The sequence below is a fragment of the Oreochromis niloticus genome, linkage group LG13, assembly GCF_001858045.2.
Source record: "Oreochromis niloticus isolate F11D_XX linkage group LG13, O_niloticus_UMD_NMBU, whole genome shotgun sequence".
In the NCBI taxonomy this organism is placed as follows: Eukaryota; Metazoa; Chordata; class Actinopteri; order Cichliformes; family Cichlidae; genus Oreochromis; species Oreochromis niloticus.
In genome coordinates, this window is record NC_031978.2 from 30,405,127 (window position 1) to 30,477,215 (window position 72,089).

At 38.2% G+C, this 72,089-nt stretch overlaps 2 protein-coding genes across 3 annotated transcripts; one reads left to right on the forward strand and one right to left on the reverse strand.

Annotated features, from left to right (window-relative positions):
- Positions 1-13,130: 13,130 nt before the first annotated feature.
- Positions 13,131-49,612, reverse strand: ccdc85a (coiled-coil domain containing 85A). Of its 2 annotated transcripts, none has more exons than XR_001223738.3 (4): positions 48,856-49,612; positions 47,119-48,195; positions 18,017-18,074; positions 13,131-16,459 (listed from the first exon to the last, which is right to left on the reverse strand). XR_001223738.3 is itself a non-coding variant. In XM_003460236.5 (4 exons), the coding sequence occupies exons 1-4, from the start codon at positions 49,078-49,080 to the stop codon at positions 16,444-16,446; spliced, it is 1,365 nt and encodes a 454-aa protein (XP_003460284.2). In that variant the 5' UTR covers positions 49,081-49,609; the 3' UTR covers positions 13,131-16,443. The 2 variants fall into 2 exon arrangements, 1 of the variants encoding a protein (XP_003460284.2); XM_003460236.5 differs by having other exon boundaries at positions 47,130-48,195; positions 48,856-49,609.
- Positions 49,613-61,171: 11,559 nt separating this feature from the next.
- On the forward strand, positions 61,172-63,496 carry LOC106097520 (heme-binding protein 2-like). The gene is made up of 4 exons (XM_013267860.2): positions 61,172-61,347; positions 61,433-61,559; positions 62,468-62,636; positions 62,869-63,496. The coding sequence occupies exons 1-4, from the start codon at positions 61,234-61,236 to the stop codon at positions 63,053-63,055; spliced, it is 597 nt and encodes a 198-aa protein (XP_013123314.1). The 5' UTR covers positions 61,172-61,233; the 3' UTR covers positions 63,056-63,496.
- Positions 63,497-72,089: the final 8,593 nt, after the last annotated feature.

Consider the following 72,089-nt stretch of genomic DNA (forward strand, 5'->3'; position numbering starts at 1 on the left):
TTTTGAACAGTTTAGGGAATCGACCAGGTATCCCTCATGGATTTGGAAAGACAGACAACACAGGATATACCAAAAGAACTTCAGGAACCACTGGTAAGGAAGAGCGTCCATTACAAGTCTGTATTATTGCTCCAACTCATGCAAGAACTTGTCTCTTGAATTCAGTAAGTGCATCTGCTTGGACCAGTTGTACACAACAACTGCTACAAATTCTACCTGACGGTCCATGTTAGGTCTATGAAATTGAGATCAATGTTTCATATCAAGATCACTTTGAATGGAGACACTGATGGTGGTTGAATTCCTAAGTGCACCTACTCAAAGTGACCTTGCCTATGTGTTTACAGCAATTAGACACTTTGAAGGAAACTTTAGATTATACATTTCACTTTAAGAACATCTCCAATAGAGACACCTCAAATGGAAACATTTGTGGTTTTCCTTTTTCTTTACTGCTCCCTTTTGGGCAATTCTTTATTTTGAATAGTTTAGGGAATCATTTATTTATGTGTGAATAAGATGCCTCTGATTGAAACTGCACAAACCTTCAACAACTATTGGAGACAAAAGATGACAACGAAATACAATGGGGAGCTACGACAGGCGTTAGCCAACTATTTGTTTCATGATGTAATCTCGTCGATTTAAATGTGGCTGGGACTACAAGAGGAGTATTGAGTTCATATAAAAAGAGACTCATGACCAGGTATCCCTCATGGATTTGGAAACACAGACAACACAGGATGTACCAATAGAACTTCAAGAACCACTGGTAAGGAAGAGCGTCCATTACAAGTCTGTATTATTGGTCCAACTCATGCAAGAACTTCTCTCTTGAATTCAGTAAGTGGATCTCCTTGGACCAGTTGTACACAACAACTGCTACAAATTCTACCTGACGGTCCATGTTAGGTCCATGAAATTGAGATCAATGTTTCATATCAAGATCACTTTGAATGGAGACACTGATGGTGGTTATATTCCTAGGTGCACCCACTCAAAGTGACCTTGCCTATGAGTTTACAGCAATTAGACACTTTGAAGCAAAGTTTAGATTATACATTTAGTGAAATGTATAATCTAAACTTTGCTTCAAAGTGTCTAATTGCTGTAAACTCTATTGTCTCTATTGGAGATGTTCTTTAAGTGTAAAGAACATCTCCAATAGAAACACCTCAAATGGAAACATTTGTGGTTTTCCTTTCTCTTTACTGCTCCCTTTTGGGCAATTCTTTATTTTGAATAGTTTAGGGAATCGACCAGGTATCCCTCATGGATTTGGAAACACAGACAACACAGGATATACCAAAAGAACTTCAGGAACCACTGGTAAGGAAGAGCGTCCATTACAAGTCTGTATTATTGGTCCAACTCATGCAAGAACTTGTCTCTTGAATTCAGTAAGTGCATCTGCTTGGACCAGTTGTACACAACAACTGCAACAAATTCTACCTGACGGTCCATCTTAGGTCTATGAAATTGAGTTTAATGTTTCATATCAAGATGACTTTGAATGGAGACACTGATGGTGGTTGTATTCCTAAGTGCACCCACTCAAAGTGACCTTGCCTATGAGTTTACAGCAATTAGACACTTTGAAGCAAACTTTACTTTATATATTTCACTTAAATAACATCTAAAATAGAGACACTCAACAAATCCTACAAATTCTACCTGACCCTCCATGTTAGGTCCATCAAAATGAGTTCTATGTTTCATATCAAGATCACTTTGAATGGAGACACTGATGGTGGTTGAATTCCTAAGTGCACCCACTCAAAGTGACCATGACTATGAGTTTACAGCAATTAGACACTTTGAAGCAAACTTTAGATTATACATTTCACTTAAAGAACATCTCCAATAGAGACACCTCAAATGGAAACATTTGTGGTTTTCCTTTTTCTTTACTGCTCCCTTTTGAGCAATTCTTTATTTTGAACAGTTTAGGGAATCGACCAGGTATCCCTCATGGATTTGGAAACACAGACAACACAGGATGTACCAATAGAACTTCAGGAACCACTGGTAAGGAAGAGCGTCCATTACAAGTCTGTATTATTGGTCCAACTCATGCAAGAACTTGTCTCTTGAATTCAGTATGTGCTAACGACTGTCGTTAGCCAACCATTTGTTTCATGATGTAATCTTGTTGATTTAAATATGGGTGGGACTACAAGAGGAGTATTGAGTTCATATAAAAAGAGACTCATGACCAGGTATCCCTCATGGATTTGGAAACACAGACAACACAGGATATACCAAAAGAACTTCAGGAACCACTGGTAAGGAAGAGCGTCCATTACAAGTCTGTATTATTGGTCCAACTCATGCAAGAACTTGTCTCTTGAATTCAGTAAGTGCATCTGCTTGGACCAGTTGTACACAACAACTGCAACAAATTCTACCTGACGGTCCATCTTAGGTCTATGAAATTGAGTTTAATGTTTCATATCAAGATGACTTTGAATGGAGACACTGATGGTGGTTGTATTCCTAAGTGCACCCACTCAAAGTGACCTTGCCTATGAGTTTACAGCAATTAGACACTTTGAAGCAAACTTTACTTTATATATTTCACTTAAATAACATCTAAAATAGAGACACTCAACAAATCCTACAAATTCTACCTGACCCTCCATGTTAGGTCCATCAAAATGAGTTCTATGTTTCATATCAAGATCACTTTGAATGGAGACACTGATGGTGGTTGAATTCCTAAGTGCACCCACTCAAAGTGACCATGACTATGAGTTTACAGCAATTAGACACTTTGAAGCAAACTTTAGATTATACATTTCACTTAAAGAACATCTCCAATAGAGACACCTCAAATGGAAACATTTGTGGTTTTCCTTTTTCTTTACTGCTCCCTTTTGAGCAATTCTTTATTTTGAACAGTTTAGGGAATCGACCAGGTATCCCTCATGGATTTGGAAACACAGAACACACAGGATGTACCAATAGAACTTCAGGAACCACTGGTAAGGAAGAGCGTCCATTAAAAGTCTGTATTATTGGTCCAACTCATGCAAGAACTTGTCTCTTGAATTCAGTAAGTGCTAACGACTGTCGTTAGCCAACCATTTGTTTCATGATGTAATCTTGTTGATTTAAATATGGGTGGGACTACAAGAGGAGTATTGAGTTCATATAAAAAGAGACTCATGACCAGGTATCCCTCATGGATTTGGAAACACAGACAACACAGGATATACCAAAAGAACTTCAGGAACCACTGGTAAGACAGAGCGTCCATTACAAGTCTGTATTCTAGGTCCAACTCATGCAAGAACTTGTCTCTTGAATTCAGTAAGTGCATCTGCTTGGACCAGTTGTACACAACAACTGCTACAAATTCTACCTGACGGTCCATGTTAGGTCTATGAAATTGAGATCAATGTTTCATATCAGGATCACTTTGAATGGAGACACTGATGGTGGTTGTATTCCTAAGTGCACCCACTCAAAGTGACCTTGCCTATGAGTTTACAGCCATTAGACATTTTGAAGCAAACTTTAGATTATACATTTCACTTAAAGAACATCTCCAATAGAGACACCTCAAATGGAAACATTTGTGGTTTTCCTTTTTCTTTACTGCTCCCTTTTGGGCAATTCTTTATTTTGAATAGTTCAGGGAATCTTTTATTTATGTGTTAATAAGATACCTCTGATTGAAACCGCACAAACCTTCAACAACTATTGGAGACAAAAGATGACAACAAAATACAATGGGGTGCTACGACAGTCGTTAGCCAACCATTAGTTTCATGATGTAATCACGTCGATTTAAATGTGGGTGGGACTACAAGAGGAGTATTGAGTTCATATAAAAAGAGACTCATGACCAGGTATCCCTCATGGATTTGCAAACACAGACAACACAGGATATACCAAAAGAACTTCAGGAACCACTGGTAAGTAAGAGCGTCGATTACAAGTCTGTATTATTGCTCCAACTCATGGAAGAACTTGTCACTTGAATTCAGTAAGTGCATCTGCTTGGACCAGTTGTACACAACAACTGCTACAAATTCTACCTGACGGTCCATGTTAGGTCCATCAAACTTAGTTCTATGTTTCATATCAAGATCACTTTGAATGGAGGCACTGATGGTGGTTGTATTCCTAAGTGCACCCACTCAAAGTGACCTTGCCTATGAGTTTACAGCAATTAGACACTTTGAAGCAAACTTTACTTTATACATTTCACTTAAATAACATCTAAAATAGAGACACTAAACAAATCCTACAAATTCTACCTGACCCTCCATGTTAGGTCCATCAAATTGAGTTCTATGTTTCATATCAAGATCACTTTGAATGGAGACACTGATGGTGGTTGAATTCCTAAGTGCACGCACTCAAAGTGACCTTGACTATGAGTTTACAGCAATTAGACACTTTGAAGCAAACTTTAGATTATACATTTCACTTAAAGAACATCTCCAATAGAAACACCTCAAATGGAAACATTTGTGGTTTTCCTTTCTCTTTACTGCTCCCTTTTGGGCAATTCTTTATTTTGAACAGTTTAGGGAATCGACCAGGTATCCCTCATGGATTTGGAAAGACAGACAACACAGGATATACCAAAAGAACTTCAGGAACCACTGGTAAGGAAGAGCGTCCATTACAAGTCTGTATTATTGCTCCAACTCATGCAAGAACTTGTCTCTTGAATTCAGTAAGTGCATCTGCTTGGACCAGTTGTACACAACAACTGCTACAAATTCTTCCTGACGGTCCATGTTAGGTCTATGAAATTGAGATCAATGTTTCATATCAAGATCACTTTGAATGGAGACACTGATGGTGGTTGAATTCCTAAGTGCACCTACTCAAAGTGACCTTGCCTATGTGTTTACAGCAATTAGACACTTTGAAGGAAACTTTAGATTATACATTTCACTTTAAGAACATCTCCAATAGAGACACCTCAAATGGAAACATTTGTGGTTTTCCTTTTTCTTTACTGCTCCCTTTTGGGCAATTCTTTATTTTGAATAGTTTAGGGAATCATTTATTTATGTGTGAATAAGATGCCTCTGATTGAAACTGCACAAACCTTCAACAACTATTGGAGACAAAAGATGACAACGAAATACAATGGGGAGCTACGACAGGCGTTAGCCAACTATTTGTTTCATGATGTAATCTCGTCGATTTAAATGTGGCTGGGACTACAAGAGGAGTATTGAGTTCATATAAAAAGAGACTCATGACCAGGTATCCCTCATGGATTTGGAAACACAGACAACACAGGATGTACCAATAGAACTTCAGGAACCACTGGTAAGGAAGAGCGTCCATTACAAGTCTGTATTATTGGTCCAACTCATGCAAGAACTTCTCTCTTGAATTCAGTAAGTGGATCTCCTTGGACCAGTTGTACACAACAACTGCTACAAATTCTACCTGACGGTCCATGTTAGGTCCATGAAATTGAGATCAATGTTTCATATCAAGATCACTTTGAATGGAGACACTGATGGTGGTTATATTCCTAGGTGCACCCACTCAAAGTGACCTTGCCTATGAGTTTACAGCAATTAGACACTTTGAAGCAAAGTTTAGATTATACATTTAGTGAAATGTATAATCTAAACTTTGCTTCAAAGTGTCTAATTGCTGTAAACTCTATTGTCTCTATTGGAGATGTTCTTTAAGTGTAAAGAACATCTCCAATAGAAACACCTCAAATGGAAACATTTGTGGTTTTCCTTTCTCTTTACTGCTCCCTTTTGGGCAATTCTTTATTTTGAATAGTTTAGGGAATCGACCAGGTATCCCTCATGGATTTGGAAACACAGACAACACAGGATATACCAAAAGAATTTCAGGAACCACTGGTAAGGAAGAGCGTCCATTACAAGTCTGTATTATTGGTCCAACTCATGCAAGAACTTGTCTCTTGAATTCAGTAAGTGCATCTGCTTGGACCAGTTGTACACAACAACTGCAACAAATTCTACCTGACGGTCCATCTTAGGTCTATGAAATTGAGTTTAATGTTTCATATCAAGATGACTTTGAATGGAGACACTGATGGTGGTTGTATTCCTAAGTGCACCCACTCAAAGTGACCTTGCCTATGAGTTTACAGCAATTAGACACTTTGAAGCAAACTTTACTTTATATATTTCACTTAAATAACATCTAAAATAGAGACACTCAACAAATCCTACAAATTCTACCTGACCCTCCATGTTAGGTCCATCAAAATGAGTTCTATGTTTCATATCAAGATCACTTTGAATGGAGACACTGATGGTGGTTGAATTCCTAAGTGCACCCACTCAAAGTGACCATGACTATGAGTTTACAGCAATTAGACACTTTGAAGCAAACTTTAGATTATACATTTCACTTAAAGAACATCTCCAATAGAGACACCTCAAATGGAAACATTTGTGGTTTTCCTTTTTCTTTACTGCTCCCTTTTGAGCAATTCTTTATGTTGAACAGTTTAGGGAATCGACCAGGTATCCCTCATGGATTTGGAAACACAGACAACACAGGATGTACCAATAGAACTTCAGGAACCACTGGTAAGGAAGAGCGTCCATTACAAGTCTGTATTATTGGTCCAACTCATGCAAGAACTTGTCTCTTGAATTCAGTATGTGCTAACGACTGTCGTTAGCCAACCATTTGTTTCATGATGTAATCTTGTTGATTTAAATATGGGTGGGACTACAAGAGGAGTATTGAGTTCATATAAAAAGAGACTCATGACCAGGTATCCCTCATGGATTTGGAAACACAGACAACACAGGATATACCAAAAGAACTTCAGGGACCACTGGTAAGACAGAGCGTCCATTACAAGTCTGTATTATTGGTCCAACTCATGCAAGAACTTGTCTCTTGAATTCAGTAAGTGCATCTGCTTGGATCAGTTGTACACAACAACTCCTAAAAATTCTACCTGACGGTCCATCTTAGGTCCATCAAATTGAGTTTAATGTTTCATATCAAGATCACTTTGAATGGAGACACTGATGGTGGTTGTATTCCTAAGTGCACCCACTCAAAGTGACCTTGCCTATGAGTTTACAGCAATTAGACACTTTGAAGCAAACTTTACTTTATATATTTCACTTAAATAACATCTAAAATAGAGACACTCAACAAATCCTACAAATTCTACCTGACCCTCCATGTTAGGTCCATCAAATTGAGTTCTATGTTTCATATCAAGATCACTTTGAATGGAGACACTGATGGTGGTTGAATTCCTAAGTGCACCCACTCAAAGTGACCTTGACTATGAGTTTACAGCAATTAGACACTTTGAAGCAAACTTTAGATTATACATTTCACTTAAAGAACATCTCCAATAGAGACAACTCAAATGGAAACATTTGTGGTTTTCCTTTTTCCTTAGTGCTCCCTTTTGGGAAATTCTTTATTTTGAATAGTTTAGGGAATCGTTTATTTATGTGTGAATAAGATGCCTCTGATTGAAACTGCACAAACCTTCAACAACTATTGGAGATAAAAGATGACAACAAAATACAATGGGGAGCTACGACAGTCGTTAGCCAACTATACGTTTCATGATGTAATCTCGTCGATTTAAATGTGGGTGGGACTACAAGAGGAGTATTGAGTTCATATAAAAAGAGACCCATGACCAGGTATCTCTCATGGATTTGGAAACACAGACAACACAGGATATACCAAAAGAACTTCAGGAACCACTGGTAAGGAAGAGCGTCCATTACAAGTCTGTATTATTGGTCCAACTCATGCAAGAACTTGTCTCTTGAATTCAGTAAGTGCATCTGCTTGGACCAGTTGTACACAACAACTGCTACAAATTCTACCTGACGGTCCATGTTAGGTCTATGACATTGAGATCGATGTTTCATATCAAGATCACTTTGAATGGAGACACTGATGGTGGTTGTATTCCTAAGTGCACCCACTCAAAGTGACCTTGCCTATGAGTTTACAGCAATTAGACACTTTGAAGCAAACTTTAGTTTATACATTTCACTTAAAGAACATCTACAATAGAGACACCTCAAATGGAAACATTTGTGGTTTTCCTTTTTCTTTACTGCTCCCTTTTGAGCAATTCTTTATTTTGAATAGTTTAGGGAATCGACCAGGTATCCCTCATGGATTTGGAAACACAGACAACACAGGATGTACCAATAGAACTTCAGGAACCACTGGTAAGGAAGAGCGTCCATTACAAGTCTGTATTATTGGTCCAACTCATGCAAGAACTTGTCTCTTGAATTCAGTAAGTGCATCTCCTTGGACCAGTTGTACACAACAACTGCTACAAATTCTACCTGACAGTCCATGTTAGGTCCATCAAACTGAGATCAATGTTTCATATCAAGATCACTTTGAATGGAGACACTGATGGTGGTTGTTTTCCTAAGTGCACCCACTCAAAGTGACCTTGCCTATGAGTTCACAGCAATTAGACACTTTGAAGGAAACTTTAGATTATACATTTCACTTAAAGAACATCTCCAATAGAGACACCTCAAATGGAAACATTTGTGGTTTTCCTTTTTCTTTACTGCTCCCTTTTGGGCAATTCTTTATTTTGAATAGTTTAGGGAATCATTTATTTATGTGTTAATAAGATGCCTCTGATTGAAACTGCACAAACCTTCAACAACTATTGGAGACAAAAGATCACAACAAAATACAATGGGGCGCTACGACAGTCGTTAGCCAACCATTAGTTTCATGATGGAATCTCGTTGGTTTAAATGTGGGTGGGACTGCAAGAGGATTATTGAGTTTATATAAAAAGAGACTCATGACCAGGTATCCCTCAAGGATTTGGAAACACAGAAAATACAGTATATTTTAAAAGAACTTCCAGATTAACTGGTAAGAAAGAGCGTCTGTATTATTGGTCCACCTCATGCAAGAACTTGTCTCTTGAATTCAGTAAGTCCATCTGCTTGGACCAGTTGTACACAACAACTGCTACAAATTCTACCTGACAGTCCATGTTAGGTCCATCAAACTGAGATCAGTGTTTCATATCAAGATCACTTTGAATGGAGACACTGATGGTGGTTGTATTCCTAAGTGCACCCACTCAAAGTGACCTTGGCTACGAGTTTACAGCAATTAGACACTTTGAAGCAAACTTTACTTTACATATTTCACTTAAAGAACATCTAAAATAGAAACACTCAACAAATCCTAAAAGTTCTACCTGACCCTCCATGTTAGGTCCATCAAATTGAGTTCTGTTTCATATTAAGATCACTTTGAATGGAGACACTGATGGTGGTTGTATTCCTAAATGCACCCACTCAAAGTGACCTTGGCTACGAGTTTACAACCATTAGACACTTTGAAGCAAACTTTACTTTACATATTTCACTTAAAGAATAGCTAAAATAGAAACACTCAACAAATCCTAAAAATTCTACCTGACGGTCCATGTTTAGTCCATCAAATTGAGTTCTGTTTCATATAAAGAGCACTTTGAATGGAGACACTGATGGTAGTTGAATTCCTAAGTCCACCTACTCAAAGTGACCTTGCCTATGTGTTTACAGCAATTAGACACTTTGAAGGAAACTTTAGATTATACATTTCACTTTAAGAACATCTCCAATAGAGACACCTCAAATGGAAACATTTGTGGTTTTCCTTTTTCTTTACTGCTCCCTTTTGGGCAAATCTTTATTTTGAATAGTTTAGGGAATCGTTTATTTATGTGTGAATAAGATGCCTCTGATTGAAACTGCACAAACCTTCAACAACTATTGGAGACAAAAGATGACAACAAAATACAATGGGGAGCTACGACAGTCGTTAGCCAACTATTCGTTTCATGATGTAATCTCGTCGATTTAAATGTGGGTGGGACTACAAGAGGAGTATTGAGTTCATATAAAAAGAGACTCATGACCAGGTATCCCTCATGGATTTGGAAACACAGACAACACAGGATATACCAAAAGAACTTCAGGAACCACTGGTAAGGAAGAGCGTCCATTACAACTCTGTATTATTGGTCCAACTCATGCAAGAACTTGTCTCTTGAATTCAGTAAGTGCATCTGCTTGGACCAGTTGTACACAACAACTGCTACAAATTCTACCTGACAGTCCATGTTAGGTCCATCAAACTGAGTTCTATGTTTCATATCAAGATCACTTTGAATGGAGACACTGATGGTGGTTGTATTCCTAAGTGCACCCACTCAAAGTGACCTTGACTATGAGTTTACAGCAATTAGACACTTTGAAGCAAACCTTCCTTTACATATTTCACTTAAAGAACATCTCCAATACAACCACTCAACAAATCCTACAAATTCTACCTGACCCTCCATGTTAGGTCCATCAAATTGAGTTCTGTTTCATATAAAGATCACTTTGAATGGAGACACTGATGGTGGTTGAATTCCTAAGTGCACCTACTCAAAGTGACCTTGCCTATGTGTTTACAGCAATTAGACACTTTGAAGGAAACTTTAGATTATACATTTCACTTAAAGAACATCTCCAATAGAGACACCTCAAATGGAAACATTTGTGGTTTTCCTTTTTCTTTACTGCTCCCTTTTGGGCAATTCTTTATTTTGAATAGTTTAGGGAATCATTTATTTATGTGTTAATGAGATGCCTCTGATTGAAACTGCACAAACCTTCTACAACTATTGGAGACAAAAGATGACAACAAAATACAATGGGGAGCTACGACAGTCGTTAGCCAACCATTAGTTTCATGATGTAATCTCGTCAATTTAAATGTGGGTGGGACTAAAAGAGGAGTATTGATTTCATATAAAAAGAGACTCATGACCAGGTATCCCTCATGGATTTGGAAACACAGACAACACAGGATATACCAAAAGAACTTTACGAACCACTGGTAAGGAAGAGCGTCCATTACAAGTCTGTATTATTGGTCCAACTCATGCAAGAACTTGTCTCTTGAATTCAGTAAGTGCATCTGCTTGGACCAGTTGTACACAACAACTGCTACAAATTCTACCTGACGGTCCATGTTAGGTCTATGAAATTGAGATCAATGTTTCATATCAAGATCACTTTGAATGGAGACACTGATGGTGGTTATATTCCTAGGTGCACCCACTCAAAGTGACCTTGCCTATGAGTTTACAGCAATTAGACACTTTGAAGCAAAGTTTAGATTATACATTTAGTGAAATGTATAATCTAAACTTTGCTTCAAAGTGTCTAATTGCTGTAAACTCTATTGTCTCTATTGGAGATGTTCTTTAAGTGTAAAGAACATCTCCAATAGAAACACCTCAAATGGAAACATTTGTGGTTTTCCTTTCTCTTTACTGCTCCCTTTTGGGCAATTCTTTATTTTGAATAGTTTAGGGAATCGACCAGGTATCCCTCATGGATTTGGAAACACAGACAACACAGGATATACCAAAAGAACTTCAGGAACCACTGGTAAGGAAGAGCGTCCATTACAAGTCTGTATTATTGGTCCAACTCATGCAAGAACTTGTCTCTTGAATTCAGTAAGTGCATCTGCTTGGACCAGTTGTACACAACAACTGCTACAAATTCTACCTGACGGTCCATCTTAGGTCCATCAAATTGAGTTTAATGTTTCATATCAAGATCACTTTGAATGGAGGCCCTGATGGTGGTTGTATTCCTAAGTGCACCCACTCAAAGTGACCTTGCCTATGAGTTTACAGCAATTAGACACTTTGAAGCAAACTTTACTTTATATATTTCACTTAAATAACATCTAAAATAGAGACACTCAACAAATCCTACAAATTCTACCTGACCCTCCATGTTAGGTCCATCAAATTGAGTTCTATGTTTCATATCAAGATCACTTTGAATGGAGACACTGATGGTGGTTGTATTCCTAAGTGCACCCACTCAAAGTGACCTTGACTATGAGTTTACAGCAATTAGACACTTTGAAGCAAACTTTAGATTATACATTTCACTTAAAGAACATCTCCAATAGAGACAACTCAAATGGAAACATTTGTGGTTTTCCTTTTTCCTTAGTGCTCCCTTTTGGGAAATTCTTTATTTTGAATAGTTTAGGGAATCGTTTATTTATGTGTGAATAAGATGCCTCTGATTGAAACCGCACAAACTTTCAACAACTATTGGAGACAAAAGATGACAACAAAATACAATGGGGAGCTACGACAGTCGTTAGCCAACCATTCTTTTCATGTTTCATGTTTTCATGTTACATCTTTTAGTTACATGTGTGTGTGAGAGAATTGGTGGATTCACACACACGCACACACACACAAACTCAACTGAGCCATTTTTTCCATAAAGTCACTTTATTAGCTTGTGCATATGTCTCTGAATAGAATAAGTAGTTTTATAATACCAAGAAGTCAAAAATAATAACCTATATATTTATAAAACTAAGCAGATTTACTACTCTTGACTTTTTAAAAACAAACAAGGTCTTTGATATTATTGTAGTATTTTCTGCCTTGTTTAACATTTCAACAAATCTAAAAAAAAAAACTTGAGACTCAGAGTGAAGAGATTATACAGAATAGATTTTGGATAACTGTATGTGTAGATGTCTGTATGTCGATATTACTGTCATTGGGTATGCACCAAGTAAAATGTTTTCCACACATCTGAGCAGTAACAAGAAAACAGACAGTAAGAAGCAAATAATAGAAAACAAAGGTTCAGTTCTGCCCTAAAGTGAAATCAGAAGCATTTCTGGTACTCTGAAACCTTTGAGTGTGTGCATTTTAGCTACCAATGGGCGAAAGAATGGGTAAAAACTTCAAATAGTTTCAATTTCTTTCTGTTTCATCTTTAGGGTATATAAATAAGGTATCATTGGGGGCAAGAGAGTCTGTACTTAAATCAGTACAGTCTGGAACATATGTGTTAAGTGCTAGGACCTACAAGAAACTACTATGAAATTGCTAAGGGAACAGTAAACAGTTAAGAACAGTAAAGAATGGCTGCATTATTCTAAATTCTATAATCTGTTCTTTAGTGTGTCCTTCTGAGAAAAAAGGACATGTGTAATAAAATGGGGAAAAGGGACAAGGAGCAAGTGACATTGAAACCCCAACAACTTTAAAAAGTGATATAATAAACAAAGCTTGGCTTTTATATTTACCAACCCATAGTTGATCCCTTCACAATCTTGGGGGGGAAACTGATATCAGTATATCCTGTGGTTAGCTGATGTCTGAAAAGTTTAAAATTCTTAAAATGTCTTGAAAGCTAAGGAAATACACTAGTTAAAATTTTAAGTTGCCAAATTTTTCTAATGTTTTAGCTGAATACAGTGTCTGATGGTAATTTTCATGCCTGAGTTTCTTCCCATGCAATGAGAAAACATTGCTCAAGCCTGTTATCCATAAAACCCAGAGGTGTGGAAAATGAAAAGCACACACAGCTACATATATGATTTGATGTTGACACAAGGTTTAAGGTACATGACGTTGTTGGTATATGAACACAACTTGACACAAAGCTGAATAAGGAGCAGAAACTAAACAAGAAAATATTTAAACATATATCCCCTCGATCCCTGACATCCTCCATATTCTCACAGTAACCCTTTTTAATAAATGTCTCATTATTAAGCAAGAACTTCATTTCACAAAAATTCAACAATACTTCCAAATATAGTAAGAGGAATCTGGAATTGATCTTGATTTTTTTTTTTTAACACAAGTATAATTAGTTTCTATTACAAGATGAATTTTAGTTTCAAAGTTTTGACCACTATTTTTGTAACAATTATTGTACTTGTATAACATTTTGCAGAGATATAAATTTGTTTGCACCGGTGAATTCTGGGGACATGTTTCCAGTGAAGGACAAACAGTACATACTAGTGATGTGAGAAAACAAGGGAAAGACAAAATTTAGGTTTAAGTTTGTTGTAGGTCAGGATTAGGCTAGTAGTGGTTATGGTTGAAAGTGACCTATTATGCTCGTCTCCAGCTCCATATTTATTTATTTTTTACTATTTTTTTGACAGTATAAAAGATGGATGTCGGTGCTGGGTCTGAAAGGTGAAGCCAGCATGCAAGTGCCTAAACCTGCATTTCTTTTTAATGTCCACCATAGAGTCAAACCTGTGGTTAAAAAGACTTAGTTTCCTTCGGAAGTCTACAGCCCTTTTCTGCTGTAAAGGCTTTTCCGCTCATTTTGGGTCACACTAAAAATAAATAAAATAAGTAAATTTGGTAAATCTTAGTCATGCTGTGTTTTAGAGAAGAAAATTATTTGGGGTATCCTGAATGATTTGTCCTGTCTTTCTTCTCTCTCCCCAACCAGTCGCAGCAGATGGCCCCGCCCCTCCCTGAGCCTGGTTCTGTCGGAGGTTTCTTCGTGTTCAAAGGGAATTGCCAAACTGCTTGCTCATTGGGGGTCACATGATTGTTGGGTTTTTCTCTGTCTGTATTATTGTAGGGTCTACCTTACAATATAAAGGGCCTTGAGGCAACTGTTGTTGTGATTTGGCGCTGTATAAATAAAATTGAATTGAATTGATATGGGGTTTCAAAATCAGACCTGTCTATCTTTTCAAATGTGGTTTCAGAATACTAAGATGGCAATTGCAAAACTCTTTACCTTGACGCTTCAAGATGGGACTTTAGAAACCAAGAACTACATCCATCTTTTATATTTGAAGGTAAATGGTTTGTGTTTCCACTTTGAGCTGCTTTTTTCACAGTTTCACTACAGATGAACAAGTAGTTGGTGAGTTTTTGCAGACAAGTCAGTAGCTTCCATGAAAACTATGGGTGATGGTTGTCACAAGGTCACTGGCCAGTCTCTAGGGCTAGCAACAGTCAGCAACTTCCACAACCGCTCACCAACTGGTCAGGAAAACACGTCTTTTCATATCGACTGGTGATTGCCAGCAGCTTCCAAACATTCTCTGGGCATGTGTGAATGGGGCCTTAAACCCTTTTAGAGATTGTATTCCTTTAAAGAAATGAGTTTGAATGGCACCTGTGGTGGCCAGGAGTAGAAAAAAAGTGAAAGTGAAAAAGAAAATCAGTCTGAACACTGAGCTTTTGAATTATTTGTTCATTCACTGACCTCATTATCTAAAACTTATATGTATTTAATATATGTGTCCACAATTGTAACAATAACAAAGGAAAGGAACAATAGGTACATTTAAAACAAATTCACAGGAAATTAATGTGACTTACTGCAAGAGTTTGCAAGAGTTTTTACTGCATTATTTTTGTGTGTGTGTGTGTGTGTGTATTTAATACTCATTGTGTGGGGACAAAAGCATGTTTACAATCACATTTTGGGGCCCCTACAGAGACCATATTTTGTCCCCATCACCTGAGTGTTGATGTTATGATGTATTTTTTTTTTACTCTATTTTTGCTTTTATTACTTTTTGTAGTTATATGTATTTTTAGTGTTTTATGTGTATTCTTTATTACATGTGTGTATATAATTATAGGTACATATGTTTTTTCTATATATTTTTTAGTCAGGGCATACACATGGTAGGCTCTAATACTGCACACTGTGGTCGTGCCTCAGTAGATGTATGTAGTAACAACTAACTAACTCAAAAACGAAAGTGGCTTGTCCCATCCTTTGTGACTGCCAATTGTCAAATTAGTTTCCTGTCTTACATTTTGAGAAATTCTGTAGTGAATAGAAATATAATTTCTAACAATTATGGCCAAGACTATCAAAATTATCCACCAGGTGAACGAAATGAGGAAAATGTTATAATTAGGTTTAAGCCACATGCTAAATAAGCATAGTTTCATAAACTAGGAAATATTGCTTTTCAAATCAGTTCTTTTACATGCATTTTGGTCTAACGGTTTTAAGATTTTCAATTTCAAAGAGTAGACATGAACCTAATACTAACCGCAAACTTGTCACTGGTAATCTAACAGATGTTGAGAGGATAAAGTAAACTTTTTGTGCTTCAATTCCAGATCCACAATTACTTTCTAAAAGTAGTTACCATTACCTAAAACTGCGTTTTCACACATTTTAATTTCAAATGCTCACAGGTGTGAAAGTGAAGAGACAGGAATGTATCCTTGACTGTTACCAGGAACAACTACTCTTCATATATAACTTATTTTATCCATAAGGGCTCTGTCTTTCCAAAGAGGTAGGGCTTTATAATTGGCAACCGCAGATTCTCAGTTGTTTTGTTTTCTTCTGTTCCTTTTGGCAATGCAGGGACAAATCTTCGCCCATCTGAACAATGACATTCGTCTTTTCTGGTGGTCCTCAGTAAATGCATAGCAGCATCAGTAGCAGCAACAACAGAAAAGGCAGAGGAAGTATTTATTTGTGTTTGTTGTCGCTGTTCACTGCGAAGTTTTGATTGGCCTGATCATTTATGCGACCGGTTATGTATCGATCCTCTTGTCCCTTCTGCTCTCTCTGGGGTGCGTGTTGTCACAGCAGCATCTCATCAAGAGGCATGTCATGGTCAGGAAGCATCAAAGCTGAAAGACAGGAAAGAAACAAAAAATGTATTGTCATTTGTGTGTGTGTGTGTGTGTGTGTGTGTGTGTGTGTGTGTGTAGCTTCTGAGTTCAGAATGCAGAAATCTGTCAACTCCAGGTAAAGATGAAGGTTGATTTATTCATCCATTAGGAACTTCTTCAACATTAAATATTAACCAAGTCCCATCACTCAGTTGATGCATTAAAGCAGGGGTTACACAAGGGTGACCTCTCTCACACACACAATTTGCCTTTTCCAACACTATCAGTTGCCCAAGATGGCTCCTTATGTAAGCACTTCAGCTACCAATGTTTCCATGTTTTTCCAGATTTTCATAACCTGAAGAGGATTTACATTCTCTGTTCTCTCTGAATTTATCGGGTTTTTACACATTCCTGACTGAATGAATTCAAAGGGGTTGCCAAATTTGATCGTTTCTGGATTCGATTACAATACTGTACTCTTGTAGATAATAATTTACAAATCCAGTATTTCAACTGAACATCAGACTAATTCTGTCTCAATAACAATGCTTTTCTGTCAAATCGTCTTGCTTGTTCTCACTCTTGTTATATTTGGTGTAACACTCACATGTCATTTCACTTAAGTAAAATAATATGTTCTCATCAAATATAAATATTATCCTGGTATGTGTAAGTCATCATTTGTGATGACTAACTTCTACCCTTATTCCAACCCTAGCCTATCAGAATTATATGAGTAGTTTTTGCATTTTTTAAAGAATTATTTATTCAAGCACAATCAAAGGACAAGAAAATGAGCCATACACTCCACCTGAGAGCAGGGAAAGGTGGAGCTAATTTGACTGTAAATGAGAACTGCATCCATCAACTCATAAACTGAGCTAAACTTTTATTTCCTTTAATCATTTGATTTTATCATTTGTTAGTTAATTACTAAACACCTGTTTACCAAATGTATATGTTTGGATATATTTTATGTTACATTTTAAATGACAAAGTAATGATGTTGCCTTACAAATGATCTGATAAATGATTATCAGAAACTGAACACTGGTATTGGCACTGTAGTATTGGCAGATCTGTGTTGATCTGTGTTCCAACACACTGGAACTGGAAAACATCAGATTGGTACAGAGTTACTCACAAACCTGTTCATTAGATATAATGACAGTTAAGATAACTGAAATAAATAAATAAAGATCACAAAACTTTTTCCGCATTAAGGTCACTTATGATAAAGTCTTAACACTCAAAAGTATTTTGCTCACCGGACTTACGTTAAAAACAGCTCCACCACATAGTGATTTAAACATATCTTCTAAATATGACATAATATGAAATAATATAAAAAGTTCAGATATAATATATAAAAGATAAGAATTCCATTTGGACCTGCACGCTAAGAGGTTTAGTAACTCGCGTAGTATTCTTCCAGTTCTCTTGCGTGTTTTCATGAGTACAGTATCACTGCCATCTTTATCAGATGCGTCAGATGTGTGTGTGTATGTCAGAGACTCACCTGTGTCTGTGTGTGTGTGTGTGTGTGTGTGTGTGTGTGTGTGTGAGACTCACCTGTCCCAAAGTTTGACACTCCTACATGAGTTGGTGCAGCAGCCAGCAGATATCAGAGCTGTAAAAAATAAACCAGCAGAAATCATCAGAAACTGGATATTCTTGGTTAAGATTAGTAATTGTTGTACACACATGCACACGCAGTGAAAAAAATGTATCTCCTCACACTGAATCTCCTCAATGATCATATGAGTGTTTTCCCTCATGTCAGTCCTCCTTCATTCTCTTTTAAATTTTGAATACATACAGGTAAGAGTTACGCTATGCTTCCACAGTCAGCAATAAATTACACAGTGATATAATGACTGCAAAAACTGGTTCTTATCCCTGTCTTGAGTTGTGACTAATTGTGTTTCTGTTACTCAAATACGTGCCAGTCAGTCAGGAACAGAGCCAGCCATGCCAAATATTGTCACTGTCTACCAGACACATAATTACACCGAGGAGGAGGGGAAAAAAACTATTAACCAAATCACTCGTGAATCTTATGTTGTAGTCATAGAGGTAATTTGCCCAAGACAAGGTCAGCTCTGTCTGAAGAGATTAAAAGATGACTTCCTAGACCTCAAACACAAACATTGCGCTCATTGATATATAAATGCCAGGGAATTTTCATTTACATTAGTTACTTGTAGCTTTAGTTACATACAAATCATGGACGCTAAATGTAAACTTGTAACATCCACGAAGTCAGCACTAGATAGGTTAGGGTTGTTTTTAGGCACATGCTACACTGATATTTTATCAGAAATGAGAAGATACTGTAGTTCAAATCAAGACTCTCTTAAAGTTTTACCATTAAATGCTTTTTCTGGAACTCCAAACTGTTGTAAATTTGAAAACCCAACAACTGACCCAAACCTTAGCGTGCCTTACTGGCACGCTGTGCCAGTACAAACTGGGTTTTGCTGTAAAAAAAAATATACTGTATTTACAAGGACAGTGCAGTGATAAGACTGCATGTAACAGATTTTTGTGACTGGCCCAGCTTGATATTGAAATGAATCAGCTGCGCCTGTGTTCAGAAAACAGTTTCAACAACTTTCGTAAATCACCCGTAAAACTAACCACACCTGTGAGCTCACTTGAGGTTAATAGTATTCGATGAGGTATGTGGGAGGATGTTCATATATTAAGTGGACTTGGGTTAAACAGCTATTGAACCAAAACCCTTAGCGCTGCTGCACTCATCAAAGCTGGACAGTGCAGGTGGAATATTGACAGAGAAGATGACCAAATGCAGATGTGGTGGTTTGTCCTGTGTAAACAGGAGATTTTGCCCAGACCACAGTGACAGTGAACACATGCTGTGATTATATAACCAGTATTTCCGGCAGTTTACCATGCTTACACTGGAGGCCTGCTGCATGTGCTTCACCACTCCAAGTGAGCATGTGGCACGGCAGCTGTAGGGAGGAAGAAAGGCTGACCGCTGACTGTGGTCATCTATCAACTCTCTAACTAGGGCTGCCACAAACGATTATTTTGATAGTCGACTAGTCACCGATTATTTTTGCGATTAGTCGACTAATCACATCATGCATCCATTGGACGTAAAACGTACAGCTTATTGCACCAGCATGCATCTGCTCTTATATAACTATCATTAGCTTACAGCTTTAAGTGTTTAGGGTATGTGCTAACTAAAAATAAAGACAAGATGATAGTTTCTTAAATTTAATGAGATTTGCAGATTGTTTCGGTGAAGTTTAATAAACTCCTTGCTATCTAAAATATAACGGGACACCGGAGTATATTCTCGAACATCTCACACTTCTGATAATCAGTTGTCTGCTTGACGTTTATTTAGCCGTGTATAAACTATAACTTTAATCTCAGCCAAACCGATTTACTCAGGAACAAATAAAATACTAAAAAAAAGGCCAAACAATAACATTTTTAAGTTATCTAAGTGACTTATATATGTTTAACCTGAGTAGCGAAAGACGGTGGTGGGTTTGAAAACGATTTGCCGGGAGTCCGGTGTTCTCACGGGCTCTAGTGAGCCTTGACCCCGGGTAGCTATCGAGCTAGTGGGTAACAGACGTCTCCGAAAACGTCGGAGCGCTTTTGAAAATATGTGGTGTCTTGATAAACTGAGCAGATATTTGAGGTTTACACAGCTACATTCTTGCCTGAAAATATGTTAAACGTTTATTTTGTGACCCAGAAAAAATAATAAGAGTAATATTAAAACTAACTAGCTGCCGCCATTGTTGAAAACTGAGCAGGGCCGCGCTATGAATTCTGGGACACTGCTTCTTCTTCTTCTTCGGAGTTTAACGGCAGCTGGCATCCTTGTACATGCAGTGCTGCCATCTTCTGTTTCAGTCCGTTATTACACTCTTAAATCCTACTACTTATTCCTGCGTCTTTTGTGATCTTACAAAGCTTCAAACGACGCGTCGACTATTAAATCAGTCGTCGACGATTTTGATAGTCGACGTAATCGTGACTAGTCGACTAATCGTGGCAGCCTTATCTCTAACACAGATTAACCACTCAGTTTGTGTGTACCCATGTGTGTGTGAGGATGATGAATATTCTAATTAAACAGCAAGCACGGACAGTTCTTTGATTCAACGGTGCTACTCTCTGATTGTTTCTCATGCACTGAGAGTGCCCTCATTCCTTTGTTGACCTGCTTACACCTCTGGTTGTGTCCCAGTGGTCCAAGCTGTCAAGACACACACACATGCACTGAAAGGGAGAAAGAAAAAGAGAGAGAGGACAAGCCCCTGGGCTGGTTCACAGCTGTGTGCTTTGCTTCGCTTGAATGCACTTCGCTGCATGCGCCATGAAGAGTGATGGACAAAAAGAGGGATAGTGTGTGTGCACGTGTTTGTGCCACTGTTCAGTATTTTACTCTGTGGTTTATTTTTCAGTTTTTGTTAAGAAGAGATGGAAAAATGAGTTAGAAAAGAACAAGAGCAAAGAGAGAGAAGAAATGAGTGATCAGGGAGAACTGGCCTTTTGTCCACCATCAAAGAGCACAAAAACACACACATCCGATAGGTGCATAGCACGGCAGCGTTTGTAATTTCTGCAATGCGCCCACCCACTCTACCACACACACACACGCACAAACGCACACGCGCACACGCAGGTGGTGACTATGTTGCATTTATTTGAATACATAATAGATAAACCAGCCTTGGAACTAACACCTGGACACTTTTATTTCTCAGATGCTTGTATCTACAAAGGGATGTTAAATGTGTTTGCATAAAAGTGCGTCAAGTAAAAATGATGTGTGCGATGGTCAGTGTACCAGAATACAAAAGAAAGCTCAATTAATATGCCAAATGTGCCTGTTTTGAAATAATAAGAGGAAAAAGCAGGCTTCAAAGCTGACTGGAGATGAATTGCCAGGGAAGCAGCTGTTGGCCTACTTAGCAGGCCTGTCCTTAACACAGGACCTCTGATCTCACACACACACACACACACACACACACACACACACGCACATGCACACAAGTACATTTGCAAACTTTCAATTACACAAGCTACACATATAAATTGAACTTGCACATGCAAAAGCAAGCTCCCAGCTTCTGTTGAACTTTGCCATCACTTTGCTGACTTTGCTTGCCCGTGTGCCTCATCATTGTGTGTCTGTAAAATTACACATTTTTGTGTGAACTCCTGATTTCACAATTGTGCCATCCCATCATCCAACAGACTTTCAGTTCAACCCTTAATGATATTTCCAGCTGTTCCCAGGCCTTTTCACTTTCCTGACACACTTTCTAATAAAAGAGGTCCCCATATTCTGTGTAATATATAGTAAACCTTTACAGGCAAGGTTTTTATGTGAAAATAGAGGAGATCTGTCAGCCTGCGTCATAAAATGCATAAGGGAGATGCTGTAGATGAACAGCTAAATTCATTCCGGTGTCAAGTATGTTTACATCTGGGAAATCAACTCCACCCACGCAAAACAACAAATCAAATTTTACATGCAAATAACAAAAGTAAATAACCCCCATGAGCTAAATCTGGATGGCTGAATCTACATTTGTTATAACTTGAAGGTAATCAAGTGAGCTATTTAGCCTATAGTTCCTTAGCAACTATCAAAGATTTAGCTAATAGTTCAACAGTTCAACATTATTGTGCGATCTACTGTACAATATAAAGCGCCTTGAGGTGACTTCTGTCGTGATTTGGCGCTATATAAATAAAATTGAATTGAATTGAATAGAACAGTTTTAAACTGATGCATCCTCATTTGGTTTCCAAGACTAAGATGAGGAGATTGATACCACTCGTATGTGTCATGAAACGCTGTGTGGCAGGCAGGAGTTGGACCCAAGATGCAGGCATTCAGACTCGAGGGATGAACTCAAAAACTCAGCTTTATTTGCTGACAGAGGAAAAGCATACAAAACTAAACCACACAGGAAAGATATAAACTTACACTTGGAATAGAGGCACACGAGGAAACACACAGCTTGAGGGACGACACGACACCAACTCAGAGAAACACAGGGTTTAAGTACACTGGGAAGTAACGAGGGGAATGAGACACAGAAGGAGAGCACAGCTGGGAGAAATCAGGACTGATGAGACAAGGAAGCAAAGCAGGACACATTCACATAAGACACGGACCTTCAAAGTAAAACAGGAAGTATGACACAGAGACACAAACTTGGCACAGTGGAGACAGCAACTAAGAAACACGGAGACATAAACCATAAGGCAGAGGTCTTATGCCCTATTACACAGAGGGAAATACTAAGCTTGGAACACAAGAAACTAAACTCGAGGGAGTAACAAAAGACCAACTATGAGAACATAATTCACAATACAGAGTGACAGAAAACAAGAAACTCAAACATGCAAAGACACAGACTTACACAGAACCGGGGGGACACAGAAACATGAAGGGCAAGGGATCAAAACTAGAAACCATAGAATAACTCACAAGTACGATAATACAAAAACCATGAAGAACTAAACACGCTGGGTCAGGAGACCCAGGACCCTGACAGTATGTTTGTGTGTTTGAAATATAAGATAAGATAAAGAAATTGCAAAATTGTCCCACATCGGCACTAAGCACAGCTAAACACAACAAAACACAACACAGTAAACTTTAAAGTGGATAAAAGGTGCAAAAAAGGTATGAATAATAAATTAAAGAATGAATGTTTATTCCACATGATTGCCCCCCAAAAGTCCAGGGAGAAGCCAATCAGGTCGGCTGTTATCACTGATTGGGGTTATTGCCCTGTTGTAAAAGCTGTCCTTGAGTCTGTTTGTCTGCAACCTCAGCAACCCGATTCTCCTGCTAGACGGCAGCAGTCGGTGTCCTGGGTGTGTGCAGTAAGATGCTGTGTGCCCACTTGAGACAGCGAGTGCTGTACAGGTCCTTCAGGGAGAGAAGAGGATGTCTGAGGATTTTTTTGCCCATATTAATGACCCTGAAGAAGGAGCATCTTCCCCAGGCTATTCGGGCCCTGAACCAGGTGTAGGACTGAACTCTCCCACACATATCACATCTCCACATGCATTCTGGTTTTTCTTTTTGCACACCCCTTATAATTTATAATTTCTTTTTATTAATCATTTTTTATGTAAACTGTTATTTGCACATTTTTACTGTAAATTTCTAAGTTAAAATTTGTAAATTTTTGTAGTAATCTATAAATCTGTAAATATTACTGTCAATTCTTACTGTCATTTAATGGTCGGGCATTGCACAGCAATAAGCATTTCACCTCATGTCATACTGTGTATGGTTGTGTGTGTGACAAATACAATTTGAATTTAAAGTGCCTGTTTGTGTGCCACGGTGCAGCTGGAGAACCATAGAGAAATGCAGTATGTATCAGTATGGAATATGTGCAAAACGTAAACGCTAAAAGCTACACCTTAGTCAAATATGCACTGTTGAATCTGAACTATGGAGTTCAATTATGGTTACTATGGTTATTCCTCTACTTGATGAAGTTGAAGAGTAACCAACATATTTATCATATTTACCACCCACAGATTTAACTTGGGTCAGCCGATATTTAACAAACTATTTTTTTTCATTCATATAAGAAAAAAACACCTTCATTTACAAATGGACAAATCTCTCACTTTTCTTTTGAAAGTTCAGTTGCTGCTGATGAGTAACTCTGTTTTCCTACCAGTAGGCTGATCAGGTTGCTGTTATGGAAATCCCAAACCATCAACCTTTTTCATTTCAGTTCAATCCAGTTTTATTCAAATAGCAATAATTCACCACAGCATCTGGATTAAGATGCTTTTATTGTAAGGAAAATATCAGTCAGAGAATCCCAGTGATTCAAGTGCTTGTTCATAGTGTTTGCCCTATGAGAACTTGAGAATTGAGAAGAATTCAGTTTTAACAGGAAGCGATAGCCAGCAGCGCCAGGCTAACAACCACTGAGGAGAAAGAGAGAGGAAAAAGCAGAGCACAGGACAAAACACAAACTATGGCATATTGAGATTTGAGAGCAAAGGCAATGAAAAGGGGTGAGCTGATAAAAAATGCTCAGTGCATCATAGAAAGAACCCCAACTGCAACCAAGTCAGAAGAAATAACTGCAACCAAGTCAGAAGAAATACTATCACTAACTGCAGATCAGAGCTGCAGTGAAGCTAAAGCTCTTCCAGTACTAATTCGTATTCTATTGTATTTAAGACTTCAGTGGTGTGCCTCCTGTTGCACACACATTCCTGCTACCACCACAAATACAGCCAAATTCTGGCAAACACAAATATCATTTACAAGAAATGAAATTTGAAATTTGGGCTACTGGATGGATACCAGCTGAGGGAGTTGATGTGATTACCTGACAACATTAGCTTCTTTATTTCATTTTTCCTTTTCTGTCTTTTTTCAAGATGTTTTCAACATCTTTAAAAATGGTTTGTGCCAACAATATGCTAACAAGCCATCTTAATAGTTGAAGTTAGCGAAGATCACCAGGCATGCAGTACGCTAGCTGAAATCCTATCATGCTGCTTGAGTACCTGTACCTTTACTCAATTTGAATTAGGGAAAATTCAAACTGAGATGTGGTGGCATCCCTCAGGTGGTTTTGCATTCAAGCAATTTTTCCCTGCCTTTATTTCTAAATATAGAAAAAAAATAAACAAGAGTGTATAGACTATGCATATTTAATTCTTCAATATATTAATTTTTGATGTGTGTTCAGGCTCAGTGCTAAATTTTAGAGGTGAAATGGACAAATGCATATACAACTAATGATACAAGCGGATATTTAGGATAATTAACTAAAAAGAATAGAAAGCCGATTTTTGCACAAAACAGTAGCAAACAGGGGAAACATAGTAAAGAATTCAAATCTTGCAAAAAACTGTGAGATTTCATTTACATGGAGGTGAACAGGCCTCTTGCAGAGGATAGCTTTAGGTCAAAAGTGTCATACTTGGACAATGTGTATTGTGTTAGGTTATCATAAACTCATATCATAACTCATAAACATTAAATGAACAAAAGTGAATAACAAACCGTCATACTATAACAATATCATTGGTTCCAAAAGGCATTCACACCACAAACACTGTCAAGAGGTCCAGTTAGCAAAGTTGAGGCTCAGCAGACACAAGCTGACCACACTTCCATGTGTCAGGGTATCTGTCAATCAAAGCAGGCCCAATGCCCATCTGCTCCATCTCGTTGCCAATCACAGAAAACAGAAAAGGCATGAAAGGCTGAAAAAACATGTAAGAGTTCAATCTTAAGTAGTCTGCGTGAAAAGTGCTGCTGTAACAAAAGCACATCACTGCTCTATAGATTCTTACAGAAAACTGCTTACATATGCATAATGTGGAAAATGTATCCTAGTGGATACTGGAATCCACACAGGACTGTACACCACTTCCTCTCTCTTTCTTATTACTTTGACTTCATAAGCCTTTCCTGAAAAAATGCTTCCATATCTGTTTCTTTTCATCAGTGGAACATAAACTATGATATAACGCACAGAGACAGCAGAAAATAAGAGTGTCATCACAAGCTCAGCACTGGCTTACTTGCTTTCTCTGCATTGATGCTATAGGCATGCTAGTTGTCCCGAGCTAATGCAGCCTACTAATACAGGCTGGTTGGAAAGTGCGCAATAGGCAGGAAAAAAAACATTCCAACAAAAAACTAGTATTATTATAAATAACAAACGACCCTAAAAATCTGGGGATTTTGCTTGGATAATGTTATTCAATTTAATTATATGTCAGTTTAAGTAGTGATTAAATTCTTTTCTTGCTTTAGACAGAGGTGGGAAGTAACAAAGTACAAATACTTTGTTACATCCTTCAGCTGAATTTTTAGGTTCTTGTACTTTACTTAAACATTTTTTTTTTTTTACTGAAAACAAGCCAAAAACAGTTATACTGAAGTAAAGCTATGTGATGTTGAGGTATGTTAACTCCACAACCTTTCCTGTAACTAAGCAGCCATATGAATGCAGGTTTCACAGCTGACTCTGCAGTTCCCTAGCAACAAAAAAGGACACTTGGGCTCTTTAGGGTTTATCGCTGAGGATTACGTGTTAATTTAACCGAATACTAGTGAAGTTCTTTTTAAGCTCAGCTTGTAGGGTTCACATAAGTGGTTGCACCTGTTTGTGAAAGAAATTACAGTAATGTTTTCAACAAGCTCTATTTTATTTTGAATGCAGCTTATTCATCTACTGAATGATACACAAGAGGAATTGACTGACAGCGAGAATGAGAAGAGAAAAAGGTGCGCTTCCCTCCACACAGCCACTGCTTTGACACTTCAGCCAGGCTCCAGTCCTAGTACTATCCAGACATCATGCACAAAGTCACAACTTTTCTATACATGCAGCATTTATTCAGTGGCTGCCAGTCACAGGTAGATATACTGTGACTATACTGTGACTGGCAGCTATACTTGCATGAATATCTGAGTGGACTCGAGATGACAGCAAATTCTTTACCGCCAAAGTGTGTGGCGGAAAAGATGTTTATATCATGTTCCAGTACATCTATATTAAAAACAATATATGTGTATAATTTGTTCATAACATGGACACAGCCAAAGTCCTTTCTCTAGGTTTGTTAATTTTTAAAAAACAATGAAAATATTGGGAGAGATATTATTAAGACCCACAACTTGAATTAGCTTGATCTTGACTTTTTCCCCTTGATAGTTAAAACATTCAGTTAAGTGCAAAAAAACATTTTTTTCAACAAATACTTTTGTTACTTAGTAATGAGTAAAAGTGAAAAAGCACAGAATTAGCATCATATTCATGAAATGTGCAGACTTCCAATTTATTTCTTAGGACCTTGAATATCTTAGCAAAACCAAATTATTCCAAATCTGTTTCTTAGCTGTTTCTCAAGCTTGAGACTCTGAAGCACTTGTTCTTTTGCTTAGCCGTAAACACAAGCATTGGAGATTTCTTCCAATCTCATTAGTCTGTTTGCACTGTTTTGTTTTGTTTTGGCAGTTTTCCATGTGGAACAGTTTCTGTTTCCAAAAACAGATTATTCTCACAAGTTTCAAATGAAAGTCCTTCATTATTCCAGTTGAGACAGTAATACAGTAGGGTTGTGTCAATAGACAATCCCAGGGATTGATGACGATCACAGCAAGCATATTTTGCCAGTCTAGATAGTTAATATTATTATTAACACTATATCATCACTAACCCCACTGTAGTTTCATGTTAGCATCTCTGCATTTAACATGCTCAGATGTGCATACAGTTCCCTGAACTCGCTCTCTCCACAAAACAGTGCAAACAGTGATTTATCATCTCAAAACCAGAGAGAAAGAAATAAAGGGTGGGTGTTTCTCTGTTAGCCTGGTTTTAAAATTGAATTTAAGTTAACGGTGCATTTTTAGAGATGGTCTGTCCTCTACTAAACTTTTTTTATTCTTTATGGTTGAAAGACTTTGTTGTGCATCAGGAAGGCGAGGACTGGTGGAAGACAGGCTGAAGATAGAATGGGGCGGAACAACCTGGAATTCAGTTAATGAGCAGTCTGATAGTCCGATTAACACATAATACTAAGTGAAATAATTTTTCATGTGCTGCAGCCTGGTATTGCTCCCAGCTGAAAGCATAGAGATACTTGGTCACCAGTAAGAAAGCAATAAAGAATGTCAATAAAGTTGTAGTCAAGGTCATAAATCTACATTTTCTGTATTTACTGGTAAGAAAAAAATATTTAATGAAATCAAATATTTTTGTTTCATAAATAAGTAAACTTTCAAATGTCTCCAAACTTTTGGGTAGCATGTGTGAAACACCTAATGAAAGACTGGTGTAATTTATACAGAGAATGAATAAGAAGTAATTGGAAGAAGGTATAGATGCATGTTTGTTTTACCCAGTTACTCACAGTGATCATGAACAGCACAGTGACCTTCAGCTTGGCACACAGCTCTTATGACACATCACCAAGGTAAATACTCACAGCCTGCGTCAGTCTGTCAGCATGCGTCATGCACTAGTTAGTTGTCAAACAGTTTTTATTCAATAAGACTCAATCCAAACGTCTCACCACGTTTGGATTGATGACAGATGACAGACTCTCGCTCTTACACACACAAACACTAAATTGGGCAGATTGTAGAGGCTTAGCTTGCACTGACTGTCTATTCCAAACTTCCCATCTTCTTCCCCTTCCCCCCAAAGAGGGAATTCAGATTGAGGCAGTGAAATCTCCCTACATTTTGACTTGCTGAATCTTCATCCAGACATACCACTCATTTCCACCCTGTGTGTGTGTTTTCTCTCACTGTGGAGATGACAGAGGATCAGATGTAGGTTTCATCATTGTAGTAACAAATTTTACGTCAAATTATGAAATCAAATGTCTCAGGCTAGATAGAATGGAATATTTACAAAATAATTAAAAGTGCCATTAGCTCTAATATGAAATTAGTGCCATCCAATTCCGCCTTTTCAATGCTCAGATTTCCAACTCTTATAGTTGCCATAAAGCATTGCTTTACTCCTGAAACTACATTGCTGCAAACCAAATACTTATGTTCATAATCCCTAACACAAATAGGATACCTAAGGAAGCAAAGTGAATTTTATTCCTTCATCTCTTTTGCCAAGTTCCCCAAGAGTAATTCTGGAAATAATTCAAGATAATGTCTTTGTTAGGCCATTTCTGCAGAAACAACCAGGCCTTTACATGTAGCAGTTGTACACAGCAGGTTCTATTTTTCCCTGTTTTCCAAGTATTTTCCTCTATGTTTTACTTTTAATCTCTTTTGATGCTGCTATGCTGCTATGTTGATCTTCAGTTCCTTCAGATTGTTCACTCAGTTTCCCTCATATTAACACAACCATTTATTAATTAGGTTCACCTTATTTTCATTAAGCCCTTCTGTAATGTTTCCACAGCATGTCTTTTATCCTGTCTTCCTTCTCTCACCCCAACCGGTCACAGCAGATGGCCCCGCCTCTCCCTAAGCCTTGTTCTGCCGGTTTGTTCCTGTTAAAAGGGAGTTTTTCCTTCCCACTGTCACCAAAGTGCTTGCTCATAGGGGGTCATTTGATTGTTGGGTTTTTCTCTGTATGTGTTATTGTTGGGTCCACCTTACAATATAAAGCACCTTGAAGTGACTGTTGTTGCGATTTCGTGCTGTATAAATAAAATTGAATTGAACTGAATTGTAAGGACTGTGTCCTCTAGGGTCAAATTAAAACAATACTTAATTTGTTTCCCGATCACTAACACAGGCCTCGTCAGATCTTCATGATATATTCCAACTAGATATCAAGATTTCAGAAGAACTAAGCACAGTAATTTCCTTTACATGAAAGCAATCATTGTCTTTCATGTGGAACAATCAGCCTCTTATCTTTAACTGGTTCTTAGTGTTTGTCCCATCGTTTTAGAGAGCCAAAAGTCAATGTCATGCAATGCAACATGATTTAGAGCAATCATTGTTATGATGGCAGAAGGACCTGCTGTCTCAGAGGCACTTAAATTAAATCCCATTGCTGATGGATGGGAATTATTTGATTATTGAGGGATTTAGCATTGTGATCATCTTCTTCAGTGCAGTAAAGCATTATTAATGGGGGCTCATAATGCAGCTAAACCCTGACCCAGAGGCATCACTGGAGAAAAGTCAGCTACAAAATCCTTATATCAATCATAATTTCAGATTATTTATAGCATTCTTTGTTACCAGCGGCAACTACAATATAGAATATACACATCTCTGCTTTCATTATTTCAAGAATCTACCACTCTGGTATAAATAAACTACATGGGATCCTGAAGTTTAGCAGTGAAGATAAACCAGATCAAAGAAAACACAAAAATATAGAGCTGCTGTAGTGTTGCTCAGCAAGAATGGACACTAATGAGGAAAAAAAGATGGAGCCTCTTGTTCCAGATATGTTTTGTGATATTTTCTCAGCTTCACTGAACAAAAAAAAGCATATATATTATCATCACAGTATGCTACAAAAAAATATACAGGCCAGAATTTAAGCATTTAGCTACTATAGCACACCTAAATCCTAAATTCCTGACAGTCAAGTGGCATTGTTAGTAACATAGGTGCCAAATTTATTGGGGTACACAGTTTGCTATTAAAAGCAAACATCTGTAGTGCTCTTTCTTTGCATGAAGTCATACTGCTGCTCACTGATCATCACCTCTCTGCTTAACCTAGCTTTCCCATATCTCAGGGGTCGGCAACCTGCGGCTCCGGAGCCGCATGCGGCTCTTTAGTCTTTATTTGCGGCTCCGGGTGGTTTGGGAAAATAAATTAGAAGTATATAGCTGAAGTGTGTTTTATTTGTGTTTAGTTCTTTTTTAACTTGTAGTTCTAAATTGGAAGATTACTGTGATATTGAAATATAAAAATAAAATTATATTTTATTTATTACATTATTATGTGCAGCGCGGTGGCACGGTGGTTAGCACTGTTGCCGCACAGCAAGAAGGTCCTGAGTTCAATTCCAACATCAGGCCGCGGTCTTTCTGTGTGGAGTTTGCATGTTCTCCCCGTGTTTGCGTGGGTTCTCTCCGGGTACTCCGGCTTCCTCCCACAGTCCAAAGACATGCAACTTGTGGGGATAGGTTAATTGGATAAACCAAATTGCCACTAGGTGTGAATGTGCGAGCGAATGTGAGTGTGAATGGTTGTCTGTCCTTGTGTGTTGGCCCTGCAACAGACTGGCGACCTGTCCAGGGTGTACCCCGCCTCTCGCCCTATGACAGCTGGGATAGGCTCCAGCGCCCCCCGCGACCCTGAAAAGGAGAAGCGGAAGCGAATGGATGGATGGATGGATATTTTATTATTTTTCATCGCTCAAAATAAGCATCACACTCACAGAAGCCGGTATACCCGAAATGCCATGCATTTATCGAGACTTTCAACCCCAGGTAGGCCAATTATGGATCTTCGGATCCACATTATCCACATTATTTTTGTTCAGTGAAGCTGAGAAAATATCACAAAACATATCTGGAACAAGAGTCAGCAGCTTTTCTCCACCGTGAACTATGTTAAAAACAAACACCGCTCACGCCTCACAGATGACAGCTTACAGTCCTGCGTAAAGATGAAAGTGACTTCGTACAGCTCCGATTTGCAGACGCTGTGCGCAGAGGTTCAGGAGCAGAAGTCTCGTTGTAAACATACCACGGCAGACCCGACAATGTTTCCATGAACATGCTTTTCAGCGTCTCTTTATTGACCACTTTTCACACACGGTTGCTGTACGCATACAGCCGGCTGTAGCGTTTCAGCTCACAGCCCGACAACACAACAGCAGAGAGAGCACAGACTTTAAGGCGGCGAGGCGTGATTGCGGGTGCCGCTCAGGTGCGTCCCACTCGCATGCAGCGGCGCTGCAGACCGCGCCCCGCCATACACATTAACCAGGTAAAATACATATTTATGCAGAATTTTGCAAATATCTTTTTTTTTTTTAGCGGCATGGTGCTTTTTTTCCAATTATTTTTTAAAAGTCAGGTCAAGGCTCCAAAAGCCCAAAGGCGATATGAGGGTGGCGGCTGACAACAGTTTTTGTTTGCTACATGGATCATTTTAGTTCAGCTGGGTGTCTTTCCTTTTGTTATATTTCTTTAAGAGTTCAAAATGTGTCGATTACATAAATAAAATATAATTTTCTCTGTAGCACTTCATGGATTTCATAAGCAACACACCTTAGTTGCTCTGTGGATTCTTTTAAAAAGCAGTTAAAAACTTTTCTGTTCAAACAAGCCTTTTTTTGATCTACGTATTGTATATTCTTTACATTATTTACATTTGATCTTTTACATTGTGTTTAATGTCTATTGATTATATTTTTTATTTTAATATTTGTGTACAGCGCTTTGTGACTGCCTGTCTGTGAAAAGCGCTTAATAAATAAACTTTACTTACTTACTTACTTTAGTTGTTCACACGAAGCATAAAGGTAAAAAAACACAGTGTTATCTTCATTTTAGATTTCAAAAAGTATTTGCGGCTCCCAGTGTTTTCTTTTGCGTGGAAACCGGGTCCAAATGGCTCTTTGGGTGTTAAAGGTTGCAGACCCCTGCCATATCTTCATGGTATATATAGCTCTGTACAGCACTGTTGCTGTTGTTACTGTAACTTCTCCATTTCTCTGAAATCCTTCCACTCACCAGAATAGGATTAAACAATCTAATTAAAATGCACACATCTCCATACCTCAGCAGGTATGTAATCTGAACCTACTGCCTTTCCACTATTTACGATCTATATAGGTGCCCCTACGTCCTTCTACCAATCCTTTGCACTTTCTGATTCATTAACTTTCCTCCAGCTGTCTGCCGTTCTCTTTCTCTCTCGCTCTCATTTTCTTCACTCTGACACTCTCAATACACCCGCTACATTTCCATCTCCATCTTTGATCACCCAAACCTGCTGCACATCCATTAACTATTACACATATAAATATTTTATTTTTTTACAGCCATTTAACATCTTTAATAACATCTGATTTGATTTTAAATTACACTGAAATGCACTACATAGAGGATTGAACACAGACAATGTCAGCTTAACTTGTGGGGTCTGCTAACAGTTGGAGGGCTAGCAATAGCAGACCTTTCTTTGTAGATTAATGTGTCTGTGCTGAATGGACTGATTCTTATATAGCGCTTTTCTACTCTCCCAGAGTACTCAAAGCGCTCTATACAACATGCCACATTCACCCAGTCACACTCATTCTCACAAGCACTTTCTCTAAGTGTAGTGCTGTCTTAACTACATTCGCACATTCATACTCTGATGCATCAGAGAGCAACTTGGGGTTAGTATCTTGCCCATGGGATCGAACTACCAACCTTCCAATCAGTAGGTGACCTGCTCTACCTCCTACAGCCAATGTCAGTGCTCACTGCTTTGAGTGGTTATATGTCAGTTTAGCCTATATAAAGGCATTCATTTTCTCCATGAATGATACTCACAAGCCAACAAGCTAGTCTCTAGTACTGGGATGCTACAGGCACCAGTCTATTTAATAGTAGCCATAGTAGGAATTTTTCAATCAACCAAATCATTAAACTTATAGTCCAGTTCCATAGTGCCAAATTTTGTGGCATTATAGGTGTTTAAAAAGTCAGCCCACCCTCCTCGCTTTAATATTACTGACAACTGGTCAACTAAACATTTTTGAATGTAAGACTTATTTAATATGGAAGGTACTTGCAGTCTTCAAATGTCACATGTGGCTTTTTACGTAACAGCGAGATATACTTAAGTAGTTCAGATGGTCAGACCATCTCTGAATGCGTTTATGCCCACATTTGTTTTAGTGACAGCTCAAACGGTGCAGGTATCCACAAGTACATAGCTTGTGTTTATTACTAGCAGCAGCAGTAGGGTAATATATGTGCTCCCTTGACACTAACTAGATGGCGATGTGTTTGTCTGTGCATACACTCTGAGCTTTCCATGAAGATAGGCTATTTTCTGCCTATGCACAGTAATGTGAGCCCAGGTCAGCTGAGCCCAACAAAACTGCTGTGTTTTCACTTGATGAAGCACACATACACACAGACAGAGAGAGAGAGAAAGACAAAGAGAGAGATTAGCAGAACTAGAAAAACTACAGTCCCTGATAAAGAAGTGCAACCTGTGGGAAGTGAATGATAAACAGCCAACTCAAGCTACACCAGGGGAAAATGTCTAAATTTGTAGTGAAACTGATAAATTTATGGAATATCACACTCAATAGTAATGTTAATCAAGATGAGCCATTGTTGGAGATTGAGCCTGTTTAACTCTGGGACCATTAACAGATGAACAATGACAAAAAGAGGCCTTTCTCATTTCCTAAATCGCCTGCTGAACTGTGATACAAAAGCAACAAATCCTTTTGCTGCAATTTCAGCCAGAAGGATGTAATGAAATATCCAGTAGGTGTACATAAATCACAACAGTTAAGTGATCTTACTCTACCTGCTCCTGGGCTAATAGCTTTGCCTATTTACAGGCAACAGAATTCGAAAAAGTGACGGAGGCAGGAAATAAATTACTGTACTACTTTAGAAAACTAGGCTTCCTTGAAAACAACCTTTTGTTTTTTAATTTCTGAACAAATTATGGAAATCTGACAAACCTATATTAATTTCAAGGAGAATGTAATGATGGCGACAAACAGAACAGGGAGAAGTGTCTGGATAAGAAGAAACTGGGAGAAATAAAGTGGTAAGGAGCTATTTTCTCTTTCTTAGTAATATTAAAAAGGAAAATTGAAAGTCTAGTTGAACGCTTTCTTTGGGAAGAATGGTCCAGAGACAGAGGATAATCTGAGTTGTCAAAGTACACGATAAAAAACATTGAAATTCACAAAACTGATTTTTAAAATAATCTGGACCATAGTCAGTAATGTAATACCAGTGGTTTGGGGGTTTGATACCTTTTTGTTGCCACTATTATGAAATTAAATTACTAAATCTGCCAATATAATTTTTGTAAAATGAAATGATGTAACCACACATGTACCGGTTTTACAGCAAAGATTTATGTAAGTATGTCTTAAGTCAGGGCAGTAGTTCATGATGAAAAACTGCCAGTTCCCAAACAGGAGAGGCCTGATTTAGAAATAGAAATGGACAGAAACGGATGGGAGGAGAAAGGATGAGCAGATGTAGGATGGAAAATCAGACTGACGTCAGCAGATTGACGAACACAGAGATGGAGTCCCGGCTCCATCTCTCCCTCCTAGTCAAGATCTCTGAGAGACACAAATTACATTCCAGTTTGACACCAAAACAGGCCAAGTCCACGTTGTGCTCTGATGCCTTGCATCAGACCATAACGTCAGAGCATAAAACACACACACACAGTCACACAAACTGTCTGCAGCACAGTAATTCAATTAGACCAGCACTTGCTAAACAGGCTTATCTGAAGAGTGCAAGCTTGTTACATGACACCCTTAAGCCCCTGTCTCTGTGTGTGTGTGTGTGTGTGTGTGTGTGTGTGTGTGTGTGTGTGTGTACATGTGCGTGTAAGATAGAGACAGAAAAACACAAAAAAGGGCTGAGAAACCACAAAATTTAAACAGATATGAAGTCAAAATCTTCAAAAATTGTATTATTTTAATTATGTAGCAACAGATCACAATCATCTCAAGGTGTTTTATACTGTAAGTGAGATCTTGTAACAAAACCACGAAACGAAACCACACCTGCTGTAGTTCTCCCCGTGCATGCCACGATTCTCTAGCTTCTTCCTAGAGTCATGTTAACTTAATTAGTGATAGGTGTGAATGTGACTGTGAATGACAGGCCTGGAACAGACTAATCACCTTTCCAAGGTCCAGCCCACCTCTCACCCTACGACAGCTCGTACAGGTTTTAGCCAGAAGGTGGCGGAGCACCATTCCAGATCATCTCAGCCCAGCGTTACCCTACTTCTCTTACTAATAATTGTAGTTCTACTACAATTGAGTGACTATTTGGTGGGAGCATTATAGCTATACATGACTATATACAAGTGTTTCAAAACTTTATTATGAATTGTAATGATCTGAATGTTTTTAAAGGTATAGTATGTAATATTTTGAGGCTAAGACAAAAAAGAGAATGTTGTACTCCACTGTTTGTGGAAGCTGTCAATCACAAATCCAGAAAAATACATTAAATAAAAGTTATGAACTGATTTGCATATTACTGAGTAAACTAAGTATTTGATCCCCTACAACTCAGCCAAATTCTGCCTCCCACAGATTACAATGCTTTACAAATTTTGTCTACAAAGCACACCTGTCCACAGAATCAATTTCTTCCATTCCAACCTCTCCACCACCATGAGCAAGACCAAAGAGCTGTCAAAGTACATCAGACAGAAAGAAGACCTGCACAAGGCTGGAAGAAGCTTTTTGAGAAGTCCATGCTACTCATCAGGTGTTGTCATTAAAGTAAAAAGTAAAGCAAACATATTCTAAGATATTCTAACAGTCTATGAGTTTCTGTTGTCAGAGACTTGAATTTTTAACTGAAGAAACATTTTCTATTAAATCCAGTACTGATGCAAAACGGAATAATCGCCAGTAGTGATCTGAGACCTATAGACCTCACTCTATCTACCAGGAGAACAGTACCTTCAGGACTGTTCAGTATGTGTTAGTCAGTTCTAGTAAATGATTCAGCTCATGGTTTGTTGGAATGCCAGTATTTTTTTCTGCACACTGAGATTCCTGGTGAAGCCAGTTTAGAAAGTAATATCTCTATTCTTCCCCCAAAATTTTGAATTTTTCAGATGTTCCATTTAGCTAATTCACAAGTTTTTCTCTTTAATTAGAGAGCTTTTTACGCCTGTACAGATAATTGTGTGTTTATGAAATGGTGATGCATTTAAGGGTTAGTGTTTAATGTTTGCATTGCGTGCACCCGTGGAGACTGCAGATGTAAATTAGCTAACAGTCAACTCTGGCATGATGGATGTTTTGTTAATGCTTTTTGTGCATTGGTCCACGGTTGATAAAAATATAAGACAAAGAAAAAGCACAAGATCCAACCAGAACATTACAACAGACCAGTTGTTGGCTAGCTATTAGCAGGGTACCTCCTCCCCTTTACCTGCTGCACTGTAAATATCAATTAATGTTTCCCATTCATTAAACAACTCCTGCGTGGTGTGTGACCCTCACAGTGGTGACAGGCGTGATGGAGCTGAAAACAGATGCAACTGAATCAGTCAGAGTTGAGAGCCACAACCTCATGCCTCTTCACCCATCTAATGCCTGCATGCTGTTCCAGTTACCCTCAAAGAGTGTAAACATACTTACATTTGGACATATACTGTGCACTGTTGTAGAAATGTGTTCATTAGCCTTTATGTGGCTTGTGTGTGTGCATGTAGCTATAAGATATATATATACACACATCCACAGTTGTGTGTGTAAATAAGCTTGTGTGTGATTATGCGATATGCGATTTTGAATGTACCTGTGTATGGGTATGGCTGTTTCCATGATCGGGTATCTGCCACGCATTCTTTATTCAAGATACAAGTTGGGTTTTAAAAAAAAGCACGGAAAATCTTCTGATCCCCTTCTGTGCAAGAACAAAGACTTTGTAACTAACCAACCACCATTAGAGCCTACTTTGGCTTCTGGCTATGTACAGAGCCTAATGAGTTTGGCACACTCATTTTTCCCATCTGATTCAGCACAAATATAACCTGAGTTGACAGCCAGACCAGCTGGGCTTAAAATAACAGCTCAACCACTAAACAAAAGGACTAACAGAGAGATCCTGCATGTGTCTATCTCAAACCAAGCAGATCCTTCAACTTCTTTTCATTTCTTTGGGGAGCAGAAGAGGGAGATAAATCTTGTGACTAGACTAAATATGGTTTGGGCCAGCATGTGATAGCATGATAGAAACATGCATAACACTGCCCCCTGGATTTTACTGTGTACAACACCGTGAATACTGGATAAGCATGCTCTTAACCTTGCTCATCCTCAAGTGAGGTACTGCCTTCAGGTTTGGAAAAGTGAGACTCTTGGGTCATTTGGGTCAGCTGGAAAGAGAAGTTGGTGTTTGCTCAATGCAAGTGTTTCTTGGCCATGTCGTAGCTGTGGAGGCCACAGCATAAGGGATCAAAATGGTAGCAATCTGAAAAAGCCGTTACTTGTCCAGCTGTCTGGACACGCCTGGGAAGACTTGGAACAGGATATTGGCCAAATAAAATTAGGCAAGTTTTTGATAAAGGGCCAGTTCCTAGAGCTTTTTGATCATTCCTCATACTCCAGAAAAAAACAATTGTATGGGCCCTCTAGATCCAGAAGAGCTTTGTCAGAACTGAGAAAAATAGCACTGTTGGATTTCACATTAATGTCAAGCTCGCTCAGGAGATAGCAGAAGGAGATAAATCCTGTGCAATAAACCAGGGGCCAAAGTAGAGCTGTGGCTGCTGGATGTACATTTTTAGCATTTTCTAGATGAAAATACTGATAATAATTGGTGATTGCAGTTTTACTAACATATTTTTTCCCCCTTTAGATTTACTGTCCTCTTAGCTTGCTAATTAAATATCATCATTAACTTATCTTACACAAATTCAACAGAAGAACTGTAACAGCCCTTTATATCTAGGGCTAATCATTGAAATGATAAAGGTAATTATGCCGAAATAACTTGTACAAAGTAAATTGTAAAATCGATAGAACTCATTCCATCCACATTTTGACCGACAACACAAAAAGCCACCAACAATCAGAATTGTGTCACGCTAAATCAATCATGTGGTTGGAACAGAGTTGGAGCCACATCAGGTTTAGCTGACACAGACAACACAGAGTGTAGGAAGAGCATCCAACACCAGCACATGTGCTAATGTTTGGGCTGCTGCATCTGTGCCATTCAGCATGCTAGGAGTATGAGCAAGATAAAAGACAAAATAACAACAAAAAATCTTAATGAAAACTTAACACCCCAATCGATGCAGCCCAAGGCTCATAAGACAAGGATCCTTATTTGTTGAAAAGAAGGGTCTAAGGAAGTTGGTAGTGTGGAGATATTTTACTACTTAAGGTCTGCCAAGAAATCAAAGCACCATACAAACTGTGTCAAAAACATAGAAAGGCAGGTAATACCAAAATAATTTTTTCTATCTGAAGCAGTGCCAACATGCTTTTTTTCTCATTTTCTGTTTTCTTTTTGGTGCGGTCACGATTAAATTTGAACATTGCACAGTTGATTATTTAGCTGCAGAATGCAATCCACACATAATTCCCAGAAACTTCCTCCCGTACCGTATGACATAAAAAAAACAGTGATATCAAAAATGCAACAGATTTGATTTTTTTTTCATGATCCAGTCGTGAATAAAATATTGTGATGTAACATGACAAAATGTGGAACATGCAAAGCACTGCGAATACTTTCTAGATGCACTGTATATCCCTCAGAATAACAATGAATATTTACTGAAGCACAACTCTTTTTTTCCCCTTTGAAATAGTGTAATAGGTGCTAATGCCATAACTGCTACAGCCCACATCTGATTTTATGTGATTGAATTTAAAATTGTATCATGTCATCTTCTATCTATGCAGTATGAACGAAAATAAAATTGCTACTGAATAGTTGCAAATAACATATCTTTAAATGGCATTAAAATATATGACCAACTTTAAACTTGAGTATATTTATGGTGAGTACATGAATACACCCATATTACACTTCATTTAGTGTCATTTGTTATTATAAAGTACTGTATCTGATATCTTTTAATGCGTATATCTCTAAAATTGACATACCTCAATTACAGTCCCAGTAGACAGCCTGAGCGTCACATTAGATACACACCATATACTGATACCAGCATAGCAGTGCTACTATAAAGGGTGAAAATTACATAGCGCCTATTCAATTATTTAGTGCACCAAGACTGGAGAGCAGAGAGCCTATTGATGTTAATGACCTCAATTTGTAAAGGTGCTGGCCCTTGATGGAACCTGCTTAATGAAGATTTAGACTGGCTGCATGTAGGTTTGCCACAAGAAGTGAAGAGCTTCAATTAAGAATTTGTATTATCCAGCTGCTATAGTCCAAAGGCATGGAGACAGAAAGACAGAAAGGAGACAGCACAAAGGAAGCAGAAGCAGAATATAATAATTCTTTTATAAAATAACCAACTTGGATGTCACAAGGAGCTAAAATTCAGAAACTCCATGTTCTTCTATCGTACCACAGATACTTGAGGTAGCATGGGCAGCAAGTGCAGGTGCAGCCAACAATCTGTAGTGACTTTAGTAAAGAATTATTTAGTTAACATAGCATCAGTTATTATAATTTATATATACGTATATATCAATGTATGTAGGTAACTAAAGTGAGGGTAATTTTTAAAACTATTTATATGCTTTTAGAGATAAACACCTGAGCACTGATAGTTTGAAGGCTTTGTTGTATCTTATTATTATTTACACAAATAAATATCTTATTTAAGGGCCTAAACAAACTTGAAAATTTGCACAGGTGTGCTGAAAGCCTGTGTCTCTTAAATGGGTAGCACAAAATGCCTCTGTCCCACCGCTGTGTTTCATGTATATGTATGAAAAAGCTGGACTCTAAAGCCAACAGAAAGTCATTTTGGCACCATTTTTGTGACCTTTTTGGGATAGGGTCAGTTGCATAGTTGGTCAGATGATACTTTGTTTGGCTTATTGAAGAGCATGTTGTTAATTTCTTCACCATAGTGTGTAAAATCCAGATTCATTCACTGTAAGCTTCAGCTTCCCTGCAACTCTTCCTGCAACAGCATTTCCCTCTGAATATCTACAAAGAGCATCTAACTTAATTTTAATGCCAAAAAACTCATTAAGTCTTGATTTGGAGCAAATTAAATCTTAATAAACTAAATCAGCATTTGTGTTCCTGCCTCCTGAATTTAGTCTCCTGCAGCTAAAATTCCAGCTATGGTGACGTCCGTGTTCTTAGTTAAACCATTTATAACCAGACCGGGCTTTCATAGCATCTGACTCAGTTTTCAGATCAATTTACTTTTTTAGGTCCGTGCATCTTTTTGTTACTCGCTATTCTCTCTGAGAGCTAATAGACAGAAAACTTGAGGAGCTTGTGATTTTCTATACTGTAAATTCTACCAAAAGCATATGCTTTGTTCTCTTTCATAGTAGGATATATGAAAAGTAGTGCAGCATCTCAGTTTACAGTACAGTACATCCAGCCACTATTGTTTCCTAGTAATAGCTGAGTCAGGCATCCTGTGTCCACCTAAGATACAAAGCTATTTCCCATGGTCTCAGCTGTAATATAGAGCACTTCCACTCAGCACAGCAGGAATCATAACTGATGCTGGACTACCACAACACAGTATTTATACAGTCATGTTTCAGTAGGAAGGGTCATGTGCACTTTGTGATGTAGTGCTATATAAGAAAACCTAACTACGACCTTTAATGTTGTCTTACAATGGGAAAGTGACAGTGAAAGTGCATCATACTTTTTTAACTATTGTTTAAAATAACAGATTGAAAATACACAAATTAAAAAGGAACACCTCATTTTTGTTCTACTCATACTAATGCTGGTTAGTATGTCCTACAGCAGCCATGAGCTTGATTACTGAATGCTTGAAACAAGGATCTCCCGGGAATATGAAGATTTTTAAGACAGCATTTGGCATTCTTTATGTAAACGAGCCACTGCACAAGCAGACAGACATAGAGCTGGCAAGATTTGTCCTTCCCTACTGTGTCACGTGTATGCTTGACAAATCACACTTTTCTTATTTAAATAGCCCTCATGCATATTTTCAAGTTAGTTATGTTGTCTCTTATTTTGAAAGGTCAGTCGCTGCTAAGCCTTGTCCATCACAACTTAATCCTGGCAGTGAGAACTGTGTATAAAAATAGATGTCTATTTGAAACAGTTAATGTTATACTTCAGTTCAACCTTGAGAAATAAAGCTGAAAGTTTTTACTTAAGTCTCTCTCCAAGTCTTTTTGTGACTTGGAGAGAGTTTTGCACACATTTGTGACCACTCACCTTGATTATTGTAATGGACTTTATATTGGTATTGATCAGGCTTCACTATCACGCTTGCAAATGGTCCAGAATGCTGCTGCTCGCCTGTTGACAGGGACACGCAAACGTGAGCACATTACCCCTGTTCTTGCCTCCTGGTTGCCTGTCCATTTTAGAATTCATTTTAAAATTTTATTGCTTGCTTTTAAAGTTTTAAATGGCCTGGCTCCTTCTTACCTGTCAGACCTTCTACACCGATACACTCCACAAAGGTCTCTCAGATCATCTGACCAGTCACTCCTTGCTGTCCCCATGTCGAAACTGAAACACCGGGGGGACCGAGCTTTCGCTGTTGTGGCCCCCAAACTATGGAACAAACTGCCCCTCCATATTAGGTTGGCCCCAACACTTGAAATGTTTAAATCACTTTTAAAAACACACTTTTTTTTCAAAGGCTTTCTAGGAGTATTATCAGAGTCAGTTTGTAGTCAGTTTTTAGTCAGCTGTTGGTCACTCTTAATCTTTTTACTTTGTTAATCTTATTCATTGTATATCTTATTGTTTATTTTATTCATGTTTTAATATTTAATATATACACTGATTTATTTTTCTTTTCTTTTTCAATTATGTATTTATTTTGTTGATTCATTTCATTGTATGCTTAATGTATGGTTTTTAACTGCTATCTCTGTTTTATTATTGGAAAGCACTTTGGTCAACTTTGTTGTTTTTAAAAGTGCTATATAAATAAAGTTGGATTGGATTGGATCTTGATTGTTTGATTTAAATTCTACTATGGTGATGTACAAAGCCAAAATAACAAAAACATGTGCCATTGTATTTCTTATACTTGGTGGCATCTGAACTGTATACCCTGATTTAAAATGTGGCCAATTTCCGGTGTAAGATTGCCGTCTTCTGAACCTATTTTTACACTGAGCCATTGAAGTATGGTTCTAACCACTTGCCCACTTGCCTCTGCAGTTCCCTCTGGTTCTCCTACTGTGTGTCAAAACCTAATTTCATTTTGGATGCAGGGAGGCAGGTTTGGGCAGGAGATAAACAAAGATTGTGTTATGGCCAAAAATACATGATTTTTTCATGTATTCTATGTTTTTTACAGCACTGGTGATATCATAGTTCACATCATGACTCCTAAATAAATGTGAGGCAATATTCTTCTTCAAATGTTTTAGAATAAAACAGTCATAGTTTGTGTTGACAGTCTAGCCCAGGGACAAATTCACAACATACAATCCTGTGAAATTGGAAAAATCATGAAAATGGTCTGGGTTGTACAGTCATGTAAAAAGTAATTTAGAGATTAGATAGAGCCAGGTGCTGCAGATCAAATGCATTTGATTAGTTGATCAACAAGTGTGACCACCTCTATCAAAGCAGAGTTTTCAATTATCCAGAGAGTTGCATCTTAGACCCTAATGTCCTCAGACAGTATGTAAATATTAAAGTTCATGACAGTGCAATTAGAAAAAGACTGTATGGCTGGCTTGAAAGGATTGCTAGGAGAAAGCCTTTTCTCTCTAAAGAGAGCATGGCAGCATGACAAAGGTTTGCAAAGTTGCATCTGAAGAAACCACAAGACAGTTCCTTTGGACAGACAACACTAGAGCATAGAGATTGAAAATTCTGAAGGAAAAAAATGTAACAACAGCGGTGAAATGGAATAGTCCAAATCACCAAAGTAAACTGGACCTGGGCTTGTTGCAGGGATCTGAAGTTAATAAACGTGAAGTGCATACACTCACACTTAGGACCATATAATAATAAATATGTGCGTGATGAAAGTTGGGCAGCACGCTAACTTCCTTACTCCACTCTGTATGCTCGTATGGGTCTAACCCTTTCACTCCTTTGATTTTTTCCTCGTCCTATTTTTTGCCTTTTCGTCAGGTCTGTCTTTGTACGGACCTGCCGTGTTCTCCGTCGTTTTGTACATAACTGTTTTTGGGGCAAATAAAATGCAAGTAGGGATTAAAACTGCAGAATTAATGATTACCGGTGCTGGAAATACTAGCACTTGATGCATTGTTTTCACTTTGTTGCCACGGGTACCCACAAAGCAATGCGCGAAAGTCACGTGGTCTGTCAATCTCTATTGTGATTTGCCGGTGTGCTCGGGATCATTGTTCTGTTGCATGTCCCAGCTTTGGCCAAGCTCTCAGACAGATGGGCTCATATCTGACTCTAGAATACAGAGCTGCTACTACAGAGGAGATTATGCTCCACTCATTGACTGCAGAAGAGCATTATGGAAAAGTTAAAGCTCACTGTGAAAGATTGAACTAGTCGCTTCCTGCATTTTAAAACAAAATAAGAAACATTTGAATAAATTATTGTGAAAGTAAAAAAGTTCATCATCTTGTCTGTTTCTCCCTGTAGCATCTCTCTTATCTACCATTCACACTTTTTCGTCTTAGTCTGCAGCCCTCAACATCCTCAGCTCTGCTCTTCAGACCTTAAACCATCTGACTGTGGTGCTCTGCTCGAGTTTATTCTGCTTGCTCGGATTAGTCGTCCACTCTCTGGATGCTCTGCTCAGTTCAGCAACAGTTCCCCCACTGCTGTGCACTGCCCAGCAACTTCTCCAGTTCACTGTGTGTCCGTAATCCTTAAGTCATGGCTCAATATTCCACCTGCAACCCAAGTCCACGAGCCGCTACGTGATTATAACAGGTGGCTAATGCAGGCTAATGGGTAACTGCTAATAGTTAAGAAGCTAATGTTAACATGTGCACCAGCCAGGTTAACATTTTCAATAACTGTTTATAATTGAATGTTTTGAAAACATTTATTGACCACTAAAAATCATCCCAAAGTGTAGTTCAATATCATGAATGTTAAATACTTCAGCTGTTAGTGAGAGGAGGAGCTGAACGCCCGTCTGTCTGCAGCGGTGCAACTAGAGGATATCGATTGTTGCAAGCGAATATTGTAATATTGCATGAATTAATTAAGTGATTTAATTTAGTATCAATTAATATGTGATTATCGATTTTTTAGACCACCCTAGTTGGTGTGAGCTTGTGCCGATATGCTGTGTTTTTCACATCCAAAGTCGATGCTCAAAAACACAGAGAAACAACTAAAACAAAGAGTCACAAGGGAGGACTTTGGAATATTTAATGGAAGCCAAAATTAAGTCAAGCTTAAAAGCCAAGCCAATGCATTTCAAATCAGCCCAGCTGTTTCAAAGAATGTCATGAGTCCTTTTGCTGTCAAAAATTGAAGGAGCCTGTGCAGTGTGCATGTGGAAAAATTCCATGTGAGCGTTTCAGATGAGCTGAGCAGCTGTCAGATGTGAGCTAATAAAAATGAGTGGGCATATAGTCACACTTACCTGTGTGCCCGCATGCACACAGGTAAGCTGCACTATATGTACATGCATGTTAAACTCTCTCTTTATTTGTTTCCATTCCTAAATACTGTCTACTCATCCTTCAGCTGTCACTGTGTGCGCATGTGCATGCATACATGTACATGCGACTATGTTTGTAGGTCTGGTCTGGTTGTAGGTCTGGCCCGTAGGCCACGTCTAACCCTAGCTAAGCCCTCAGCACTTTCTATGAGTTAACTTAATCTTGTGTTTCCTTGAACCAAGGTTATCCATTACTGTGACTTTACACTTAAGAGTTTGGGACTATCACAGCTTAGAAAGTCCATGAGCAGTCCATTAGTTTGTTTTTTATACTACAACACTGTAAAATAATGAGAATTTATGTCCATAAATTCTCACTTCCATTCTCTACTTCCTGAACTGTTTTGATATTGCATCAGTTTTTGGTCAAGAGAGTTATTGCTAATAAATGGATTACATGTGCTTTTTTCTGTTTTTTAATAATATTAGCAACTAAAAGCTTGTTATAAAAACAAACTTTCATTTAAGTTACATTCAAACTCAAAAACTAAATTTCACACTTGAACTTTATTTGCCAAAAATATGTTTTAAAGTATTTTTATGCTTCTTGCCTAAGGTCAGGTGATAATTTAATGCTACTCCAGTACTCACTATATAACTGTCCACCAGGTAGCTTAACATACATTTTCTAAGCTAAACTAACTCACTTATTTTGATTGCTTAAAAAGTAAAAAGATAAAATACACTTTGAATTTTTTTATTTATGTTGGAAAATTCAAACAGCTCAACTTTTTTTATATATGTAAGGATATACAAAATGAATCTGAATCACAAATAATATAAATGAAAGGTGGAATATGGGAGTAGAAGCCTGATTGAAAATTATTAGAATAGTCAAGTAAAAAAAAGCATTACATCAAATAGACTAAGGTGTATTTACATAACAAATCTTCTATATGCTTAATAAGTTTTAACAATCTGAAGCAATACTTTAAAAAATAATATACTGAGATGATGATAAACAAATATTAACCTCCTAGGACCTGCCGTCCACATATGTGGACATCACATTTTGGGTTATTAGACCAAAATACTCAATTTTGCTCTACATGGGCCTGATATCCACTTACGAGGACATTATACTGCTACTGTTCTATCAAAATTTTAAATGAATATCCTCATTTGTGGCTCTCATTTTTCTTAAAAACAAAAATAAGGTAAAAAAAAAAAAATCTGGTAATTCTTTGTTTTTACATTCATCGGGCCCCAATATGCCCAAATATCAAAGAGAAATTAAAAATGCATGTTGTGGAAGAGTTCGGGTCTCAGGAGGTTAAAGCATTTATATCAGCTTTCTAGTTCCTTTATCTTGCTGCTTTAATAGGTACACCACTAACATGGACTAAAAGGGAGTTTTTCCTTCCCACTGTCTCCAAAGTGCTTGCTCATAGGGCGTCATACGATTGTTGGGTTTTTCTCTGTATCTATTATTGTAGAATCTACTGTACAATATAAAGTGCCTTGAGATGACTGTTGTTTTGATTTGGCGCTATATAAATTAAATTAAATTGAATTGAATGCATGGCTCATGTAATTGATAAAAATATCTCTATTTGGTCATTATTAGTCCTTGCCTCCACCATTTTCTAGCTAGATAAAACAGTATGTTAGTGCAGCTCTCTATAAATGTCTAAGTGTTCATTTATGTGTCATAAAATGGTTTATGAATGAAAAAATACAAGATAAGAGTTACCATGTGCCTACCGTTGTACAGACTCTGGTGGTGGGGGGTCATCTCTTCACCCGCTGGTCTCCTGTGACCCCCATCCCTGCCAGGGGAGCCACTACTATACTTCCCCTTGCTGTGCTCCACCCCTGGGCTCTGATGATAGTGATAGTGGTGCCGTATAGACTCTGGACTTCCCACAATGACGTGCCCTTTTCTCAGGTGCTCAGGTGTGCCCATTGCTACCTGCTTGGCTTCAGGACTCCCAGCCCCTGCTGAGTTTACCTGTCGGTGTCGCTGACTCAGATCTGGGCTGGACTTAGCTGAGCCCTTGCCACTGCCTGGACATGCCTGTCCTGACATCAGTAGCTGTTTCTGGGCTAGTAGGTCAGAGCTGCAGGGTTTGGAGTGGGAGTCACAAGGTAGCCTGCTAGGAGACTTGCTGTGTTTCTCTGGGCTGTGTCCTCGAAAGCTGTGAGGCTCTAGGTTGGTGAGGGACCCTCCACGGGGCCGGCAGGACTGGGGAAAGGTGTGGTACTCCGTGGTGGAGCTACGCCTCCTCCCACTGAATTCACAAACATCTCTCTTTTGTCCTGAAGAGCTGCATCTTGAGCCAGATCCAGGGCTTGAATTGGAGCCAAGAGGGGAGGGTTTATGGTGAGGGTTATCTGGGCTGTCTGTGCTCCCCGTGCTGGAGGTGCTGCTTCCATCACCAACATCCCGCAACAGGCCTGGTGTAGGCATGCCACTGCCCAGCTGAGACAGACTGCTTTGACTGTCAATGGAGCTCCTGCAGCCAGGGCCTCCCTGACCACCAGCAGTTCCCACTGTGCTTCCAGCCACAACTGTGGCCCTTTCCTCTTCTAACATGAGGCACACCTCCTTGAGCTCCAGGTTCTCCCGGATCACCTCCATCTGTCGCTGCTCCAGCTCCTTAAGCTTCTGCAAATAGATAGCAACTTCCTTCCTCATCAGGCCAGCGCTGTAGCGGCCCAATCGCTGCCATTCCCGCGACACCCGCTTCCCTTTCTGCCGGTCGTCATCCAGGAAGCAGCACAGGTCCCGCAGCTCCTGGTTGTCCTCCTGCAGTTTCTGGTTCACGTCCTGGTTTACATAGAGCACACACACACAGAGAAGCACATGGAGAGATTACATACTCATTTCTGCTATGAATGAACCTTTGATGAAGAAGATTATGTGTGTGTGCGTGTGTGTCTTTAGCTTCTTAGACGCTAAGTGTAGAGGCAGGGCAGAGTGATGGACATTTTTCTTCAGCATTTTATTAGTTAAAGGATAAACTGTCAAGGACACAACCAATAAATAACCACTAATGAAACTGGAGCTTCAGTCAATGATAATTGGCAGTATTAGTCTACCAGCTCCACTAACGGATTTTTTAGTGCAGAAAATTAAAATAAAAAATTGCATTAAAAATAGTTTCTCAGAAAACGTACTCTAAGTTAACATGTTGTTTAGCACATAATAATAAACCATAAAACAGATGTAAAAGATACAATTTTCCTTTTATTGATGTTTCCAAATTCCTGCATGTAGAAGCAACAGGTTTAATCTGCTTATTTAAAGCTAAATTTGACCTTAAATTTACCCCTGTAACCTGGCCATATTTCCTCTCATGCAGAGCCTACACTTGTTTCAATCAGCAAGCTGTCTACACATGGTCTACACATTGGAAGAAACCCCACACGGGCCCTGGCGCAGCCTGGCTCCCCGGGATCCCCATTCATCAGCACCACCCGACCTCACCTTCAAACTCCGTATCTCGTTCAGGTGTTGTTGGAGTCTCCGGTTCACCTCCCGCATCAGATTGCCGTGCTCCACGATGGCGCCCCTTTTTTCTGCTTCTGCCCTCCGCAGCCGCCTCACCAGCTCCTCTTTACCCCACTTCAGCAGCTCTTCGTCGGGTATTTTGGAGATGTCCTCTGCTGGTCTCTCTGCGCTTTTGGGCTGCTGCTGTGCGCTTTTCTCCATCCCTTTAAACTCCGGTGAAGGTAGACCGGGAGGTGAAACAAAGTATTGTGTCTGATGAATTTCAGATAGAGCAACCAAATCGAAGCATTAAAATGCACAACTCCAAACGTAACTCGGGTTCCCCCCACCCACTTTTCTTATGTCTATGGAATCACATCGCTGTCATTGCGCCTCTTTCCCACGCCCATGCTGCAGCTCTGATATCCACCCGGTGCTCTGCTGCTATATCACTGTCGTTAGAGCATCGTTCCGCATCCTGCTGCGTCTCTGGTTAAGCCCTTGGCCGGCTTGGCGGGGCGGTTTCTCTCCAGGTGCATGCCGACCGCTTTGCGCACTACCGCTGCTGAGTGCGCACTACCTCTGTCCGACCGCCGGGGCGGAGGACGGAAAAAAGAGGAGGGTGATAAGAAGGGGGGCTCCAAGGAGAGGTTGCAGGTGCATAGCCGGAGAGCCAGGATGATAAGGTGTGATAGTGTGGAGAGCAGACTCTCTTGTTCTACCATCACACCCTTACTCGCTCTCTCCTTGTGCCTCTTGATTCGTTACGCCATCTGCTGGAGTTGGACATGGACACTGCTGCACTCTGATTGTTCAAAGTGTCAGGCTGTTTCTATTTTTAGGTTCGTTTATAATCAGGGCAGATAGCACTGATCATAGTTTGCTCTGATATTTATGGAAGCGTGAACTATCTTCTTAAGGATAGCAAACACTAAAAGAGGAAGAGTCTATCCTCATTTCCAAAAACTGTCACTGCCAGATTGTAAGCTAAAAATACAACTCCCAGGAGCATTTCCAGGATTTTTATACATGAGATGATATGGGTAACCAAAAACCAGTCAGGAGAGGGCCAGGGAAAATAGAAGAAATGCATATAAATGAATACAGTAAAAAGAACATACACCCTCTTTCATTCCCAAGGAATTACATATCAGGAGATAATAAAACATAGTGTCATGTTTTTTTTTTATTAATCTAAACTCGGATCAATAACAAAACATGATATTTTGCACCATATCATGATTTATTTGCCAAAAATTAAACTAAAATGCAGAAGCAGCCTACCTTCATTGCTTCCATGGGAATTGCAAGATTAACAGTTTGTATTTGCACATGATTACTGTGACACTATATCTATAAAGGAATACACTCATATAGAGAAGTCTTAAATGTTTTCAGTGTTTTGTTTTTGCTTGAGGCTTCCCAGCTGGGACTGGTGAAAGTCGGTCTGACCTGGAACAGAAATAAACGTTAGATGTTTGATTGTTTGATACTGACAATTTTATGCTGTTTTGATTTATTATTATTATTAACAACAACAACAAAAACAACAACAACAATAATAATAATAATAATAATAATGATGATAATAATGAAAGACACTCAAGGACAAGCATTTCCCAAACACTATAGAAATAATTGGGCCAAGCACAGCAGCAAATCAGCAGCAGAATAGCTGAAAAAGAACAGAATCAAGTTGTTATAATGGACCAGTCAAAGTTCAGAGCATGAGTAAAATGGTGTGGCAGGTCCTAAAGAGAGTTGCACATAAAGAATACCTGGTGGACCTCAATGAACTGAAGCAATGAGAAGAGGGGGCCACAATTCCTCCATAATAATATGAAAGATATGTATGAGAAGTTATACTGAAAAGATCCCTTCAAGTTATTATTGTTCAAAATGATGCTGCAAGCTATTGAATCTGTGTATCATTGATTCTGCATTTTGCCTTAGTTTAATAATGACATGGTGTAATTTCAACACCTGTTAAACAACAGTACATTTTTATTAGGACTTGATGTGTAAAATCGTAAACGTGAAAGAGGGCATGCATTCTTTCTAAACCAGTGGAAAATAAAAAAATTCAGTGAATCCTAATGACTGTAACTGTGGACAGTGGAAGCCATGAGACAGCAAAACTGTAGATTCAGACTGTCAGTAATCAAAAAAGGCTGTCTGCATAATAGTGATGTGTTGGTCGCGAACGAAACGGCTCTTAGAGCCGACTCTTTGAAGTGAACGATGCGTTACTGGGAGCCGTGGGGTTTTTTTTTCTTTCTCTCACCCTCTCTCTCGCACTTTTTCCCCTTCACTCAGCACACAAGCCTTGTGCTTTGCGCTGGGCAGAGGGGGGAGGGGCGATAGTTACAGCACAGGAACACAGCTGGAGGGAGAGAGAGAGAAAGAGAGCCAGGGACAACAACGTCACATTAGAAAGGTATAGTAATCATCCACAACTATTTTCAGTGGCGGATGATAAAGGATTCAGAAAGTTTATTCATGCAGGCCTATTTGACAGAGAATGTGCATCTTCTTTTTGTTTTCATATTTTAATTTATATTTAATTGTGTTGTGGTTTGCAGTGTTTTGTGTTGTTTCACTTTAAATTAGTTTAAAAGGAAAAAGCTGAAAATTTAAATAGTTGAAAGTTGAAATGTGAATAGTTGGTTTTTGTACTATATGATTTATTTATTACATTTTATGTGGAGTGAATAAATAAAAGTATATTTACGGTGGCCCCTAGAGACAAAGCACGTACAAACTCCAAAACATGTAAAAACTCCAAAACACGTACAAAAGACAACAGAAGTGCTCCAGAATGCTAGGCACAGTGTTGAGCTTTTGTTACCTAGTGGCTACACAAGCCAGGAAGTACCAACGACTGGATTTGGTGTGTGGTAGTAACAGGTAAATGAACATTTTTTTTAAGTTATTTGAATATATATGAGTGCTTGTGTATAAATACACAAACAATACACATTTGCTTTCAATTGTGTAATTTAAGTGATCACACATGGTCACTTAAATTACACTGTTTTGTTACACTTAAGTTACTCCCTGTTTTGGAAGTTCAGTTAACGCTAGAAATGTGTTTTGGAGTTTGTACGTGCTTTGGAGTTTGTACGTGCTTATTGGAGTTTGTTTTGTCTCTAGGGGCCACCGCATATATTTATATATAAACATATATAAATAAAACCACTTTTTTTTTTTACATTAGTAATTCCTTTTGTGCATAATTTTATATTATTGTTAGTAATAAATTAATTAAAGCAACAAAACAACCTGAAGAGCCGGTTGGGAGCCGAAAGAGCTGGCTCTCTAAAAAGAGCCGGAAATCCCATCACTACTGCATAATGCTGTTTGTTCACAGATTTAAAAAATAAAAAGAGCAGGGCAACTACAGGAACAATCTAATCACACACACACACACAAACAAACAGTGTGTGTGTGTGCGTGTGCGTGTGTGTGTGTGTGTGTGTGTGTGAGAAGACATTTTTTCACACGCTTTTTTTTTCAAAGTCAAGAAGAACCTGTTAGTCTGGGACATGTTTCTGTAAACAGACTGTTCAGATGTAGTAAAAAAACAAATTTCCTCCCTGTTTTTGGGACATTTTCAAACCATTATATTTTTCATATTTGCGCTTGTTTTACATACAAACAAAGATTGACTTACTGAAACAGGGTAAGAAGCTAAAAGGGACCGGTGTGTATTTAAATGAACATCCATCCATCCATCCATCCATCCATCTTCATCCGCTTTATCCAAGGCCGGGTCGCGGGGGCAGCAGCCTAAGCAGAGAAGCCCAGACCTCCCTCTCCCCAGCCACCTCCTCCAGCTTATCCGGGGGAACACCAAGGCGTTCCCAGGCCAGCCGAGAGATATAATCTCTCCAGCATGTCCTGGGTCTGCCCCGGGGCCTCCTCCCGGTGGGACATGCCCGGAACACCTCACCCAGGAGGCGCCCAGGAGGCATCCTTGTCAGATGCCCGAACCACCTCAACTGGCTCCTTTCGATGTGGAGGAGCAGCGGCTCTACTCTGAGCCCCTCCCGGATGGCCGAACTTCTCACCCTATCTCTAAGGGAGAGGCCAGCCACCCTTCGGAGGAAGCTCATTTCTGCCGCTTGTATCCGCGATCTCGTTCTTTCGGTCACTACCCACAGCTCGTGGCCATAGGTGAGGGTAGGGACGTAGATCGACCGGTAAATTGAGAGCTTCGCTTTTACACTCAGCTCCCTCTTCACCACGATAGACCGGTGCAGCGTCCACATCACTGCAGCCGCAGCACCAATCCGTCTGTCGATCTCCGGCTCCCTTCTCCCATCACTCGCGAACAAGACCCCGAGATACTTGAACTCCTCCACTTGGGGCAGGAACTCATCCCCGACCCGGAGTGGGCACTCCACCCTTTTCCGGCTGAGAACCATGGCCTCAGATTTGGAGGTGCTGATCCTCATTCCCGCTGCTTCACACTCGGCTGCGAACCGCTCCAGTGCGAGCTGGAGGCCTTCACCTGATGAAGCCAACAGAACCACATCATCCGCAAAAAGCAGAGATGAGATTCTGAGGCCACCGAAGCGAAAGCCCTCCGCCACTTGGCTGCGCCTAGAAATCCTGTCCATAAAAATTATGAACAGAACCGTTGACGTTAAATGAACATTTAACGAAAAGGACTGCTGAAATTGCAAGACTGAGAAAACAAAATAAGATACAAGCGACATGGACGAGGAACTGCAAAGTAATGATAAGACTAAATGGCAATCCAGAAGAAGCGAAAGTTGTGATGATAAGAGAACTCAAAGACTTAGAGCAATATAAATAATCAGGAATCTGCTATGGAATCTATTGGAAAAGTGACGATTGGATAATGAACAATGGGTATGGAAAGTGTTTCTGGCCTTATGGCTCAAAAAACAATGGAAAAAACAACAACAAAAACACATAAATGACAAGTTTGGACACAGATTATAGGTTTCCATTCAGAGATATTGAAGAGGAAGACTTTGATTATGAGAAGGACTGTCAAGGAGGTTATTTTGCCACACACGCTGAGAAGATGAACTTCAAAACGTTTAACTATGCAGAGCACAACATGCATGACCCTGAAAGTAACATTGACCCAGATAATCACTTCTACAATAATAATAATAGTACTTGTGAGTACTATACAGATGACCAATTTAATATGAATATTAAAATGGCAAATGCATTGTCGGTCATACATTTCAATAGTAGAAGCCTGTATAAAAAATTTTCTAAAATTACGGAATGTTTAAGTAAGTTAAAAAAGTTTAATATAATTGCAATATCAGAAACATGGCTCGATAATGAGAAAGTTAGTGAAATGGGACTGGAAGAATACAAATTATTTACAATGAACAGGGTGAATAAAAAAGGAGGCGGTGTTGCTTTATATGTAAATAAAGTTTTGAAATGTAGTCTGATTGAATGTATGTCAAGCATCATAGATGACGTAATGGAATGTGTTACTATTGAAATCCATGTTGAAAAAGCTAGCAATATAATTATAAGTTGCATCTATAGGACACCAGGATCATGCCTTGAGACATTCAATGAAAAACTTGCTGCTACGTTTAGCAACCTAAATGATAAAAAAGTGCAAATAATTTGTGGTGATTTTAATATAGATTTGCTAAACCCAAACGGACATCAGAAAACAACAGATTTCATCAGTACAATGTATAGTAACTCCCTTTTCCCTGTAATTATAAAACCAAGTAGAATAACAATTGATACAGCTACATTGATAGATAATATATTCACAAATAAAATTGACCATGAAATAGTAGGTGGACTTCTTATAACTGATATAAGCGATCATCTTCCTGTTTTTGCAATTTTTCAAAATTATTTTGGGATTTAAACTAAAAAAAAGAATCAAACATTTGATATGATACGACATAGAACAACAAGAGCCATTGCTGCCCTCCAGGTAGACTTAAAGGAACACAATTGGAATGAGGTTTTTGCAAATGAAGATTCAAGTAGTGCATATGATGCATTCCTATCAACTGTAATTTTACTATATGAAAAACATTGTCCTTTAATGAAAATCACTAGAAAGCATCACAGATCAAATAAGCCATGGATCACAAAGGGGATAGAAGATGCATGTAAAAAGAAAAATAATCTATATAAGAGATTCATAAAACAGAGGACGAAAGATGCTGAGATAAAGTACAAGTTATATAAAAATAGATTAGTAAATATTATAAGAACAAGTAAGAAAGAATATTACCACACATTATTGGAGCAAAATAGAAGTAACACACAAGAAACATGGAGGATATTAAATAGCATCATCAAAAAGGGCTCAAAAAATAAGAATTATCCAGACTATTTTAAAAAAGATAAAGATATTGTGCTTGATAAAACTAAAGACATTGTAAATGAATTTAATGATTTCTTTGTAAATGTTGGCTTTAATTTAGCAAAAGAAATTCCAGAGTCAAGAAATAATAATGACCTAAATAAACATATTACTCAGAATGTGTCCTCCATGTTTATTGGTGCTGTAACTCATAGAGAAATAATTAACATTGTGAAGACATTTAAAAATAAAACGTCCACTGACTGTTTTGGTATTGACATGAAATTAGTTAAGAGTATTATAGAATATATAGTGCAACCTTTCGCATACATTTGTAATCTGTCCTTTCGAACTGGTGTGTTTCCCTCACAAATGAAAATAGCAAAAGTTATTCCAATCCATAAAAACGGAGAGAGATGTCAGTTTACCAATTACAGGCCAATATCACTACTCCCACAGTTCTCAAAAATTTTAGAAAGTTATTTGTTAATAGACTTGATAAATATATAAAGAAGCATAATCTCCTAAGTGATAACCAATATGGCTTTAGAGTGAAAAGGTCCACTTCGATGGCAGTGATGGAACCTGTAGAAGGGATATCTAATGCAATAGATAATAAGGAATATACTGTTGGTGTTTTTATAGACTTACAAAAGGCGTTTGATACAATTGATCATTCTATATTAATGAATAAACTAGAGAGATATGGCATAAGAGGGATAGCATATAAGTGGATGAAAAGTTACCTGGATGACAGATATCAATATGTTGAAATTGAAATGTAAAATCTAATCAGTTGAAGGTAACTTGTGGTGTTCCTCAGGGCTCTGTGCTGGGCCCTAAATTATTCATATTATGGTAAATGGCCTGTATTTATATAGCGCTTTTCTAGTCCCTAAGGACCCCAAAGCGCTTTACATATCCAGTCATTCACCCATTCACACACACATTCACATATGTGAATGACATATGTCATTCATATTATATATAAATGACATATGTAGTGTTTCCAAACTGTTAAAATGTGTATTGTTTGCTGATGATACCACTCTGTATTGCTCAGGTAAAGACCTAGAACAGCTTCTGACTACAGCGGAAAAGGAGTTAAATATATTTAAAAAAAAACTGGTTTGATGTAAATAAGTTATCATTAAATATAAAGAAAACAAAATTGATTATTTTTGGCACTAGACAAATGAAAAATGTATCTAAAATCAGGGTTAATGGAATTGAAATTGAAAGAGTGTATGAAAATAAATTTCTTGGAGTGCTAATTGATGATAAGCTGAGCTGGAAGTCTCATATAAATCATGTGACAACAAAAATGTCAAAAACCATTGCTATTCTCTACAAAACAAAGCATGTCCTGAACAAAAAATCATTATACACACTTTATTGTTCTCTGTTGCTTCCATATATGACTTATTGTCTGGAGATATGGGGTAATGCATATAAAACAAATACTCTTCCTATTTTCCAGTTACAAAAAAGAGCTATAAGAATTATAAATCAATCAAACTATATAGAACCAACTAACATTTTGTTTATTAATCTGAATACCCTAAAATTTTATGATTTAGTCGAATATAAAATGGCACAGATCATGTATAAAGCACAAAATAACTTGCTTTGCCGCAGTATTCAGAAGCTGTTTAAAGTCAGAGAGAGTCAATATGACTTAAGGGGAACAGATGTCTTTAAAAAAAAACAAGATAAGGACAAACATAAAGCAGAGATGTGTTTCTGTTAGAGGAGTTAACCTGTGGAATAGTTATGACAATGATTTAAAAAGGTGTAGTTCATTTTCCTTGTTTAAAAACATGTTTAAAAATAGAGTATTAGAAAAATATATTAATCGAGAATGAAAAGAGCAAAAATAATAATACTGAAACTCTTGATTGTTTTGCTTTGATGTAGTTATCTAAGGTGGAAAGTTTTTTTGTTTGTTTGTTTGTTTGTTTGTTTTTGCTTTGCTTTGTTTTATTCTTTGCTTCGAGCCCTGTGTACAGGAGCTGCATGCAAAAGATTTTTTGTTAAAAGGGTTGGCGTAATAAGCAAATGCTTCAGCCAATACCTATTGATTAGCCTTGTCTCATGATTTTTTGCTTTGTGGTAATCTTTATTCTGTATTCTGTATTCACTGAGATATTTGAATGCTAATCAATCAAATCAAATCAAATCAAAAAATCTCTGTGTTATTTTGACTTTGTAGTCTGCCACTTGATTTGTTTTTATATGTTATTGATGTTGTTTTGTGTTTCTTTGTAGTTTCTTGCTACTTTTTCTTTCTCTTTCTCTCTCTTTAATTTTGCTCGTATGATGTTGTGTCTTGATTCAGTCATTTTCACCCCTAGTAGTTACGTGATGTCTCTTTGTAGTAGTTTTTGTCTGTTTTATAGGTGTTTATAGGCTATATTTTAGTTGTTTTGACTCTTATTGTAGTCACTATGCATTTGTGCAGTCAGTTTTCATTCTCAGTGGTTGTCTTGAATTGTTTTGCAGTCATTTCTGTTTGGTATGGGGGGTTTTGGTAGATGTCTTATGTCGCTTAGAAGTTGCTTTGTTGTCTTTTTGTAGTCATTCTACATCTCTTTGTAGTAGTTTTGACTCTGCATTGTATTTGTTTTGGTTCTATGTTTTTAGTCCGCAGCTGTAAATGGTAATTTTACTGGTACTTACATACCTCTAATGCTACGATCAAACAGATAAAACAGTTGTTAGAGACAATGAAATGACCAGTAGTATTGTGATCATGCAATCAACTCGAGATCTTTTGCCTTTGAAATTGTCAGGATTGCGAGGCAGGACTCGGAGCTATGCAAGCAGAAAATGGTCTATTTACAGGACCAGGGGAGATATGTACATATATACAATGAATGTGGGAAGTGGGTTTCAGGGATTCCAAAGGAAAGGTCCAGGGCTGGGGGAAAACTCACTCGCACTCATCTTCTCTCAGTCTGTGACACAAAACACAGTCCAAAATCCACACCATGCCTCACTCACGCTCCCGGTTATCTAGGTAGCGTCCAGGGAAGACAGGCAGGGATCCAGAAAGGTCTGTGTGAAGGAGATGGAGAACAACGATTAGAAAGCAAACCAGGGACCACAAGGAAAAATACACTAGAAAAAGCTGGGGCTACACTAACAGAAGTAAGTACAATGATCCAGCGAGGACCAGCACTCCACTGAGGCTCGTTCAAAAAACAGCTCATCCCAGCAGGCAGGCATATATTAACACGCCTTTTTTGGTGGCGGCCCACTATAATTATTTATACTATATGCAAAAGCACATGGAAAAATATTCTTCAGCACACTCTTTATGTGCCGTACTTCTCTCATCCTCCTCTGTTCTTTAACGAACATGCCTCCAGTCTGTCATGCCTCTAATGAAAGTATTTGGATCATTCAGCTTGCTAAAAGCAAGACAAACAAAACAAAATATGATTACAGGGTTTGTGGCATCCTGTTGTGGGTGAAACTTAAAGAATTCCTGCCTCTTTGTGTAATAAGGTTGGCTAAAATAGTCTACAAATGTCTACAAATACCTGATCTCCTTGTTTCATTTGTGTACAAAACTAGTTTTGTACACAAATGACACATAATTCTATAGGTTAATATTACTGAGCATGTTTTAAGTCTGACTGAATAAAATAAGTTTTGTAATAATTTCCTCTGTTGAGCATTTGTACACTTTTGGCTCCAGATACTATTTAGTGAAGATGTGTGAAGATTGTATAAATTTGAACTCTTTGAACTTTTTTCTTTTTTTACGTTTGTTGTCTTAATTCATTGTTGTTGTTGTTGTTGTTGTTGTTGTTCACATCCCAAAACCTTTTCACTGTTAACTCCGACTGTGTGCAAGTTTACGTGTAGGCAAAGTGGGCATTGCCCGGTACGGCATATTGTATGACTTTGCTATGTCTTTAACCCCGAATTCAAAATAATGTCATCTTGCTAGCTGAGTTGCACATACACACTGAGATCAGAATCAGAATCAGAATTAGCATACTTTATTAATCCCTAGGGAAATTATGCGGGTTACAGTTGCTCCAGTACAGTAACAAAAACAAAACAAAACAAAACAAAACAAAACAAAACAAAACAAAACAAAACAAAACAAAACAAAACGTGCTCCTGTGGCTAGCCAGCATGTCATGGAGTGGGTGGGAGGTATTGTCCAACATTGTCTTTATCTTGGACAACATTCACCTCTCTGACACCAACTTAAGACGGTCCCGCTCCATACCCACAACATTACTGGCCTTGCGGATCAGTTTATTGAGTCTGTTGGCATCTGCGACCCTCAACCTGCTCCCCGAGCATGCAACAGCATAGAGGATAGCACTGACCACAACAGAGTCATAGAGGATATCCATACTATTTGAGTTAAAGGAAACTGCAGATGTTTCAGGTTGGGTAAACGTTATAGGAATAAGAGATCCATTTGCAAGTTTCATGACTTCCCACATAAAAGTGAAAAACGGGTTGCCTTTTATCTAAATAAGATTTATAAAACAAGATAAATATGGTAAAACTTAAAAATCTACTTTGTAAGGAAGCTCCGATGTGTGAATCAATCATCTGTTTGAGTCAGTGAGGGACAGGAACTGCTCTCCATCATGAACCAACCCATCACATCCACTCCACTCCACATTCCTTCTCCCTCAGATGGATTGAACCTCACAGCCATAAAGAAAATCATTCCTACCACACTCTATTAAACTGTATAATAACTCTTAATTCTATAATAGGTGATTTATAGTGTACATATTTGTTATTAATGCAATTTGCACTTCTCTCTTACATAATGTCACAGTGTCTGTTTTATATATATATAAAACAAAGAAAGGTTGTTTTTCTGCACTTTTTAACTAACTCTGTTTTAGGGAGCTGTGTTGAGACATTCCCTGCTGGGAAATAGTGATGGCATATGCAAACACACTTTAACTTGTTCACAAGCCTGTTTAACTGCTTTCTGAAACTGCAGGGACACAGCAATTCTGAAGCCGAGTAATTCTCTGTGAAGCATGAAATTGTCTGCTCAGGTGTCAGTAATGACTAATATCTAAAAACAACATCCGGCATTAAACAATTTCAAATATGAGCCAGTTGAGACGGGATTGAAATTGAATCTCCAGTTTTAGCTGATAATTTTAAAAGTTATTTTTGATCAGTGGGGGGACAATCAGGTGTAAGTGTTAAAGAGGGGACTTTAAATCTTGACTGAGAATTCTTCACAACACACGCCTGAGCAATGAGATGAGAGATTTCTGAGCTCCTTGTGAAAATATTTGCTCATCGGGCTGGAAAAACCAACTCTTAAGAGCACAGATATCACACTGACTGAGAGTGGTTGAAACTCTAAACTTCTCAGGAATGGTTAAGGATCACATCAGGAGCAAAATATGTCAGAGCTGAGATTTAAGTCTTAAGGTCGAGGATCCTCAAGGTCCTAGATGGAAAAACTAAAATAAGCCTCACAAGCTGTGCTGCTAGCATGGCTATAAAGAACAGCTTTGCTGTGGGAAAAGAAAAGCAAAGTAGATAAATTATCAAATGTCACTGCCTGTCCACTCGAAGGCATTTTTGCACTATAGACACACAGAGTAAACTTTTATCTAAAAGTCTACAGAGCATACAACAACCTATTCTTAACGAGAAAAATTGTTTAAAATTATAGAAAACTACTTAAAAGTTTGCATTTAAGTTAAACGTGTTACCCATCACATTTGAAACAAATAGTAAAATGGTTTCTTAAGTTCACTGGAAGCTGATAAAATGAAAGAATACAATAATATAACACACTTACTGTGTGTCTCTTGGCCTTGAATTTATTTTGTTACAAAACATTTTCAGAGACAACTTGTCTGTTTTGTGTTTCTTTTGCCACAGACAAGATAAACTGCCTGATCTGCCTTGCAGCACAGCTATGTGGGCGTGTCTGACATAATCTGGTAACTTGTAAAAGGACACCACTTTGATGTCCTTTTGCAGTATTGTTAGTGGAGCTGCAGTTTTGCACTTCCTCGGAAGACTCTTTGAAGATGGCACAGGTGGTGTTTGCACTCTTAGCTTTGTTCCTGGTGTCACTCTGTACCGGACAGGACTTTTGCCCAAAGGAAAAATGTCCTCAGTACAAAGTTGTTGAGACGCACCAGGTAGGCTTTGTTCACAAATACTATTCATGTGTTCTTATTTCTAGTCACTAGAAATAAGTCCAGTTTTTGCTTCTGTTGTGTGCAGGACTTTGAGGTGCGCTTATACGGTGCCACCAACTGGATTACCACAAAGCTCGACAGCACTGGGGCCAGGGATTATTTAGCTGCAAATTCACGCCTGAAGAACTACGTCAAGAGACAGGCTGAAGCAGGTACATAAGGCACAGAAATATCACTTGAGGATGTAATTTAGTTTGTGATGGCAGTAGCTAAACCACTGTAATAAGTAATGTGTTGATCTAGGATCAAAGATGGTGTGCAGAGCTTTCTAAATTAGTTGAAAAATCTAAGGTTAAAATCAACATAACAACAACCAAATGTCTGTTGTTCACACTTGGTGCTAAAGCAAATCAATCAAAGATTTAAAAATGATTAAGGCCTATTATTGACCCAGAATCTGATTCCTTGTATTCCTTTAGTCTTGTGTTTAATATTCAAGTTGCCACATGAGAACCTGAGCTGCTGTGGAGAGAAATATTTTGAGAGATTAAGATATTTGATAAACACGATCATTTTATTAACTGAAATAAACCCCGATCCCTAACCATAACTTGAGAAACAAAATCCTCTTTAAAGAGTTCCCACAATAACTCACGTCATATTAAACTGTTACAGGTAAGGAGCAGTTCATTTTCTATTTTTATTATGTTCTATGGGCTTCTTGGCCATTGAGAGGGCAAAAATTGAGATTTCACTTCATATCTTAAGAAATACATTACAAACTGAAATTTGATTCTTCAAGATTTTTTTTCCAACACATTTTGTCTTTTAAAAAAAACAAACAAATTTTGTCCTTTGGCTTCCCACTTATTGGGGTGACTGTAGCTCAGATGGTAGAGCAGGTCACCAACTATTTGGACGGTTGGTGGTCTGATCCCCATCTGCTCCAGTCTGCATGCTCTCTGGTGAATCAAAGTGTAAATGTTAGATAGAAAACGTCCTGGGCGAATGAGGCCAAGTTGTGTAAAGTGTTTTGAATTCTCAGATAGAGTAGAAACGCACCATATAAGAACCAGTCCATTTACCACTTTGAGTTCTGTACAATGTTTGTCTCTTTCAGGTTTTGAGATTTCTGATGATTGCTGGCCTGTACTGGTCACTGTTACAGAAGGTGAAGGGGATCCTAAAATGTCGGTGTCGTGGTTTGTTCCTTCTGGTGGCAAAAAGGCTGAAATCTCTGATCCATTAGTCAAATTAGAAAGTAAACCTGAAGCCACCATCTATGTAAGGTGAGCAGTGGGTCCATTTATCTTTCTTCAAAGTTTTTCATTTTGCTGTTATATTGTAGAATCTGTACAGTTGAACACTATCTAAGTTGTAAACTGACTGGGTTTTGAGAATTAGTAAATCAACAAAATCAGTGATTATGACAGAAAAGAGACAATTAAAAGAGAGCAGATGCCACACAAGTCTAAATCTCACCGGGAAAGATAACTCAATTTTGTTTTTCTTTGTTTTAAGGGTTTTCGGTGGTGCTCCAAGCACTGCAACTGGCCAGGAAAACACAAAGATTCTTCGTGAGGCCTTGGCTAGTACTGGGAAAACCTTTGATCCCAACACTCATGCTGCAGCTACCTATGAATCATATTTTTCTTTTACTCACCACAATGAAATCTGGATCAGTGCTGCCTCACAACAACAGAACTAAGTAAATGTTCTTGTCAGGTTGCAGACCTTTTGCATTGTTTGCAGAGTCAGATTTTAATCTGTGCTGCTCGAATGAACAGATATAATGCATGCACAAAGAAACAGGGAAGAGATGCTACTTCAACAGAACAAAGCAAACTGGTTTCTGGAATGTTGTGGTTTAGTTTAGTTCCTGGAACTAAAAGCATATTAACAGTTTGTTCTACTTTTTCTTTATTCTCTTTCATCCATGAATACAAAGTAATGAATTCAGATCATCCCTTAAGCCCAGGAGGACTTCCATTACAAAAACAATTTACTTGTTTGCTGGGTGATTGTTTAGAACACTTTGATAACTTTGAGATTCTAACATGACATTCTATGTCTGCTTCTGATATATGTTGAAGATTTTATTTTTAACCCACTTCTTAAAATTAAAAAATTGTACTGTCCTTAAGAGATACAAAATTTTTTTGACTTTTTTTCTAAATTCCTGTTATTTCTTACTAGGTCATTTATATTCTGTTGATTGAGCATGCATCAAGATGTGTTTGTACCTCATAAAATCTAGATGTGTTGATTATATATACCATATACTAAATTACGCTGTAATTCCTGACCTTTAACACTAGATGGCAGCATATGAGCAGTTTAGTATTTGTGTTGGTAACTATATTAACCTTTCTAGTTGATCATTATGTGTGCCTATGCCAAGAGGCACACATATTACTATTCCTCGGATTTATTATGTGTGCCGATGCCAAGAGGCACACATATTACTATTCCTCGGATTTATTATTATGTGTGCCTATGCCAAGAGGCACACATATTACTATTCCTCGGATTTATTATTGTGTGGATGCTTTAAGCATCCACACTGTTGTTTTCCTGTTTCTCTTTCTTCTTTATTATTCCAGTTGCCACTTTTTGTACGTTTTTTGGCACTTAACTACTTCCACAATTTTCAGCCGATTTTCACCGTTCAAATTTTAAACTATTCTGCTATTTCTGCTAATGTGTGCTATGACTTTTGGTATTTTTTGCTATTATACTTTTTAAAATATTAAGCTTTTTTCCTTTAATTTGTCCCATTGAAATGAATGGGAAATTTACAAAATTCTGCTAAAACTTGCTTGTTTTTGAAACTTAACTACTTCCTCATACTTTCGCCTAGAACAACCATTCAAACTTTAAAATGTTCACAAATTATTGGGCTATTCATGTCTGATTCAGCTTTTTCATATCTGTTACCCTTTTCATCTTATCCCTCTTTAAGTTTTGAGTTGCAAAGTTTTGATTTTTCACAAAATACATGCGTTGTTATGGTTGCTATGCAGTTGGTTCTAAGTGAGCCACTGTACCTTTTACAATTTTCTCTTTATGTCCGAACAACTTCTTGCTACTTGCTCAATTTTCACTCAACTTCCACAAATTATACATCAAAACGTAGGTATTTTTGCTGGCTTTCAGAAAATGTCACCATCATTGTTGTGAGATTTATAGAATTTTGGCAAATCTCCTCAGACCAACACAAAGTCTGAAAATTCTCCATAGAAAGTCAATGGAGAGTTTGTTCAAAATCACCGCTTGATTTCTGTAATGAGAGGCATATTCGAATCGTCATATCTCCTTAACGAAGCGAAGTTAAAACATGAGGCTTGTCCCAGTATATCTTCAGACACTCCTGACACTCACAATTCAAGAATTTTTTTCTCACCTATTACCGTTCTGAGATGAGTTACACTTGTTTGAGGGTAGGAAATTCGTCCTTCGCTCAGATTTCTTCAGATTTCAAACTCTGGAAATGAGGCATCATATCTTTTTGATGGATTTCCACAGAGACCTGAAAATTTCCATGACTGTTCACCAAAGCCTGCTGTCTCTTACGGTAAAAGAATGATATCGATACTCCAAATAGATTTAGAGTTAGAAAGCTTTGTTTGAGGGCAGGTCAAGGCAGTTTTTGCTTCGCCTCTACTCAGTTATGGTGCATTACAAGTCAAATATCTTTAATAATTTATATTTTAATGATAAATTGTCAACACTTGAAGATTCCCCCATCTCTTCTGAACAAAACGGTGTAAGAATGATCGTTCTAGCCCCTACGGTTAGGAAATTATGGCCATTTGTTTGAGAGGAATCCTCACTATGAGAAATACACTGCAGAAATCCTGTCTCTGTGCTCTGTGTGTGTAAAAACGGCTGCACCTGTTTTGGCGGGAAAAAGTACACAGCCGCTCTGATTGGTGGATTCAAATTTAGCAGCTCCCAGGCTGCTTGACTGACCTAGAAAGTTTCTCCTCTCTCCCTGTGTGTGTGTGTGTGTGTGTGTGTGTGTGTGTGTGTGTGTGTGTGTGACAGAGAGAGAGAGAGAGAGAGAGAGAAAGCCTTTTTATGGGATCATCTCATTGTAAGATTCAAATTCAATATATTTAGACTGGTTGACTGAATTTGATCCTGTGTGTGTCTCTCTGTGCATGTGTGTTTCCATATGTGTCCATATTTGTGATTGTGTGACTGTTATATTTTTTTTTTGCTGATTTTTTTTCATTTAACAATTACATTTGAAGGATCCTTAGCATGTTCAGCATTTTTTCAGCTGTCCATTTTGCTTCTCCAATTTTTCTGTTTAAGTTATTACTATTGTGCTAAATCATAGCATTTCTGCTATTTTATAAGATTTGTGCTAAATATACTATTTCTGCCAAATATAGTATTTCTGATTAATTATAGTTTTTCTACCAAATCATAATACAGCATTTTTGCTTTTTTTTAGGATTTTTATAGGGTATTTATATTGCTTAATATAGTATTTCTGCTTTTTATAGGATTTGTGCTTAATATAGTATTTTTGCTTTTTATAGGATTTGTGCTTAATACAGTATTTCTGCTAAATGTAGTATTTATGTTTAATCATACTATTTCTATATATTTTTGCCAGATCCTCTGTGAGGACTGAGATATTCAAATTTACATATCAGGGCCTGCACGGCTTCCCAGCCAGCCAATCATATCTGAGGTCTGCCCTTTCTTCTCTCGTCATATCTCAGCGACGGATGTATAAAGAGCAATGAAAATCGCAGTCAAAGTACACCAAAGGCCGCTGATTCACCCAGTATAAGAATTATGCTTCTAGTCCACCTAGTTTTTGAGTTACACGACGTTTTGTAACTCCAAAAAACGGCGCTCTTTGCCTCGCACCGCGATATAATTCTGACTGCTCATCACCCTCTTTTCCAGGCACTCGCTCTCTTTCCCAGTGGCACAGTTTGTAATGACACAGGTCTGCAACCCAAAGGTCGTGGGTTCAATTCCACCTTGGTCAACATGTTTTTTTACCTACAATTTACTACACTATCACAGACCACTAATTCATATTCATCATTTATTACAATTCTGCAAACTTTTATGATTTTAGCAGCTTTTCTAATATGGACCTCAGATTCTTGTTAACACTCCATGGCACAAATACTGTTCCCTTTAGGCTCTGTGTATGTGTGTGTGTATCAATATTTCTCCCATTTTAAAGTATTACTCCTCCATAATTGTATTTCTGTTAACTCAAAGTACTTTTACTACATCTTAGTACTTCTGCTCAATCATAGTATTTTGCCAAATCATGGTTTTTGTGCCAAATCATAATATTTGTGTTATGTTATAGTATTACTACTAAGTGGAGAAATTTCTGTCATGTTACAGTATATGTGCTGATTACAGTATTTCTGTATAATAGAATTTTGGCAAATCTCCTCAAACCAACACAAAGTCTGGAAACTGCATAGAAAGTCAATGGAGAGCTTGTTCAAAATCACCGCTGGATTTCTCTAATGAGTGGCAGTTTCAAATCGTCATATCTCCTGAACGCAGCGAAGTTAAGACATGAGGCTTGTGCCAATATATCTTCAGACACTCCTGATGCTCACAATTCAAGAAATTCTTTCTCACCTATTACCATTTGGCCATGAATTGGGTTTGTTTGAGGGTAGGAAATTCGTCCCTCGCTCAGATTTCTTCAGATTTCAAACTCTGGAAATAAGGCAATTTTTTCTCTCGTCATATCTTTTTGATGGATTTCCACACAGACCTGAAAATTTCCACGACTGTTCACCAAAGCCTGCTGTCTCTTACAGTTAAAGAATGATATCGATACTCCAAATAGATTTAGAGTTAGAAAGCATTGTCTGAGGGCAAGTCAAGGCAGTTTTCGCTTTGCCTCTACTCAGTTATGGTGCATTACAAGTCAAATATCTTTAATAATTCATATTGTAATGATAAATTGTGAACACCTTAAGATTCCCCCATCTCTTCTGAACAAAACGGTGTAAGAATGACTGTTCTAGCCCCTACGGTTAGGAAATTATAGCCATTTGTTTGAGGGGAATCCTCACTATGAAAAATAGACAGCACAAATCCTGTCTCTGTGCTGCATGTGTGTAAAAACAGGTGCACCTGTTTTGGCGGGAAAAAGTACACAGCCTCTCTGATTGGTGGATTCAAATTCAGCAGCTCCCAGGCTGTTTGGCTGCTGCCGCTGCTTGTGTGTGTGTGTGTGTGTGTGTGTGTGTGTGTGTGTGTGACAGAGAGAGAGAGAAAGAGAGGGCGAGAGAGAATTTTTATGGGAGCATCTTATTATATGATTTAAATTCAATAAATTTAGACTGGTTGACTGAATTTGATCCTGTGTTTCTCTCTGTGCTTGTGTTTCCATATGTGTCCATATTTTTGATTGTGTGACTGTTATACTTTTTTTTGCTGATTTTTTTTTTCCTTTAACAATTACAGCTGAGGGACCCTTAGCATGTTCAGCATTTTTTCAGCTGTTCATTTTGCTTTTCCAATTTTTCTATTTAAGTTATTACTATTGTGCTAAGTCATAGCATTTCTGCTGCTTTTCAGTATTTGTGCTAAATACAGCATTTCTGCTAAATCATACTATTTCTGCTATTTTATGAGATTTGTGCTAAATACAGCATTTCTGCTAAATCATACTAAAAAATAGTATTTCTGCTTAATTATAGTATTTCTGCCATTTTATAGTGTTTGTGCTAAAACATATTATTTCTACTAAATGTAGTATTTATGCTTAATCATACTATTTCTATATATTTCTGCCAGGTCCCCAGGGAGCTAATCCTCTGTGAGGACTGATACATTCAAATTTACATATCAGGGCCTGCACGGCTTCCCAGCCAGCCAATCATATCTGAGGTCTGCCCTTTCTTCTCTCATCATATCTCAGCGACAGATGTACAAAGAGCAATGCAAATCACAGTCAAAGTACACCAAAGTCCGCTGATTCACCCAGTACAAGAATTATGCTTCTAGTCCACCTAGTTTTTGAGTTACACAACGTTTTGTAACTCCAAAAAACGGCATTTTTTGCCTTTCACCGCGATCTAATTCTGACTGCTCATCACCCTGTTTTCCAGGGGCTCGCTCTCTTTCCCAGTGGCACAGTTGCTAATGACACAGGTCTGCAACCCAAAGGTCGTGGGTTCAATTACACCTTGGGCAACATGTTTTTTTTCCCTACAAATTAATACACTATCACAGACCACTAATTCATATTCATCATTTATTACAATTCTGCAAACTTTTATGATTTTAGCAGCTTTTCTAATATGGACCTCAGATTCTTGTTAACACTCCATGGCACAAATACTGTTCCCTTTAGGCTCTGTGTATGTGTGTGTGTATCAATATTTCTCCCATTTTAAAGTATTACTCCTCCATAATTGTATTTCTGTTAACTCAAAGTACTTTTACTACATCTTAGTACTTCTGCTCAATCATAGTATTTTGCCAAATCATGGTTTTTGTGCCAAATCATAATATTTGTGTTATGTTATAGTATTACTACTAAGTGGAGAAATTTCTGTCATGTTACAGTATATGTGCTGATTACAGTATTTCTGTATAATAGAATTTTGGCAAATCTCCTCAAACCAACACAAAGTCTGGAAACTGCATAGAAAGTCAATGGAGAGCTTGTTCAAAATCACCGCTGGATTTCTCTAATGAGTGGCAGTTTCAAATCGTCATATCTCCTGAACGCAGCGAAGTTAAGACATGAGGCTTGTGCCAATATATCTTCAGACACTCCTGATGCTCACAATTCAAGAAATTCTTTCTCACCTATTACCATTTGGCCATGAATTGGGTTTGTTTGAGGGTAGGAAATTCGTCCCTCGCTCAGATTTCTTCAGATTTCAAACTCTGGAAATAAGGCAATTTTTTCTCTCGTCATATCTTTTTGATGGATTTCCACACAGACCTGAAAATTTCCACGACTGTTCACCAAAGCCTGCTGTCTCTTACAGTTAAAGAATGATATCGATACTCCAAATAGATTTAGAGTTAGAAAGCATTGTCTGAGGGCAAGTCAAGGCAGTTTTCGCTTTGCCTCTACTCAGTTATGGTGCATTACAAGTCAAATATCTTTAATAATTCATATTGTAATGATAAATTGTGAACACCTTAAGATTCCCCCATCTCTTCTGAACAAAACGGTGTAAGAATGACTGTTCTAGCCCCTACGGTTAGGAAATTATAGCCATTTGTTTGAGGGGAATCCTCACTATGAAAAATAGACAGCACAAATCCTGTCTCTGTGCTGCATGTGTGTAAAAACAGGTGCACCTGTTTTGGCGGGAAAAAGTACACAGCCTCTCTGATTGGTGGATTCAAATTCAGCAGCTCCCAGGCTGTTTGGCTGCTGCCGCTGCTTGTGTGTGTGTGTGTGTGTGTGTGTGTGTGTGTGTGTGTGTGACAGAGAGAGAGAGAAAGAGAGGGCGAGAGAGAATTTTTATGGGAGCATCTTATTATATGATTTAAATTCAATAAATTTAGACTGGTTGACTGAATTTGATCCTGTGTTTCTCTCTGTGCTTGTGTTTCCATATGTGTCCATATTTTTGATTGTGTGACTGTTATACTTTTTTTTGCTGATTTTTTTTTTCCTTTAACAATTACAGCTGAGGGACCCTTAGCATGTTCAGCATTTTTTCAGCTGTTCATTTTGCTTTTCCAATTTTTCTATTTAAGTTATTACTATTGTGCTAAGTCATAGCATTTCTGCTGCTTTTCAGTATTTGTGCTAAATACAGCATTTCTGCTAAATCATACTATTTCTGCTATTTTATGAGATTTGTGCTAAATACAGCATTTCTGCTAAATCATACTAAAAAATAGTATTTCTGCTTAATTATAGTATTTCTGCCATTTTATAGTGTTTGTGCTAAAACATATTATTTCTACTAAATGTAGTATTTATGCTTAATCATACTATTTCTATATATTTCTGCCAGGTCCCCAGGGAGCTAATCCTCTGTGAGGACTGATACATTCAAATTTACATATCAGGGCCTGCACGGCTTCCCAGCCAGCCAATCATATCTGAGGTCTGCCCTTTCTTCTCTCATCATATCTCAGCGACAGATGTACAAAGAGCAATGCAAATCACAGTCAAAGTACACCAAAGTCCGCTGATTCACCCAGTACAAGAATTATGCTTCTAGTCCACCTAGTTTTTGAGTTACACAACGTTTTGTAACTCCAAAAAACGGCATTTTTTGCCTTTCACCGCGATCTAATTCTGACTGCTCATCACCCTGTTTTCCAGGGGCTCGCTCTCTTTCCCAGTGGCACAGTTGCTAATGACACAGGTCTGCAACCCAAAGGTCGTGGGTTCAATTACACCTTGGGCAACATGTTTTTTTTCCCTACAAATTAATACACTATCACAGACCACTAATTCATATTCATCATTTATTACAATTCTGCAAACTTTTATGATTTTAGCAGCTTTTCTAATATGGACCTCAGATTCTTGTTAACACTCCATGGCACAAATACTGTTCCCTTTAGGCTCTGTGTATGTGTGTGTATCAATATTTCTCCCATTTTAAAGTATTACTCCTCCATAATTGTATTTCTGTTAAATCAAAGTACTTTTACTACATCTTAGTTTTTTCTGCTAAATCATAGTATTTTGCCAAATTATGGTTTTTGTGCCAAATCATAACATTTGTGTTATGTTATAGTATTACTACTAAGTGGAGGAATTTCTGTCATGTTACAGTATATGTGCTGATTACAGTATTTCTGCTAAATCATAGTATTTCTACTATATTATATTTTTCTTTCTAAATATAGCATTTCTGCTATATAATTGTATTTCTGCTACCTACACATACGGATCAGTATCTAAGGTTTGACTCTTATCATCCACTGGAGCACAAACTGGGTGTCATCAGGACGCTACAACACAGAGCGAACACCATCCCCACTGACACAGCAGCCAGGGAGGCAGAAGAACAGCACATCAAGAAGGCCCTGAGTAAATGTGGCTATCCCAGCTGGACTTTTGTCAAAGCTGGAAAGACACCCAAAGAAAGCTCCAGCCGATCCAGGAGAGAAGGACAACCGCTGCCCAGGCGAAAACCTGTAGTGATCCCATATGTGTCAGGACTATTGGAGCAGTTGAGACGCATTTTTTCGAAACACCGGGTCTCTGTGGCTTTTAAACCCCAAAACACGCTGCACCAAAAACTGGTCCACCCCAAGGATCGGGTCCCCCGACACAAACAGAGTAACATAGTGTACGCTGTTAAGTGCCAGGAGGATTGCCAGGATTTATACATCGGGGAAACCAAACAACCTCTGGCGAAGCGGATGGCACAAAACAGAAGAGCTACCTCGTCAGGCCAGGACTCTGCAGTCTATTTACACCTACAGGCCAGTGGACACTCTTTCAAGGATGAGGATGTACACATCCTGGACAGGGAAGAATGCTGGTTTGAGCGCGGAGTCAAGGAGGCCATTTACGTGAAAAGGGAAAGACCATCTCTGAATCGAGGAGGGGGCCTAAGGGTACATCTTTCGCCATCTTACAATGCTGTGATTGCAGCCATTCCCCAACTCTCTGTGAATGGGACTCATGGCCATTGATCAGTGTTCCTTGATCAGTGGGTTTTGGTCAGTGATTGTTGATCAATGGTCATGGGAATTTGCATAATTATGATTAAGGAACTGACCTCACAGCCCATTGTTCCTTC

Coding starts and splice junctions, on each gene's coding strand:
- ccdc85a (XM_003460236.5), bottom strand. CDS start 49,080: ATGGAGAAAAGCGCACAGCAGCAGCCCAAAAGCGCAGAGAGACCAGCA. Junction 48,196..48,855: donor ACGAGATACGGAGTTTGAAG/GTGAGGTCGGGT, acceptor TATGTAAACCAG/GACGTGAACCAGAAACTGCA. Junction 18,075..47,129: donor CCACCAGAGTCTGTACAACG/GTAGGCACATGG, acceptor TATTTTTTACAG/CTCTGATATCTGCTGGCTGC.
- LOC106097520 (XM_013267860.2), top strand. CDS start 61,234: ATGGCACAGGTGGTGTTTGCACTCTTAGCTTTGTTCCTGGTGTCACTC. Junction 61,348..61,432: donor AAGTTGTTGAGACGCACCAG/GTAGGCTTTGTT, acceptor TGTTGTGTGCAG/GACTTTGAGGTGCGCTTATA. Junction 62,637..62,868: donor GAAGCCACCATCTATGTAAG/GTGAGCAGTGGG, acceptor CTTTGTTTTAAG/GGTTTTCGGTGGTGCTCCAA.